Source organism: Apium graveolens, chromosome 10, assembly GCF_009905375.1.
Source record: "Apium graveolens cultivar Ventura chromosome 10, ASM990537v1, whole genome shotgun sequence".
NCBI classification, from domain to species: Eukaryota; Viridiplantae; Streptophyta; class Magnoliopsida; order Apiales; family Apiaceae; genus Apium; species Apium graveolens.
This window is the reverse complement of record NC_133656.1, coordinates 234764976-234828844: the sequence shown is the minus strand read 5'-3', so window position 1 is coordinate 234828844 and position 63869 is coordinate 234764976. Positions and strand designations below refer to the sequence as shown.

The window sequence follows — 63869 nt, the reverse complement described above, 5'->3', positions numbered from 1 at the left end:
TGTTTTCTTAATTTGAGTTCAGTTATATCATTAACCAAACAAATGAAGGAACCTTATTTCAGTCGAAAACTCAATGGCAAGCTAAAACTCTTTTTTTGTTTTTCCGATTTTGAATTTATATTCTATTCAGAGCTGTAAATTAACCGAATTCGGACGAACTTTTAACGAACTCGGAAAAAATCTTAACGAACCGAACACTGTTCGATAAACTTTTCGGACAAAATTTCCTGTCTCAACTCGAGCTCGGTAATATTCGAACCAAACACGAACGGTTCGCGAACATATCGAACTGAACCGAACACGAACGAACACGAACTGTTCGCGAACGTCATTTGTATTTTTTTTAAATATATACTTTTAAATATTATTTTAAGTGAAAAATTGTATCAAACTATTAATTATATATTTTTTCACAAATAAAATATTTATTTGAAATAATTATAAAATATAATTAATATATATTATTAACCATACATATATTATTTATACATATAATATTATAAATATACTATTTTTTTAACCGAACTCGGGCTTAACGAACGAACTGAACTCGAACCGAACACGAACCGAACTCGAGTCGAACACCTTAAAAAGTGCGGTTCGGTTCGTTAAGATTATCGGACAAGAAATGTTGTTTGAACTCGAGTTCGATAAGCTTATCGGACGAGTTTGTCGAGTTCGAACTCGAACAAACCGAACGAGCTTAACAAACGGTTCGGTTCGTTTACAGCCCTAATTGTATTTGATTGTCCAAATTGGAGGATTTTCATTTTGGTTCATTTTTCTCACAATGTGTAGTCATTTATTTTGTCTAGTAAAGGTGAAGTGCTTGAGCGTACTATTATTTTTATAATAAAGCTTGACTATATCAGATCATCAAAATGGTTAATATAAATTATGCAGACATGGGGCTTCCATTATATTGTAAAGATAATGATATATGCAAGAGTAATTAAAAAAATATATACATACATACGAGAGCAAGGCACATAAATTTAGTGACACCTAATGACACGTCACTGTCGAGCACTGCGCTTACGTTAAGATTTCAAAAAAAGATAATGGAATGATATATATATATATATGTGTATATTTTTTTTTGAACAATGAAACTTCCATTACGTAGATAAAACATCATACATCATTGACTCCAACACATTACATGGAGGAGACATAACATCAATATAGCTATTTAGCTCGTAAGGGATACGTTCCATCAAATAGGCCGCCCTGTTGGCTAACCTTCTAACATGTTGAACACTAACATTGCTTCTAGCAGCTAACGTCAGTCTGCAAGCCTGAATGGTATGACCAATCTCGAATTGGTTACTTGATCCTTCGTTAACCGCTTGTACAGCAAGAGCAAGAAGAGAGTCTGATTCAATACACACTTTTCCCTCTGTCTTGACCAAAATCCATGATAACGCATCTTCAATACCTACCATCTCCGCTTCGAACACATAAACTTCCCTCTCGAATTTCATCACCTTTCCTCTTAAGTATTGGCCACTGTGATCTCTCAAAATCATCCCTATAGCAAAAGAAGAAGAGCCTGGCACAATATTTGCATCTACATTGAGTTTCAGACAACCAGCATCTGGGGTTACCCACTTTGCTTTTATTTTCTGAGCATGCTTTACGTTTGTTTCCTTCAGCCGATTTACACTACCAGTCGCTGCCCTCCAGTCTGACAACTGCTTGAAACTCCATTCCATAGCAAATTGAGATGTGACTACCTTGTTCTCCCATACCTTTTTTGTTCCGAAAGAACCATATTCCCCATAATGTCACATCAATTTGGCTCAGATTTTCAAAACTCTCAGAGTTGAGTTTATGAAGTAACCACTCTGTAACATCATCCACCTCCCACATATTAAAAATTATACCCACATTTTTCCAACATTGAGACACAAAAACACAATAAAAAAAACATGCCCCAAGTGTTCCACATTCGTGCTAACATAGGGCACAAAATAGGGATTGCATAGTTTCTCCTATGAAGATTATTACGAGCAGAAACAATATTTCTGCAAAAACGCAAAAGAATTTTTTTTACCTTTGGTGGTATCTTCAAATTCTACAACCTCCTCCATCCGCTTGAGCCAATATTGTGAACTTGTGGCAAATTATTGTCCTGCCACAAATGATAACCAAATTTAACAGAATATTGGCCCTCCTTAGTATACCTCCATGCCACTCTGTCTCCCACTTCATGCCGGGGAATTCTTTTTTCCAAAATAGCTTTGACATCTGCATCCTCAAACACTTTTGTTACCTTTTCCTTGTCCCACTGTCTCGAATTGGACTTGAAAAGGCTGCAAACTTTGATATTTCCGTTTGCACCATAATCTTTATTCTCCACCCTGAAGTTGTTCTTCCCTTTCAACCACATATCAGTATAAGCAATTATTCATACCATCACCTAACACCCATCTGAAGCCACTTTTTATCTACTCTTTTGCTGTATAAAGACCGGACCAAATGAAACTAGAACCTCAACCTCTGACAGCTGACAAAATATTATTATTAGTGTAGTATTTCGCCTTGAACACTCTAGCTACCAGCGTATTAGGCTTATTGATAAAATTCCATACTTGCTTTCCTCGCATGGCCAGGTTAAAACCATACAGATTTCGAAAATCTAAGCCCCCTCTTGTCTTATTCGTGCACATTTTGTTCCATGAAAGCCAGTAAATGCCTTTCGATCCTGATGTACTTGCTTTCCACCAGAACCTGTTCATGACTCGCTCTAACTCCCCGCATAAAGATTTCGGCAAGAGAAAACACGACATCGTGTAGGATGGAATTGTCTGCAAAACACTCTTTATCAAAACAGCTTTATCAACTCGAGATAATAAATTAGTGCTCCAACTCTGAATCTTCTTCCACATCTTGTCCTTCAAATAGCTAAACACCAACTTCTTCAATCTGCCTATCAAGGATGGCAACCCCAAATATTTACTCTTTGTAAGGTCATTCCACACACCTAAAATTCCTGATAACTCCTGTTGTTTATCACGACTTACATTAGAGCTGAAAAACACGCCCGACTTTTGAAAATTCACAGTCTGTCCAGAGAGAAGCTCGTACAAATTCAGAATATCCTTAATCCGTTGTGCTTCAGAATTTTCTGCCCGGAAGAATAAGAAGCTATCATCCGCAAATAACAAATATGTAATAGCTGGAGCATTATGACTTATTTTGCAGCCATGAATGTTGTTATCAAGCTCAGCTTTTCTAATCAAGTGTGAGAGTCCCTCAACACATAACAGAAACAAATAGGGTGAGAGGGGATCATCCTGGCGTAATCCTCGAATTGGAACAATAGGTCCGAGCTAAGAGCCATTAAAACAGATATTATACTGAACTGAATTCACACACATCATAATCCAACTAACCCATTTCGCAGAAAACCCCATACTTTGCATTCTTCTCTTCAAATAAAGCCAATCAACACGATCATACGCCTTGCTAATGTCTAGCTTTAATGCAACTTCCCCGTCATTCCCTTTTTGATTTTCTTTTCATGTGATGGATAATTTCAAATGCCAAAAGAACATTATCCGAAATATTTCTACCCGAAATAAATACTGACTGATTCTCAGCAATAGGCACATGAAGAATCAATTTCAGTCTATTGGACAACACTTTGGCCATAATTTTATAAAGAACATTACATAGCGCAATAGGTCTCAAATCCTTCATACACTCTGCATTCTCCTTTTTAGGTATAAGCACAATATTAGTATCATTCAACTCTGCTGGAAAAACACATTGATCGAGCCATTCATTGCAACTTGCAAACACTTCCCTTCCTAAACTTGACCAAAAATGTGGGAAAAATGCTGGATCTAGGCCGTCCGGACCTGAAGCCTTGTCCGGATGCATCTGTTTTACAGCCACTGTGAAATCTTCAAAAGAGAGGTTTGCTATTAACTCTCTATTCTAATCCTGAGTAACACACCATTCATCCTCATATGTTTCTACCTCACTACCATGCCTTCGCTCGGTGAACACTATAATACATATAATTATTATAGTGTTTTAAATGAGTCGTCGTGGAGACGGGGTAGTCACTTGATACATTTTAACGAGACCGGTGAACAATTTGATATAAAACCCTTTAAATTATGTATTTATATTACGGTATACTAGTTGATAACCCGTGTGAAGCACGACCGAGATCAAAATAATAATTATTATAGAAATTAATTCTAAATTATAATTAAAATATATAATAAATAAAATTGTATTATTATTATATTTTTTCTTTTGAAATTATATGTAGTTTTCATTAATTCAAATTTTATTAAAACAACAAACTTAACCTTATTATGTCTCTGTTATCCGTAATGATATAACTTACATTTTACATCAAAACTTTGGCCCAACAATAAGCAACACGATTGACGGATAATTTAACAAAACACTAAATCAACATTACTAATTAATTGCATATTATATTTCTTCTTGTTAGCTGTATTTGTGTTTTTATATAGTTTGTGATTACATATTTTTTCTAATAAAATATTCTTTATGTATGTATAAACTTTCATTTGGTGCTAAAATAGAATTTTATAGGTATGAATATAGAAATTAAAATGCATATATTGTTACATTTATATAAAAATAATATAAATATGAGGTATATAAGAATAAAAAACGGGTAATATTATATATAGAACTATAAGTTATATAATAATAAAAAAAGAATAATAATGATATATTTAGAAATATAGTAAGATTTTAAAAAAGGGTGAAACCAAAAGTAACCAAAGTACTCCTTAAAAGATGGATTCCGTTATTAATAATAATGTATAAATGATTCCATTTTATTATTTTAATAAAAAATAAGAAAGAGTTCTACGAAAAATAAAAATATCGTAATTATAATATGATTTCAACAATCTATATTTTGCTAGAATTAACATAAAACTCTACATGAAATAGTAATCTAGGGGTGAAGCCAAACTACGACTACTAAGATGAAAGCAAGTACCCTATCAAGAAATAATTTAGAGTTCTGCGGAAATAGAATTATAATCATAATATGGTTTAAACAATTTTATTATTTTTTAGGGGTGAAACCAAAATTCAGTATTTATAATATCCATATTATTTTAATAAAAAAGAATTCCACCAACAAATTAAAATATTCTAAATTAAAATATTTCAATTTAAACACATGACCTATTTCTTTGATCGTGGTTTATATTTTTCGGAACTTATTTAGTAGGGTCAATATATGAACCAATTTATTTTAAAATAGAATTAAAAATAGGATTCAAACCTATAAATTTAATAAAAAAACATGGCTTATAAAATTCAAAATACGGGTAAAAATAATACATATAGAATTTAAGTCATATAGGAATAAAAAAAGGATAAAAATAATACATTTAGAGTTATAACATAAATCAACCAAAAGGTGGTGGAATTAAAAAATAAGTGAAATCGATGTTTCGCTTATTAATAAAGGTTATTAATGTATAAATGATTCCATTTTATTATTTTAGTAAAATGTAAGAAAGAATTTTACAAAAAAATAAAAATATCTTAATTATAATATGATTCCAACAATCTATATTTTGTTAAAAATAACATAAAACTCTATATGAAATAGTAATATAGGGTGAAACTAATATATAACAAAAGATGATGGACCAAAAAAAGTGAAACCAATGAGTTTTGATTATTAATAAAGGTTATTAATTAATATCAACCTCCGGACTGCTCTGTTTTGTATTTGTGTCTGTTTTTCTTACCTACTGGCTAAGGTAGGCAGATTGCTATTGAAACTTGGTGGGTCTATTTAGTTTATCTTGTTCTGCAATAAGATTGAAATATCTCAAAACTCATCTGATATGTGGGAAGGACTATGGATCTTGAAAATGCCAAATCTTGGAGGTCATCAAGGGTTTGTTTTCCTGTTCATTATTGTTCTAACTCCTTATATATTTCACTTTATATGCTTCACACCTGATAGTTTAGCATGCATATATCTGTAGACTTAGTACATATGTTGGGGCTGTTCTCACACGCATTAATGTTATGTAGTTTAGTTTTGAGGATGGAATTTGCTATCTATCAACTCAACATATATAAACTTTTATTAATGTGATATATTCAGAAGGATTCTTGGAAGACCACCCTGCTATTTTCTATCATTTGCTGACATGCGACCAATTTCGCCTTCAGTTTTCTTACTGCACTTTCTGGGCTTGAGTTGTCAATGGAACACCACCAATGTAAGGTTTTCTGAAATAAGTTACATACTAATCTCGATTGTGTTTCATTTGTTCCTCACGCTGCCCATTCTGATCTTATGGCCTAGCTGTCTCAAATTATGTTATAACCAAATTACCTTTAAACTGTACATTTGCATCGAATCAATGTGTTCCAAACCCATTACCACACTCTAATAAGTAATGTGTTATAATATGCTGTACTCTTTTCTTACCATCCTAAGTAGATTGGTTGGTGATATGCATTTGGCCACACTGCCTCTCAAATATATTTCATCAACATTAATCTTTTTGGCCTGGGATGACGTGTATAGTAACTTAATCCTAATCATAAAACACTTTATAAAAAAAGTTCAAATATATTTTTTAATTCTAATTCTGTAATATTGAATATAAGATTCAAATTCAATTATAATTAAGTTATACAGTTGCTTTATCAATTATTTCAAAAAATTAAAATCCTAATACAAATTTGTTTCCTGAAACTCTTTTCTTATAAATACATAAACTCCTCAGACATTGCTTCTTCAATTTCATCCAACTTCTCACACAAATTTCAAGCAATGGCCACAAGATTAAGGTCTCTAGATGCTCCTTCACCAAAAGCTCGTTATACATTTAAATCAAGGTCTATGCATGCTTATTCATCAAAAGCTTGTTATACCTCAAAACCTGGAACTAAATCAAAGCCTAACTCTCCCCCTCAATGTCTTCCGTTCACCGATTTTAACAAAATCATAAAGCCTGCCTCTGTTACTGCTCTTGTTAAGATAATGTACAACGATGTACGAGTGCATCTTTCTCGATTTATTCGGAGGGTGGAAAATCGAGATTTTGACAAGTCTGATCATCGTAAAAAGGCTCGTGATCTATCATCCAAGCCTAGCTACAGGTGCGACATGCATGTTCATGGACAAAAAGCTCGTGATAAATCATTGAGGCCTAACTTCAACTACGACGTGTATGATCACCAAAACAAGGATGCTGACAAATCAAAACCTCGTTTCAGCAATGCGGGTGATAAATCAAAGCCTTTAAACTATCGATGTTATCCATTCTCGCATATAAACAAGTGTGATTGTGAAGATGGTAATAAAATTATTATGCCTAAAGCTGCTCTTGACGCAGTCATATCCATGAGAAATTTTGAATACCCCAATGCTTTTAAGATCATAAACCCTTTGGTGCGTAAATATTCGTATTGTGGAGTTATAGATTATAATGGAGAGGATGGTAATGTGTATCTTCCTAAGTGGATGCTGAATAGTTTGTTGTTACAAAAAGGCCAGTTTGTTAACTTTGAGTGCGCTACTCTTCCGAAAGGCACATTGTTGAAATTACAACCACATAATACTAAATTTATCATGAATCTTTCAAATCCGAGAGAAGCCATGGAGAAAATCTTGAAAGACTTTGCATGTGTTACTACAGGAGATACTATTAGAGTATATCATGAAAATAAGAACTATTATCTCAATATTGTTGAAGCGAGGCCAAAGAAGGTTGTGTCTTTAATCGAGACTGACTGTGAAATAGAGTTTACGAATGCATTAGATCATGAAGAGCCTGAGAACCTCAAGCAAGAGAGTGAACAATTTGAAGATACTACAAACTTGGAAAAGAACGAGGACAACAAGAAGTTGGTTGTTTCTTTTAGAAAATATTCCAAGATGCCTGTTTGTGGCTTCGATAGTAACCACAACAACAGAAGAAATCGAAGACATCAAGTAGAAGGCATGAGACAACATCGAAGGGACAAAAGGAAGTGCACATTATTATCATGCTGATATCCATACTTTTGCTATTTACTGAATCAGATACAATTCTTTTTTGCAATTTTAATTTATTTCTGATTTTCAATGTATTGTGTTTTCTTATTATGTTTGGAAAGAAACTTTTCCCTTTCTTTCCCTATCTAAGCTTCCTAAAATATCTATATTCGGTTAGAAATTTAACATCTGTCAATTTTGTGCTTGCGTGTTGCTTGGAGTCTCTTCTTTCTCGTTTAAAAATTGTGTTAGGCACCTTAATCCTGAAATTTTAATGGATACATTTCGCAATGGTAAGATCTTGCGGGTTTGAGCTTGCAGATGTTCGTAATTATCGTGATAATTTACATAAAGATACAAATCTTACATTAGCTAATGGTGCTTCCTTACAATCACTAATCAATTCCAGCAGAAGTTGAATACAACACAAAATAAGTTGCAACTGATAAGAACCACCTCATGCTTCTAAAAGTGACTATATGCAGAATAAGTGATCTAAACTGGATAAGAAACAGAAGATATGCAGATTCTATATACATAATTTTGTGCAATATTTAGGCACAAGTTTATGTAGGACGTTGTTATACGAGAAGATCGGCTTTGAGTCATTTACCAAGGTTCATACAAAAGTCAGCAAGTAATAAAATAGATTCAGTACTTAAAATAGCTGCACTTAACAATCTTCTGGTCTTTTGGATGAGTTTTTTTTATTAAAGCTCCCAACTGGTGTTTTCATGGAAATAGATTCAATTCGGAGGAAAAGTATTCTAGGAGATTTAGACGAGGATACCTCGACTGGCAGGTAAATTTATACTTTTAAATGCGGCACAATTTGTAACTTGAAAGCTAGAGGTCGTCTCAGTTTGCTTCATTTGAAAACCAAGAACATATATAATATATATCACTGCTTTCTAAGTGCTGGTGGAAGCTTTTTCACTGAAAAGATAGTTTATGACATAGAGTAGTGAACCTTAAATCTATTGCAGACCCTATTCAAGATCCCAGTTTCTTGTTCAGTGGGTGTGACATTGATATGTCTCCTATAATAAATGGGATTTCCAAACTAAAAAAGAACTTCTCCAATTTTTTCGATTTCTATAAGTTCAGTTGGAGATTGGAAAATGGAACTTCTGCTGACATCTGGAACCATAAGTGGCATCACTCTGGTATCTTTAAAGCATAAGCTTGTAGTAGGTTAAGCCGGTAATCCTCTATCTAGTTTAATTTCCGTTCTGGATCATGATATCTTAACTGGTGTCTGATGAGCTTGCCGGGTCTGCAGTGGCCAACTATCCTATTTTATCATTTATGTGACAAAAGATTTGTACCAAACTATCCAAACTATCAAATTTTGATACATACCTTGAGTTAGAGAAGACTAGTTGATAAGGTGTGCCCAAGATCTAAGTATCAATGCTAAGTAATGTTTTTAAAAAAATATTCTAAATTATGATTAAAAAATATATAATAAATAAATTATATTATTATTATTATCAATTTTGTTTTGAAATAGTTAGTTTTCATTAACTCGGATATTACAAAACATCAAACTCATTATTATTATATGCCTAATAAATAAAACTAACATTTTACATTGAAAGTATAACCAAACAGTTAACAAAACATTTGACGGATAGTTTAATCATACATAAATAACATTATTAAGAACTAAAATTATCTACCCACATTCAGGAATGAAGTAAGCAAATAGAGTTTATCTTCACAAAACTTCTAATTAGCTGAATTATATCTATGATATTAATTATTTAGTTACAACAAATCGAAAACAAATGTCATTGTAGAGTACTAAATTTAAAAATAGGATGAAATATATATTAAATTATAATATTATAATTATGGAGAGAAGATGAAATCAAAAAATCGAAATAAAATAAAGAAATCTTGTGTTATTATATATATACTTTAGAAAATAAACCCAAATTTGATACTTTTAGTAGTATCATGACATCATTATGTTTCACGAATGTTTTTCCTATTAATAAAGATATAGATTTTTGAGGATTTGGATATACAAAATTTTTTAAATCGGATTACATATTATTCGGCGGGTTTTAGTTTTTTATATAGTTTATAATTGTATATTTTTTTTTTCTAATCAAATTTTCTTTATATGTGTATAATTTTGATTTTTGTGCAAAAAAAATTGTATAGGTATGAATCTAGGAATTAAAATGTAAATATGATCCATTTATTTTATTAAAATAATTTATATAATTAACATGTTAAATGAGAATATTATATGTTATGTATTATTTGTGGTCCCCTAATGACCAGATTAATTTTCATATAATTATGAGTACATGTTTAAATTGTATTCATATGAAAGTATACGATATTTAAACGTGTGTCTAATAATGTATGTTACGTGTTAGGTGTTTCATCTCGTTCTGAGGGACTCACTGCATTCTATAATTATTTTCGAGGTTTATCATAATTTTAGAAAATATTTTGGTTTATTAAGAAATATCGGAGCGGACCCCGATTGGGACGTCAAAATCCTCGAAATCGGTGTTTTATTTTTATAAAATCAAGGGACTTTAAAATTATTTTAAATTTTCGCTTTTCTGGAAAGTTCGTATTTTTTGAGGAATTTTAGCATAAATTTTATATTTATTTAAAATATTTTTTTAATTACTTCCTATTAATTGTTAATTTTGGGCTAATCATTTTTGTTAAATGATATAAGTAGGTCCTAAATAATTTTAGGGTTATTTTTGAGTAATTATAAATAGGAATTTATTAACAAAATATTTATTAAAAATCATATTTTTATTTTTTATTTTTCAGAAAATAGAAAAATTCTCTGAAAATTGTTCTTGGTGTTCTTCAGGGTCAATCGATCATTTGAAGGTGGTGTGGATCTCTGTTTTTGATGTGCGTGTAGTCAAATTGAATATCTTAACAAGCTCTATCGGATTCTTGCATCAAATAGTTTCAAAGATTGGTATATCGTTAAATTCAATTTTAGATTTTATGTTCGAAATTTGGGAGTTTCTTATGGAGCGATCTTTTGTGTGTTTTGATGTTGCAAAAAGCTTACCATGATTATTTAGAGTTGATTCGTGTATAGAATTGTTATGTTTAAGTTCTTTTTTGTTATAGTCCGAAGTTAAGGTTTTCAAGTGTGCTATAATTCCATTTTCCGAATTGTTTATTAGTTATTTGATGATTATAATTGTATGTATAGATTCGTATGAACTTGATCTTCGATTTGTAATATAGAACATCAAGTTTGGTTAGGTTTTGGGGTGAAATCGAAGTCATCGAAGACTCGCCCATTTTTGCTCGAATTTTGGCCAAGATTCACGATTCTTGGTCCGTTTGTTGTTGTTGTTGTCGTGTTAGTTAAATTATTGGGTTAATTTATGGTATGAACGACTAAAACCCATTCAAATCATGATTTTGGCCTTGTTAGAGCTTGTCGGATGATCGTCGGATTATGATTAAGTCGCCGGAGAATATGACCGGAATCCATCTGGGCACCATTGTTGTGTTCTTGAAGCATTCATGCTCAAGAACACGTTAAATTCAACTCGAAAAATGTTTTTGACCCTAAAATTCCAAAATTTCTGAAAAATCCTTTTATTTTTTTATAGATATTATTTAGATCAGGGTTAATATTTAATTAATTTGAATATACAATTAATTCTTTATAATAATTGAAATATGACTTAATTGCACATTATATACCTGAATAATGTTAATTTTGCATAGAATTGACTAAAAATTTATTCATACCAATGTAATGGCTAAATTTTAATTTTTTTTATAACGTAAGGGCTCCATACTTCAACCGTTAAAATTTTCTGTTAAATATTAACGAATGCAGGGGTAAAATTGTCAAAACATGTTCAAATTATTATAATGTGCACATATATTTATTTTTTTATTTTTTTATGCTAAACATATTATTTGGACTCAATTTTTTTATGGTAGCTTAATCGGAGTCCTGCTAAGCACTAGTAAAAAGTTGGAATTTATTTAAGAAATTTTTAATTTATTAAGAATGTTTCAGAATAGACTATGTAATATAAAAATGTATATATAAAATTATTCTTTAATTTCTTTTTTTTTATTTCATTTAAATCGGATAAACGATCTATTTCATATTGAATTAATAAGAATATTTCAAGACTTAATTACACTTTGTATACCTAAATAATAATAATTTTGCACGAATATGGCTAAAAAATTGCATTCCAATATGATGGCTAAATTTTTATTTTTTTATAACGTAGGGGCTCCACACTTTAGCCGTTAAATTTTTAGTTAAATATTAATAAATCCAGGGGTATATTTGTCAAAAATTACTTATATATTTATAATATGTATATATATTAGTCTTTTAATGATTTTATTAAATGGAAAATATCTTAAATAAATTCTAAATTTTTACTAGTACTTTCCGGCACACAGATTTACCTGACATAAAAAAATTTAAGTCAAAAAATTAGTTTAAGCATAATAAAAAGAATTTTTTTATTATGTAAGTTTTTTTGTTTAATTTTTAATAAATTGAATATTTCTTATATAAATCCAAAATAATTATTAGTGCTTACTAGGATGTTGAATAAGTTACCATAAAAATTCCAAGTAAAAAAAAATTGTGCTTCCACTGAAAATACTTTCGAGACCTAATTTCTTTTGTATTCAAATGTCCCTTGCTCAACATATATTTCCAAGTTGGATATTTCCCGAAAAGTCGTATTTGGACTTGATTTGAGTTTTAAATACACCGAGCCGAGTTTTTTGATGAACCGAATTATGTGATATGTGAATTATGTGCTTACGTTCTACGTGAATTATGTGAGTCAAGATTCTCTTGTTTACTTATTTTTTTTACGTGTGGGCTATGGACGATATAGTTTTAGACGAGCAGTTGTCGAGTAATTATCAATTAGACGATTAAAGTGGAATCTTTTGTTTATAGATGCGAGTTGTTCGAGACGATTCAGAAATAGACATATGGGTGAAGAGTAAAGTTGAATAAGTTTTGTTTATTAGATCCAAAATTCAACGGAATAGAATATGGTGATGTCCTGAGACAAAAGAATGGTATATTTGTATTGTTGCGAGTGTGACTAACTGCTCAAAACCAAAGGCAAGTATTCCTCCCCTATTGTGCTTTTAAAATAGTTAAATATTTTAAATATAAAAATGTTTACTTTTGACTATGCAACTATTTCCACCTTGACTCGGTATCTTGACAATTAAATTACATTATTATTTTCAATACAATTTATCATTGTGATATTGGTTGAGAAATACTTCTAGTAATTATTCTTCCAGAATTCATTATTGTTGTTAGACAATAATTTCTTGGTTGTTTCTTGGACAGTGAGATACACTGTTTGATATTAAAGTTGATTTTGTGGTTATTCATGATAATAGGAATAGTAGTTTATTATTGGATAATAATTCCATTTTTTACTGAATTTTTATATGCAAGATTGGATGGTTTGCGTAAGAGGTCGTGGTGTCGGTTCAACGTGTGAAAATATTACGACTACTATAATATATATGATTATAGGCCACTGTGTTGCCTTTTTAGGTACCCCTGTTTTTTGGATGTTCTTCGACATGCTGGTGTTGCTTCGTGACTGATCATCGGAGGCAATACATGCGTCTTGAGATATTCCAATTATTTATTGATAATCATAAAAGACTAAATGAAAGTTTAGTTCTTAAAACCTGAACAGAATTTGGCTACATATTTGTGGTAAAACTTATTTCACTTATTAGAGACTTTAATGTTCAGTTTCTTTCTGTTATACGAGTTTTGATTCTCGTCGAGATTTCAAGCGTGGTGACGGAGTAGTTTCTACTCAGCCGTGGGGGTGCCCAGAAGCGGTCCCACGAGAGCTCCACCATGTGTTTGGTAGAGAAAATCAGTGTCCAGCCATTGCAAATGGCCTACATATCCTATATTTATAGCAATCAAGTCCATTTGCCTCATGACTCCTCCAAATATGACTGGCCACGTTTTACTCAATCCCATAGCAGTCTCTTACCCTTATCCAACTAGGTTTAGACTAAATCTAAAGAGTCTTTTTTCTAGTATGCCACTAGAATTCTTATTTATCCATGTAATTATTGTATTATTCATGAGATATATGTATATTCCATACATATATCATGTATATCAACGTACTTACCGTGTAAATCCGTTTACAAGTAATTGTAGACCACTAGGAGTCTTGCTCTCCTTCCTGTTCTGGCCTAGAGTTGATTTCCCACCAAGACTCTTACTCTGTAGGCCTCTCGCCATATCAGGATAACCCGACCAAATGTAATTCATCACTATCCTCGTGTCATGGCATATCTTCCACTAGGCTAGGGTAATGGCTAATCTATAAGAAGTCTCCTTATTGCCCTTTATGATACCCGTCATAACAAGCCCAAACCAATATCTCAAATTCCCATTACCTCTATTATACTAGCCTACTTAGGTCCATGATCCATATTTTGACACATAGATAGCCCAATACATTATACCAATCTAGCCTATTACCTTGTGGGCCATAAATCCGGCCCCTGCCTGATTTTAGGCACAACAAACGTAAAATTGTTTTTTTTAATCAAAATATTCAAAAAGTGATTTCTTCCTTTAATCAACAATACACAGGTCGTTGATTCATTGTTAGATTAAACATGACATCTTCTGAAAGATCCTGGCTTTCGTGCTTTGGTAGTTCTCCGATATCCTTTCGATAACCTATGTTTTGTTGAATGGATATCTATATAACTCGATTAATTGCGTAAAGCCCACGGTAGGAACGGGACAGAAGAAAGGATACATAAAACACAGTTCTTTTCTAATATATTAGTATTTTATAATGTTATATTGAATTGTCCCTACATACATATTTTTTATTTATTTTTATTATCTTTCTATATTATTCGTTTTAATTGGGAAACCTATCCAAGTTAAGAATCTATAAGTTGTGCTAAATATTCAGAAGATTGATCATTGGGGAAGAACATGCTTTATTCTCGTTCGTTTAATTATATTAAGACTTTCGAGATAATTTCAGTAAAATACATTAAACGAAACCTGATAAGAGTGACCCGACCCACCAATATGGACAGTTAGGGGTGAGCACAATGCAGTTCGGTTTGGTTTTATAGTAAAATCGAAACTGAAACCGCATGCCTTCGATTTTTAAAATTGAAAACCAAAAACGCAACCAAATCGACGTTTCGATTTCAAAATCACTGATTTCAGTTTTAAATCGGTTCAGTTTTAAAACCGGACAAAACAAATATAACTACTAAAGTATGTATCAAACATTTGAGCACAATTTTTTTTTATCAAACATGAGTTACATGACTATTAAATTTTGTATCAAAACTATAGAGATACGTACTGCCACTGAAAAAATATAAAAGTGGTGATTGGTGGCAAATGTAGATTATATCGGTGATTAGAATGACCACATGACAACAATTTTGGACACGAAGCAAGTTACATTGTCATGTCTACTAGACTATCGGATTGGCTGTAAAACTAGTGAATTTAAGGTAGCTCAGTAGCCCATATACATCAGATTATATTGTGTTTAAGCCCAAAATTATTTATAAGTTACTAACTTGAATCATGTATAAATATTTATTCAAAAAATTGATACAAAATATAATAAACATTATAAATAACTTATTATCAGATCGATTTTATTCATTTCGGTTTGAACATAAAACCGGAACCGAATAATCAGTTTCGGTTTTTATTTTCTCGGTTTCGAATCGGTTCAATTATATATGGTTCGATTTTCATCAATTTTTACCAATTTCTATTTTGATTATGTTTCAATTTTTTACTCAACTCTATGTCCGGTGCCTGTTTCTTCTGAAGTATCCACTTATAAATGATAATGGGTTTCCCTAATTTTTACGAGATTGAATCTTAAAAATCACTTGTAAAAAATACCTAATTGACATGGCCGTGTGAACATAAAATCAATTACGACCATGTTGGGTATTGCTGTTACAGACTACAGAAGTTTTGCTGAAAAGCTATCAGAAAGTTGTTTGATAAATTCTAAAAACTGCTGTCTGGAAAAGTGCTTTTGGTCTAAAAGCTACTGTTAGCAAAAGAATGTCTCGCATGCAGCCATGCTTTTGGAAAAAGTTGTTTTCAGCTTTTACAAGAAGCAGCTATCAGTTTTACCATTAAACCTTCTTAAAAACATTATTTTTATATATTATATCTCAAAATATGCATAAATTTAAAAAAATTACCAAACAATCATCTAATTTTCCTGACATCACTTGTTCCACCAACACTTTTTCTCACAGCACAACAACAGTTTTCAACAGCACTCCCAGACGGAGCCTACATTAGTTTAACTTCACCATTAACAAAATAAACTTTTCTTGAAACTAATCAAAACAATTAATCTCATTATCGTAATCTGATTACGTGTAAACAGTAAATTATCACAAAAAGTAAAGTACAAGAATTAGATAATTTTAACTTGTTTACTTGTATAGTTGTATATGGTTATTTTTCCTATCTGTGGTTCATGAGAATCGAACTCAAGTTATTTCATTCAACTATACAACCTTTTACCACTACACCATATTGTCACATGTGTTTTTTATCATATACATAATATTTAAGTGTGCTAAATGAATATTTTATTTAACTTTAAAGAAACTTACTTGAATTTCGCAAAAAATGATAGTTAGTTGAATATTTGTACAGTTAATTTTAAAGAATTGAATCTCAGATATAAAATTAAGCATAGTACATAAATGAATTATTATCTTATTTATTAATCATTATTTAGTTTGAAAATATATCTCATATATTTTTAACATATTTTTTATTATAAAAAGTAATTAAAATGTACATATATATATATATATATTTTAAAAATATTGAAAATAGAATCGTTTATATATAAATAATCTATATTGGTACTACATATTTAGATAAATTCAAATTATAATGAGTCAATGCATTTTAAAACTTGGCCCATTGTTAAAAAAATACTCGAAATTTGACTACATGACCCGGCCAAAAAATATCGTCACATTCTACGTTTAGTAAATTTAAATTACAAGCTCGACGAGAATATCTTACCAATAATGTGAAATTGTTTAATATCTTATGTTAATATAAATTAATGTGTTTGAGGTCTTTATAAGATCAAGTCAATTGATTATTTGTATTAAAATTACTAACTTCAGCGGTAACGTATCATTATTTTTGGGATTTGTCCCGATTTTTAAAATATTTGAAATTTGAAATGAGATCTCACGAGATTTGTTAAAACTACGATGATATATTAAATCGATTTATTTTTTATTTTTCACTTAAAAAAAACTAGCTTTTGAAAAAGAATTCTTTTAGATCAGCAATATTAATTGATCAAGATAATATTGTACAAATATTTTGAATTATTTTAATATTTTGAATTATTTAAATAAAATTTATATCTATACTATATTGTAGCATTTGATTCAATGTATTTTATATTATTTAAGAAAAAAAACATATAGTGTTCAATAATTTGAAGGAATTAACAAGGGCTGAGCATTCGGTCGGTTCGGTCCAAAATCGGACCGAACCGAATAGACTGAAAAACCGAATAGTCATTTTTTCTTGGACCGAACCGGATCGAAGTTATATTATGGACCGGACCGAACCGAACCGAAATAATTCGGTTCGGTTTGGGACCGAATAGACCGATTTTTTTTTTCAAAAAAAATTGCATTAAAAATTAAATCACAAATTATAAATTTTAAAATATAATTAAAGTAATGTGATATGTAGAGTTCTAATACTCCATAAATATAATTACAAATTAAAAATTTTGATTATAATTTTTAAGATATATGTAAAATATATATAATACAAAATTTTAGTATTTATGATTTGGTCTATTCGGTCTATTCGGTCCGGACCGAAATATTTGTGAAAATAACCGAACCGAACCGAATTTTATTTCGGTCTATTCGGTCCGGACCGAATAGACCGAATTTTTGAAAAATTTAGGACCGAACCGAACCGAATTAGCATGGTTCGGTTCGGTTTTGCTCAGCCCTAGAATTAACCAGTTCAACTAATATTTATAAAACTTTATCGAACTGAATTTTTTTAATTTTAGGAGAATAGTATAAAATGTAGTCAAATTATTATATGAAGAAATATTAGAGTCGTAATGAAAGAAACTTAAAAACGGTTTAAATAACGATATAATTACAATTTTTTTTTTCAAATTCTTGAAAAAAAATCATGAATATCAATAATAAATCTTAAAAATATATAATTCATTTTTATGTTACAACCATGATTGATACCCGATTGCGTAAAAAATAGATATGGATTGTTTGTTAGTGATAATATGAATACCATATATAAATTATAGTAATTTATTTATTACGTAATTTTAATTTTTGAATAATTATAAATGGATATTATTTAAGTAATCAATTGTCTCACTAGATGTTAATAACGATTATACATGTACATAAATCAGATATTTTGCATATAAATAATTGAAACAATCATAATTACCAAGAGATATAACATACAATAATTTACATGCTAACACACATATGCATATGACTTAATCTTACTTTCTTAATAGTAGTATAAATAAAAAACTAACATTTTCCCATACATACGTTAAATTTCAAAAACTAATATTTTTCATTAAAATCAACTTTAATATTAACAATAATGTAAATTTTACATTATTATATATTATGATTGCAAGTCATTCTGACTTCAATTATGCATTTTTTATTTTTTTAAATTGAGTAAGTTAATTATAAGTTAGTAGTTTACTTAGTAATAATATGGAACAATACATATAGTTTATTTAAATAAAATTCAAAATTTTGGTCAACTCTGTATTCAACATGTATGTTAATTTTTAGTTTTTTATTTGTAAATATATTAACGACATTCTACAGATTAAGTTTAATCGTTTTGTTTTAAACGTACACTTACTACTCTGTTTATATTAATTCATTAAATATAAAATAACGGGTAAGAAAAATATAATATAATAATAATTGAGGGGATATTCACTCTTAAAAGTGAGAAAACATTCGAAATTCCTAATGTTATAGAGGGGCACATGAAACTTGTTGGAAAGAAATTTTATCTCCATTTTTTTAAAATTTGACTCAAGAGCCTATACAAGTATATTGTTGGAATTGCTCTAAAAATAGTATAATTACATGATATATAAAAAAAATTTAGAAAATGACCCGTGCGAGGATTATGCTAGTTTCTTGTAACATAGCAAACAAATTTTCATTAAAATTGACCGAAAAGCAAAAAGCAAAGTACAGTAGTACATATATATCATTTCAACAAGCCAATGACATGGAATATAAATTAAATAAATGAAAATTGTTTTCTATTATCGTACCAAAAAGTTAATTTCTTATCAAATATTTTTTGGTGTGCGTGTATTAACAAACTAAAAAAAAGTAAAATTTCACATGATTATATAATCTCTGAGCAGATTTTAATTATTTTTTCCTCGAAATTATTGTGTTCCTTGAAAAATGTACTAAATGTGCTTAAAATATGTATTTTATTTGTAAGTATATTTAAACTTCAAATCCTCACTCTTAAACTTTTACTCCCGTATCAATTGTCATTTTTGAATATTACTTAGAATTAAATAATTAAATATTTTAGCACAAAAAAAAGTAACTAAAAATTTAATACAACATAAATAACACACAATAAACATGCTTCAATTATCTCTCCTTTTCTGGAAGCCACACTTTCTACCCCCTTCAAAACAAAGAAAAGCCTGATTCACCATATCATTGCAAATTCCACTTATTACCGCGGTAAATTCAAACCCCACAAACAGTAAACAAAAATGAAAAACAAACAATTATCCAAAATCGACACAAAAAGCACCACCAGTAAAACTCCAACAACAGCGAGCAATACGACGCCGTTTCTCCCCTTACACGACCGAGACGGTTACGTTCATCAAATCCTCTCTCCAGTCCCCTCTCCTAATCGACCAATCATTCACTCTTTCTCGATGTCTTCCTCTACCCCGCAACGCTCTATTTATCTCGGGATTGATGTTGGTACCGGTAGCGCACGTGCAGGTCCTTTACACCTCTATTTATTTTTTCGTATCGGGTCACGCTCTACGGAGAACACTTTTAGCTCGAGAACACGTGTTTCGTACTCTCTACTTAAAAGCAGTTTTAGTAGGAGTACACGTTTTGCGTAATTTTACGTATAAGTTGTTATTTAATATTTTAAAAGTGCGGAATAATTATTTTCTCAAAAATCGTATTAAATGTTACATAGCGATGTGATCGGTTTGTGTTGGTTATGATATTGTTATTGTTATATGTGTACTTGTTTAATTGAGAGAAGTGTGTATGATATGTAATAGACTGTAAATTTGCTTTTATGCTAGTGTATCGGAATGTTTAGTTGAATTTAGTAGGAACGATGCTAATTAAGCTTGTTATACAGTTGAATTTGTACTTGAACTTGAGTAAACTGCACGAGAGTAATCTGATGTGAGATTTACGAGCTCCTTTGGTTTAGACTTTTTCGTGCTAAAGCTGGACTAAAGTAAGTTAATGTCATTTCCTTCGGAGTCAAAACTGCCTCATAGCTGAGTTAGATGCATCACTTTATACAGTAAAAGGTTTGGAATGATCGGGCAATTAATGGATTTGAGTCTCTTGATGCCGAGTAGGACTAATTTAATTAATTGTAAATTATTTTACATTTTTTTGATATGAGTACTTTTGGAATCAAACATTTGTATTATCTGATAATATTTTTGAATTAGTTATATAGAAATGGTTATCTTTTAGGAATCTAAATGATATCAGGATTAGTTTCATATTATCCAGCATAAGGTTTTGCTCCCGTACCGGGAGATGTTCATCTAGATTAATCGAAGTAGAATATATGATATACTCCAGGAATTTTTTGTGTTTCTATTCCATGTTTTTTTTACCGTTTTTTTAACCCTGTCCTACATCATGTCTCTATAATAAATTCAATGCTGCGGTGGTCTCTTGTGTCTAGAAGAACTTGTCTTCCAGCAACAAGCTGGTTAGAGTTTTTTTTTTCTTGATAAACTTCGTGGAATATCCACATAATAGTTTAGGCTGGTTCCATGCTAAATATGTCCAAGTGGCATTTTGTGATGTTTTATCACACTTGTTTAATTGGTATTTGGTAGGTTTTTCTTGATGCTTCATGAAGGACCTTTTTTATAGATTTGTAACTCCATCATTTTATTGTTCCGGTTTAGGTATTTTTTTCTTTTTGACTATTTCTGGGACAACCCACATTTAGATTATCAGTTATGTTCAGTTCTCTATGCTATATTCAGTACGTGCATGAAACATACAGGCACTGCATGCTAGAAAACAGGCGCATGGTGACACTTTTGGTTTGGCGTAGGTCTCTTTGATGAGAGCGGAAAACTCCTAGGTTCTGCTAGTAGCCCGATTCAAATCTGGAAGCAAGGCGATTGTATTGAGGTAGTAAAAGCTTGAACATTATTAGAGTGTCTGTCTGTACATCAATTACATGCAACTTTCAGTATCCAGGACTTGGTTTAGAGTTTGGTGTATAACCATTCTATCTGCACACTCAATTATATTCAACCAAAAAGAGCCTAATAGTACTTTCTGAAATAATTTGCTAAGAATTGTCGACTAAAAGAGAAAATAATTATCTGGTGCCGTGCTCAGAGACTAGAGAGTATTGAATTAGACAAACAAGCAATTTTTTACATATATGAACTACCTTTTATAATTGAATTTGATTCTGTTAAGTGTTTCCAATTTCAGCAATCTTCAACTGATATATGGCTTGCGGTATGTTCTGCTGTTAAATCTGCACGCTCCCTTGCAAATGTTGGTGCAAATGAAGTAAAAGGCTTAGGTTTTGCAGCCACTTGTTCGCTTGGTATGTAATTCCTTAAACTCATATTTTTTGATTGGCAGTGCACTGTCGTACTTGTATCAGAAAAAGTCAGTTAAATAAATTTTTATGTTGCAGTTGCAATTGATGCGGATGGTGAACCTGTCTCAGTTTCTTGGAGTGGCGATTCAAGAAGAAATGTTATTGTATGGATGGATCATCGAGCCGTGAACCAAGCCGAGAGGATCAATTCCTTTAATTCACCAGTACTACAGTACTCTGGTGGAGCTGTTTCCCCTGAAATGCAGCCTCCAAAGGTATGTTGTCAGCTAGTCATGAACCTGGATTATTCTATGCTTGCCAATATGATGCCCCAATGTTGTTATCGTGCTTGTAATCTGCACCTTAAACAGTGATATGTTTTTTTTTAATTTTAATTTTCAAAGTTCATTTGGAATAATAATTTATGCAAACTGCTCTCACAGCTTTTATGGGTGAAAGAAAATCTTCAAGAATCTTGGTCAATGGCATTTAGGTGGATGGACTTAAGTGATTGGCTGTCATACAGGTATACTCTGGACTTCCATTCTTTAACAGTTGATATTATTTAACAATAAGAATTACGTTGAACTTACGCCATTCTTTGTTTTAGAGCAACAGGAGATGATACTAGGAGTCTCTGCACCACTGTTTGCAAATGGACATATCTTGGTCATGCACACATGGAAGTCAATGAAAAAGATCTCCGAAATATGGAAGCTTGTGGATGGGACGATGAGTTCTGGGAAGAGATTGGCTTAGGTGATCTCATGGAAGGACATCATGCCAAGATAGGTATGCCTTCTATTTCCCATTCAGATACGTCATTCTATAATAACAATGGGACTTCGGATTTGACCTGAGTTGTTTCAGATATATTTGCATTTTGAGATGCACTATGAATAGATTGAGTTACTTTTATACAATTAGTGACTGGTGTAGAGTTTACTGTGGTGATTAATACTTTTGATCCCCCCTATTGAATTTCATGAATAGCAAGGAAAGGGCGCTTTGTTCTGTTAAAGAAAAGGAAAAAGACACTTAGTACACAATGTCAAAGCCATGGCCTTATTGAAGCATAGAACTGTAGCAAAGACATGCACTGTTTACTGTGTTTGCATACATGTTTTTTTTATTATTGTACACCTCTAAAGAAAATGATACATCATATCAAGTATGATATATATATTTTGCACAGATATGTTTGTTTTGTGTTGAAAGTACAATGATGGCAATAATAGCTTTAATTTCTATTGTTACTTGTGGAAGAGCCAGATTAGAGATGTTAATGGGGCAAAAATTTTTCACATTAAAATTACCAAAATTGTATTATACTATGTAACTCGGACTCGGATATAAGTGTCCAACATGGATAAGTGTCCGACATGGATACCTGTCCAACTGTCAGACTCGGCAGCATTCTGAAAAGTGTACATGTTTTTGGTTAAAATAAGTGTCCAAGTCCGAGTGTCCATGTCCAAGTGTCAAGTGTCGTACACGGGTACTTCAAGGTAAAATGAAGAGTCCGAGTAACATAGGTATTATATATATGTATATAAATTTATAAATTAGTGAATTCAAAAAAAACCCCGTACTTTCTGTATTTATTTTCATGATATTCTATAAATGCTATCAGTTTTTATTAAATATTTATTACTAAATACATGTATAAAAATTTTGAAGGAGAAAAATTAAATATTATACCTAGTCACAAGAATTATAGAATAATTAATGCTAAATACGGGGTTTGGGGGGCGAGGCCACATCTGCACGCATCCCCATTACCTCTGTTTCTTGTTGGTTATCTCCTTGGCTCAGTCAGTGATTACAAAGTAGGAAGTCCTATCTCAGTTAATAGATGTGTCTTTGTCCATAAAAATATTATAACTGCTATTGCTACCTATGCGACTTTCAGGCTCTCTGTTCTCTTATTACATACTTTGTTTGTCTGTTCTGGTTGAATCGGTGTGTTTAACATCTATTTGAGTGCAGGAAGAAGTGTAGCTTTCCCTGGTCATGCTCTAGGCTCTGGTCTGACATCTGATGCTGCGCATGTACGAAATCTCATGCGGTGCTTCCTTGAGGCCCATGTTGAATAAACACCTCTTTGTCACAGCATATGATTACATTAGTTCTGGTTAATTCGTTACAGTTTTATTATGCCAACACTTTTATAAATTATCAGGAACTAGGTCTGTTGACTGGAATACCAGTGGGAACTTCTCTGATTGATGCTCATGCTGGCGGTGTTGGTGTTATGGAAAGTGTGCCTGCAGCAGACTCTAAGTCTGAAGGTTTACAAATTACTTACTTTCATTGTATAATAGACGCTCAACCTTCACCTCTCATGAACCATAATTGATAATTTGATTTTTATATATATTATATATGTATATCCAGAAATAGAAGGCAATGCTATATGCCAGAGGATGGTACTAGTATGTGGAACATCAACTTGCCACATGGCTGTGTCCCGAAGCAAGTTGTTTATTCCAGGGGTCTGGGGACCGTACTGGTCAGGTATACTTTTCGGAAGTTTGAAGGTTCACCTTTATATATTGTGTATCACTTTATAATAAATAAGTTAATAAGATGTATTAATATATGCTCTATACCTGTTCGAAGTCGAGAGCAGGTAGCCATTTGCTCAGTCTCATGAGTCATGAAAGCCTCAGTTCATTAAATTCATATTGAATATTATCTGTTCTGATTAATCTGTTGTTGTCTTCTTCCACTTTGCTAACAGTATTAATCCTCTGTATATTTCTAGCTTCCCGTTCCAATGTCCTCTGTATATTACTAGCTTCCCGTTCCAATTCTTTTTATCTAGGCAGGTTAGTTGACTGGGAATGGGATAGTAGGTGGTTAGCAGATCTCAGGGGAAAGCACAAATAACAAAACTGAAACTGAACTGCCTTCTCACCACAGGGGTTGTATATGAATGAGCTTACTTGAAAAATGGTGTAACATAATTGGAGGCTTGATATTCATTTGGTGCCTCCCTTTTGTGTATATTAAGGCAGAGTGATAGACCCCACTAAGTTTATTCCACATTTCCTGTCAAGATCCCAACATCCGTGCGAGACTTCAATCATGCATAATACTTGAGTTCAGTAATAGTGTAAATCTTGCCACCTATCCCTAGCCGATTAAAGTATTGTAAATTTTTGTATCTGTTGAATGTAATTCTGTAGTTGCTATTCTATGTCACTATTCAGGGACCAGCCTCTTTGTCAGAACATTGCTGAACCATGTATCTCTTAGTGGGTAGTTAGTTTTTTACATACCTGCTTGAATTATTTGATATGGCTTGCTATTAGTTAGCTTGCCTATTATACTTATTAGATGCTTTTACTATATTTTAATTTCTAAATATACTAATGATCAGTTAAGGGAATTGATTATTATTTATCTTTTCAAGTCAGGATAGAAGTCATGGTAAAACAAAGGTTCCAATATGTTAGATAATCTTTAGTTTGCATTATGAATTTTGGACTATTTGAATCTGTTTGAAGTGAGAACTTCTATTTTCAACCAACTGTTCATCGTTAATCCTTTTCCCTTCATCTTTTATTTATTTTTTCGCTTTTCCAATGTCTTCAGCAATGGTGCCTGAGTATTGGCTATCGGAAGGTGGTCAGAGTGCTACCGGAGCATTATTGGATCATATAATTGAAAATCATGTTGCTTCTCCACACCTTGCAAATTGTGCAGCTTCTCAAAGTAAGATATTCCTTTTTAAAAGCAATACATACTACTTCCTACATTCGATGGTACATATGTATTACAAACATCGTCTTCTATTGCAATAGGCTGTCCACTTTAAGATGACAACAAAACTTTTGATTGATTTGAGAACCATTGTGCAAATTAGATAGTATTTAGTGTATATGGAATCTTTTGGTTTTATATTATATTTTGGCCAAAATTTACTGTTTACTCGGCAAATTAGATCATCTGTCCAGAAGTGGCACTTGTATAAAATATTTCAAGTGCTTTTTATTAACAGTCTGACAAATTAATGCTAATTTTTAAATTGTCAGGTATTTCACCGTTTCAGCTTCTAAATAAGATTCTCGAATCATTAATGCTAATTATTGTTTACTCTGCAAATTAGAACATCTGTCCAGAAGTGACACTTGTATAAAATATTTCAAGTGTTTTCTATTAACAGACATTCTGAGACAAATTAATGCTATTTTTTAAATTGTCAGGTATTTCACCGTTCCAGCTTCTAAATAAGATACTCGAATCATTAATGCATGATTTGGCCTCTCCTTTTCTTGCTGCTTTGACCAGTGATTTACATGTTCTTCCAGATTTTCATGGTAACAGGTAGACCAATATAATTAAAATTTATATCTTCATTCCAAATCCATATATGCTTATTTTAAACTAGTTTGGCTTTAGGTCTCCCATTGCTGATCCAAAAGCTAAAGGGATGGTCTGTGGATTAACTCTTGATTCAAGTGAAAAACATTTGGCACTTCTTTATCTTGCAACAGTACAGGGCATTGCATATGGTACACGCCATATTGTTGAGCACTGCAATGCTCAAGGACACAAAGTAAGAATGCATTCTGTTTATAAACAAGGAACTATTATTCTCTTTAACAAGGTACTCTAGCCGGGTAGCTACATAGGGTGATATGGTATGACAGCTTGGGTTACAGAGTAATACGATGATATTGAATTTATTCTAGATACAACAGGTTGTAACTGGTAAACATTATTTATAATAGAATATTATGCAAACCGGATGAGGTTTCAATTTAATAATGCGGAGGATTGCTAAAGCAGAAGACCCTAGCATGTAGTAAATAAATCCAGGATTTAAGAGGTTGAGTTCAACTTTCTGAGCACACAAGATGAAGTACACTATTTTATTCATGCTTGTTTTTGTAAAAATTTAGGTAATAACATTTCTAGGGCATGTTATAATGTTTATACACCATATCTTTTTGCATGCATTTATGGCATCTGAGTATGTTAATTGTTATATATCTCTGTATTCACAAAATTATGACATTATTTTCATCCACATTATTAAAAGCCTAGAAGTGATACGAGGCACATGCATTCCCCAGAATGACTATATAACCCTTTTCCATCGAACTCCAAACATACCCACATCCGTCAGAGATACATAATACTAGCCATACGGTAGATTCATGGATAGATCTACTCGTACAGGAAAAAAGGTATATTGTTCTAGTACTGAAAACTGAATATTCTTTTCCTGTTCGTATAATAACTAGTCCCATGTCAACGTGAAATATATATCTGGTCTAAAGTTAGTTCGTTCATCTTAGCAACATTATGTTTTATGCATCTGAAATGTTAACACAGCCTGTTCATTGTAAAAACTTATTCAAATCCTGTGATGAAGTTTGTATGACTGTTTAACAAGGCCTTAAGCATCATAAGCCGAACATCTTGGAAGTTGGACCATTATAGTTATCAATGATACTTATGTGCACGTAGATACAAGGATCATTGTTAAACAACTCTTTGCCTTTGGTGCATTATGATCCTACTGAATCCTCGAATCCCTTTCTTGCTGTTTTCGTTAATGATAACACTTTTCATCTTATTACCTTGTATGCATCTCCTTTTTTATTTGTGCAGATCAATATGTTGCTTGCTTGTGGTGGACTTTCGAAGAATACCTTGTACATTCAAGAACATGCGGATATCATCGGTCTCTCTCTCTCAAATTTTCTTAGGAGATATTTTTTTATGGTTTTTAAGACTAATTAAAAAGAGAAAAAAAAGAGTAGATATTTTGGATAGTAACATCCCTGGGATTATACATTTAACAGCAGTAGAATAATAGTTCATCTACTTGTTTATTCAATAGTTATATGTAAGTAGTTTTAGTCTTCATACAACCACCTTTTGCCATGTCCTGCTTGCAGACTATTACCACTCAGAAAAACGAGAGAAAAATGGAGGAAACAAAATCCATATGACAGTGGTGCCTCCTACTTTCCCACATATACATGTTGGGGGATAAAGAAACAAATATATTAGATTTATGTAATATTGGCTACTCTTCCCAGTTTTGCTGGAGCAGCTTTAGACGTTTTGTAGGCGCAGGAGTTGGACATAAACTTATGAGTACCATTAGGAAGTCATCAAGAACCAACATGACTTCAACTGTGTTATTATTACACTGCATAAGCCACGATTTGCATACAGGTGGGAGGATGTCTAGAATTTAACATTCTTGTATGTCGAGAATTTAGTTTCTCGACATCACCTTATTTTCCCTTGTTACTAAATTAGATATGAAGTTCGTGTATGACTTTGTGGCTACCTCGCCTAGACACCTACACATAATTAGAAAGAGAAATTAACACCAAAAGCGCATGGACTCCTGTGAGAAAAATGAGAGGCAATTATGTCTTCACACGCACACACACATATATAATATAACTTCAAAATAGATTACAATTAAATCTAATCCTAACTAGCAACAAAAATAATATACAAACTACTATGTTAATTCTTTGTTCCGCACCATGTTGCAAGTAACCGAAAGATATATGATACCTCCGAAGAACCTTAACAAATACCCTTGCAATGGCTTATTCCGCTTTCTGATTTTTTTTCATACAGATCCATTGGCAGGTGCAGCATTTTAATTTATGATATATATTCAATCTTTTATAGGTTACCCAATTGTTCTTCCACGAGAAAGTGAGTCTGTTCTGTTGGGTGCTGCCATTCTTGGTTCTGTAGCGGCAAAGAAATACTCTAGTCTAAGTGAGGCCATGAAGGCCTTGAATGCAGCTGGTCAGGTATATGTCTCTTCACATTTGCTTTGATGTAGTGGCACATGATCAGTTCATAGTCATTAGGGATTTTTTAACTTTGTACAGATGAAGTATTAAGGTCAAGCATAAAATGTGACAAATAGATACTAGCATTGACCAGCTTTTATATATTGATGTTTCTACTGTAACGATACAATATCCTGGATGTTAAAGTTCCATGGGAAACTTGCTATCATGCTGCTAAATTATAAAATTACACAATCAAGGTTACAGGAAAAAGAAGAAGAATACTTGCTAGGCTAACGCTCCGAAGCAATAATTTTACATCCTCATTCCAGCTATTATTTCAAATCTAAATTCGAGAACTTATGTGCTTTGTTGTGATTTCAGATCAACGACCTCCTCATGGGGGGCTATGCATTAGTCACTTTACTATCCAAATCCACAATTCCTTGAGTTCATCTAATTTACTTCCATGGACATATACTTTGACAGGTCATTCATCCGTCTACAGACCCAAGAGTGAAGAAGTACCATGATGGTAAATACAGAATTTTCCGTGAACTTTATCAGCAGCAATTATCTCACCGAGCAATTATGGCTGAAGCTCTGTCATAGCCTCATAGAGGGGTGTAAAGGACACATTGGGTTGACAGTTGTAAGACAAAGATGCTTCCTTAAATGATGAGTGAGATATTGGTGGTGTTTGCTCCTGTATATGAACTTTTACATTCTTTTCTCTACTCACAAACACAAAGTGTATATTGTTCGTACAATCCTAGTGTTTAATATGGTCACTTCTTTTTCCCGCTTCTAAATATGATCCGTATAATGTGTTATTTGAACATAGCGTGAAGTGTCAGGCCCGGTTATTGGAGGTGTGCCAACAGCCCAATAGCACAGGGCCCCAAAATCGGAAGGCCCCCCATATTTTGACAGCCCATTACATTTTCTGTTCACAGTGCAGGGTAGACCTGCCATTGCTCCCGAATTATGTCTCTCTATCTCTTCACACAAAATCATTTATTCATATTAAATCCGAATTTTCCAATGCATTAAGTGAGTCATCTCTGGGTAAATTTTGATGACATTAAGAAGATTTGGTATCAAGTACCAAAATGTATATTTTGAGCCTGGGGGAAACTTAAAATTATAAATTCTTTTTTGAATAAACTTAAAATTATAACTCATGACTTAAAATTGTTTCATTGTTCAAACTCTGGGACAACATAAAAAAGTCATTATTCAAACTTTTTGACACGATGAAAACCCACTTGATAGGTAGTGAAAATTGTAAGTTTATATTTGTTTTTGTATTATGGATGACTGATATACAATATTAAAAATCTAAAATTCAAAATCATTTGGTTTGTTCACCGGAATGATAGTATTAACTTTTATCAATTAAATTCATCATAATAGAATAAGTTGAAAACAATCTTCAACAAAAATCTAATGTAAAATCAAGGAAAAAACACAATTGTTTTTAAATTAATATCTTCCTCAATAATTTTTAAAATTTATTATAAAGCTAAAAAACAAACAAATAATAATAGAGCATAAAAACCTAATTATTATAGAAAATATGAAAAGAAATAATTGACTAAACGATCATCAGTTTTAAATAGTTGGGGCTCAATTCACCATATATAAATTTGAAATGTCCAAATTACAAAGCAATCAGCATAATATTACAAAAGGTCACTTTTAAAAATTAATAGACCGCCGGTTGTCTCTATTCTTTTCACACAATCTTTTCTAAACAACAAAAGTATAAATGAATTTTCAAATATTCCCCAATATAATAAAAAATAAGTCAATTAATATAAATATAAATAAAGTAAATAATAATAACAAACAATTATACTAATATCCTACAGCACGCGATTCGAGGAAGAGCGCGTGAGAGGAATATGCGTAACGGAGATAAAAGAGATGCCTCGAAGTTGGGAGAAAGGAGATGTAGCCACGTGTTACAAAACCTGGCAAGCCGAGCTCTAGCGCAACTGCATCTCTCTCTCTCAAATCTCTCTCTCAAATCTCTCTCTCTATCTCTCTCTTTCAAATCTCTCCCAAATTTCATTTATTTTTTATAACCTAAATTCACCTTTCTATATTTACAACCATTTACAACCCCTTACATATATAGTGATTATATAATAGATCTTTAGATACGTCGATTTCATTTACATATATATACAAGTAACTGCTCGATTCAGATTAGTGAGCTTTGCGATTCGAGCTCGCGCCTTTTTTATAATCTCAATCTGCTTTTTCAGGTAATTATTTTTTAATTTATGCTTGGTTTTTTGCTTTAATTTTATGTTTTAATTTTATGAAATGATGTGTGATTGTGTGATTGATTTTGAAAGTTGTGTTTTGCAGTAGTTTTGGAACGCTTGAGCTGAATTTTTATTAGTATGATTTGGTTTGAGTTGATTGTGTTGAGCTAGGGTTTGTTATTGTAGTGGAGTTGATTGAATTAGGGATTTATATGGTGGTATTTTACGAGTTTTTGAGAGGCGGAATATTGTGTTTACGGTGTGATTAGGGTAATGGAAATGGGAGGGATTGCGGTATGATGTGTAATAAGGGAATTGAGTGTTTAAAGCAGTCAGAGGCTGAAGTTGTGTATTCAATGGACAACCCTACGATGACTACGACTACTCCGGGGTCTTTTAGGAGTTCGAATGAGGATAATCAGCGAGTGAAGTTTTTGTGTAGTTTTGGTGGGAGTATATTGCCTAGGCCGCAGGATGGGAAGCTTAGGTATGTGGGAGGGGAGACGAGGATTGTGAGTGCGTCGAGGGATATTAGTTATGAGGATTTGATGGGGAAGATGAGGGAGCTTTTTGAAGGGGCAATGGTGTTGAAGTATCAGCAGCCGGATGAGGATCTTGATGCGCTTGTGTCGGTGGTTAATGATGATGATGTGACGAATATGATGGAGGAGTATGATAAGTTGGTTTTTGGAAGTGGGTTTACGAGATTGAGGATTTTTTTGTTTTCTGGTTTGGATCAGGATGGGTCGGTTCATTTTGTTAATGGGGATGAGATAGATAATGAGAGGAGGTATGTAGATGCTTTGAATAGTCTCAATGACTCTCCTGACATGAGAAGGCTACAGCATAGTGAGTCCCAAGTATTTGGTTCTTTGGATGATTACCACTTAAATGAACAATACCTAAACCAAATAAGTCTTGAGGGTAGCCTCCATAACCACAGAAACAATGAGATGCCCATCCCCCAGCTCAATTTGCGTCGTCTCAATATTCCTCAGATGGGTTCAGGACAACAACCTGTTACCCAGAGGTACAACGATATGGAGGCACCATGGAGTCCTGCATATTACTCCCCTGGGAATCAAGATCCAAGGCCAATGATGGAATATCCAGCTTCTCCTTCATCCTCCCGCTATTTTATGCCATATGGGGAAATCCCAGACAGAACTTTTGACAGAATGCCAGAGGAATACAATCGACAGCCACAAAATCGTCAATCCTCAAATCACCAACCTCAGTTGCATGAAAATGTAGTCTGGCTCCCCCCTGGAACTGGCGCTGGTGACAGTCCTGGTTTTCCAGGAAACATACTTCAGGGGACAGGGAATATACTTCAGGGTCCAGGAAACGCACTTAAGGGGCCGGGAAATGTGCTTCAAGGGTTTGGTATGTACGATGGAAATAAATGTGAGCAGTGCCGTGCAACTTTCCTTAGAAATCAAGCTCATTATGATTCCCATTTAAAACATGGTGAACATATGGAAATGCCAAACATGGTAAATGGTTTTCAGCAGGTCCCTTGTGCTGAATGTCCTCCTGTAAGGGAAACTCTCATATTGAATACAGAAGCAAAGCTGCAAGGTCAATTTTACCCGAGAGAACAGAATGATCGACCCCTCTCCACTGATGTTCCAAGTAATGAAAGAGCCCGGATTCCTCAGCATCAGCCAAATGTAAGAGTTGATGAACCAAGATTACATACATCTGGAGCTGCAAGATTAAGCGATCACTACATTATCGATGGCAATGGGATGAAAATTTCTCTTGGGCACGGTAATTATCCTGATAGTCATCATGTATCCTCACATTATGCTCATCCTGAAGATCACCCTTGGTATATCCGCCCTGGAAATGAGTTGGGGAATGAGGTGTTCCCTGATCAAACTGGGGTCACGGGATCTTCTCACATTCAGGTACCTCATGATGATCACGGAGTTAGGTACGGGAATCCACCTTTTGTTTATGGAATGGAGAATTGTTACCAACTGCCACATGGTCATGTCCCTGAACACTCTATTTGGAGAAATCATAATGGCCCCTTGCATTGCCCTCCGAATTATGAAGCAGCTACTCTATCTCAACAACCAGATGGTACTCCGGGATTCCATAGGGGAGCATATGACAATAGCCCGAGTTTTCAGGTTGGGTTGGGTAATCAGAATCCTTTGGTAGACTCCTCACTGGCAGTGGGGGGTTTAGATGGGTCTGCAGTCCTGGAATATCCTCAAGGCCATCCATTAAAGTCGATTCCTATTACTAATAGTCTGAATAACTATGTGACAGGTGATATGTTAAACTACACCAAACTTCCAAATCCTGTCCATTCAGCCTCTACGTTAATAGATGATATAGTGATTCCCCAAATTGTACCCACTTTAGATTCAAAAGTGAAGGAAGGAAGAAGTACTAATGGTGTTTTGAAGGAAACAAATGGGATAGAAAATTTTGAAAATACGAACATGCCGTGTGTTTCTGGACTACAACTGAAGGATAAACCAAATGTCATAGCTTCCCGTGAGTCTGTTAACTTGAATTGCCCAGGACCTGCTTTAAAAGGAAATGGAACTGAGAAATCAGGAGGGTATGAAGCTCATAGTAATATTAAAATTGAAGAGCCTCCAGTTGATCAGTTAAATTTTGTTCCCGAGTTGATTGCTTCGGTGAAGAGAGTAGCAATACAGAGTGTTGAGGAGGTAAAACTTAAAGTTCAAGAAGATACTCCATCAGCTGGTTTGAATAATGTTATTCCAAAGGCAGAATTTCATAATGAAATAGAAGCAGCACCAAAGGAACAAATAAATAGTAAAGCAGAAGCAGTGACAAAGGAAGAAATTCAGAATGAATCCGAAGCGGTGGTGAGAGCTAATGATGTTTTCCTATATTTGTTATAAGAGTTTAAAATGGTATTTACTTGTTCCTAAATTCCCATCTGATTTTGCAGGACCCCAACAGGAATTTGGACTTGGATTCTAGTAGTGACAATGTGGATGATACCAAGATTGAGCCAACTAAGGCTGAGGCAGAAGCTTTTGCTAGGGGATTGCAGGTTCGTTTAGTCTCACATAGACACAAACATATGTTTGACTTACATAGAGGAGAATTCATTTTATATTTCGGATCATATTTCATCTTTGTCCACTTATTTTTACTTTGTTTAGACAATAAGGAATGATGATCTGGAGGAGATCCGGGAGTTAGGCTCTGGCACATATGGATCTGTTTATCACGGGAAGTGGAAAGGCTCAGATGTGGCAATAAAGAGAATTAAAGCTAGCTGCTTTGCTGGGAGGCCATCTGAAAGGGAGCGTCTGGTACATTACTCCTATCACCAAATCTTTTTCTACATATTGAATTGCTTGGTTTTACCTTGCTATATAAACTTCCTTTAGTTCATACATTATTTGCTCTAAATGTGAGAGCCACTTCCTTTTATTATATCTACTTAATTGTACAACTCTAAACATAAATTTCCTTAATCACTATTAATGCAAAGGTTTTGTCACCGTTAGGTGTATTACTCCCATCAGTGCACCTTTCTATATTCAATGAATTGCTTGGTTTTACTGACCTTTTTATCCTGCATTCTTTTCCCTAAAGCTGCTACCTTTTCTTAATCTACTTAGTTTACAACTCTAAACATAATTTTATAATCACTATTAATGAAAAGATTTCATTACACCTCCATGCCTTGAGATCTTTGGAAAACCTGCAAAACCAGATAGGGTGTGAATCCTGGGACCAGTGAAATATTGTAGAAATAAGTTAGGGCTTTCTGTATGACGTGTACATGTGTAGGAAAATTTAGGTTTTAGGGACTGGTCCCAGTTTCATAGGCTCAATTTATGAAACATCGGACCTGAAGAATTAGGGTTGTTTTTTGGTAATTCGAGATAACTACCCCTGTGTACGACCTTGTGTTAACAATTACCAAGTTACTAGCCATTAATGAACCAAACATGCAATAATTTACCCCTTGTTTAGATTTAAGATTCCGTGTCATAGTTATCCTCACTTTTACGCACATTATTTTAAGTGATTTTCGAAGAGGACCAGGTTAAATATTATATTGTTTACATGACTGCTGCTTATGGGATGTAAAATGAACAACACGCAGTGTTGCGGGAATCAGATAAAAATGGTTGCTTTTAATGTTATTGAACAAGGATTGTATATACTTCAGACGTATATCACATTGCTACATACAGTATATGATTGTAGTTTGTTGAGACAAAAGTCCTAGAACTAGTAGACCAGCCAAAAAATATAGAATATTTTTCCTTAGTTATACAGCTTTGGTATCACTGTTTCATGTTTTTGGTAAACAAAGCATCTAAATGTCTCATGTTAATAATGTTTCATATCTATTTAAAACTTGTTTAAATGCCTTAAGAGGCATATTTACTTCATATGGGGAAATTGAAGTTAAAAAGGAGTTTGCCTATAGTAAATGTTAGTGAGGAAGAACAATGAATGCAAGCTGAGAAAAAGGCTCAAGTCCATATCACAGAAAAGGAAATCTTTTCTTTTTTGGTTAACAGAATATTGCTTTCTGACTTGAAAGCCTTAAAAAGCAGTTAGTAATCAAGTCGACTTAGAATAAATAGGATGAACTTAGGTCGATAGTATGTAATTTAATCCACCGTCTCTCGTCCATACATCCAATTATTTCCTTTTTTTTTTTTAATTTTGTAACCTAGTTTCATAAGGTTAAGAAATGGAATTAAGAATTCGGAATATTGCTTGGTCACTTATCTTGTTGAAAATGCTTGTATTATTGTAGAAAAGTAAGTTATTGTTCAGAGCTTCAATTTATATCCTTTGTCCCCAAAATAACTAACCAAATGCTGGTGTGATAGTCTTTGTATTCGTAGTATGTGGATTTATAGTCTTTGCATTCATAGTATGTGGATTTATCTTTGTAATCTTCTTCTGTTTTTCCTTCTCCATCTTCTTCAATTATCATATGGCTGAAAGATACCTATATAAAGAACATAAGATAAAGAGTCATTAATTTGCAAAGAGTGCCGAGTGTATATGTGTTTTTCCGTCTAATACATTGATTGTATGCTTCTGCATATAATTTTTTTATTGTGATTCTTCCTAGTAGGAGATTTGACTTAAACGTGGAAACAGAATAACATTTTTTTTGCTAAGTGAAGAACATGTTTTATTAACAAATATTAATGTTTATTCTTGTACTCCTTTTTCATTTGCTGGAATTTTTCTATGTTTAAGTGATGTTTTTTTTTCCGTTGCGTAATATCCACCTTTGTGCATGCTTCAATCATTCAGGTGCTGCAACAATATATCTCTCTCTTTTTTATGACTTAAAGATGCTTTTGTATAGATTGCTGATTTCTGGAAGGAAGCTTTAATATTAGGTTCACTACACCATCCAAATGTAGTTTCTTTCTATGGTATTGTTCGTGATGGTCCTGATGGTTCATTAGCAACTGTGACTGAGTTCATGGTTAATGGGTCCTTGAAACAATTTTTGCAGAAGAAGGACAGGTCATTATTTATCCCTGTGTTTATGTGACATTTGTTTCCTATATATTAACATAACATGGTATGTCTTGACAACGCTTCTATTATTTTGCTCAGAACAATTGATCGTCGCAAAAGACTCATCATAGCTATGGATGCTGCGTTTGGCATGGAGTATTTGCACGAGAAGAACATTGTGCATTTTGATCTGAAATGCGAGAACCTGTTAGTAAATATGAGGGATCCACATCGACCAGTGTGCAAGGTATAATAAAAACTAACTATTTATAATGTTGTTGATATATAAATGATTCTCCTTATATTGCTACTATGGAATTTCCAGTATCACTTTAGTATTTGCATGCCATCTCTAGTTGTTAATACATGCACTTAAAATCCGGGTGAAAACTTCTGGTTCATAATCTGGCTAACCTATGCGCTTTGTTATTTTTTTCTACCTTGTAGTCGGTTTTTCTGGCTCATCATCTGTCTTGTCTTTTTGCGTCTTCTTTAGATTGGGGATCTTGGCTTGTCAAAGGTAAAACAACGAACTTTGGTATCAGGTGGAGTTCGTGGAACTCTACCGTGGATGGCCCCTGAGTTGCTTAGTGGAAAGAGCAACATGGTAACAGAAAAGGTAGATTTTTCCATTATGATTGCTGTTGTTCATAGGCTCTGCATATTTATCCCTCCCTTTCTAGTAGATTTCCTGTTTTCTGCCTTATCATGTAATAATCATTGGCTTATTTTAAGTCCCTCTTTGCAATCTAGATCGATGTTTACTCCTTTGGGATTGTCATGTGGGAATTGCTCACGGGTGAAGAGCCTTATGCAGATATTCATTGTGCCTCTATAATTGGTATGTCTTATTTGATACTTGAAGCATGTTTTTTTACTTCTTATTTAATGTTTGAACTCAATCCTGTTGTAGAAATAATATGAATGTTTCTTCTGCAATGTTATTTTTTCTTTTTTTTTCCGTGTGTCCAAACTACTAACATGCTATATTCACTTATGATGTTTTCTTTTGTATTCAATGTGATCTTAAGAGTATGATTGTATATTCATGCTATTGTCACATTTCTGTTTGCTGTTACCATATTAGTTGGTAATTAATTGACACGAGCACTATAACAATTGGAAGGAGGCTTGCATTTTGAAAGAGCTTTATTTACATGATTGTCAAGGAAGATAGGTTCATCCTATCTTATCTTACAGAGTTTGGACTAAATTCTAAATTTAGGATTGTGAATATTATATAGTGATTTGACGATTCCACTTTGTAACATATTCGGACTTTAAGCAAGTAAATACTACTTCCTTTTCAGGCTTTTTTTCCATTTCAGTTATCTTAGTGAGTTTGGGTTTCCTTTGTTCCCTTCCTATCCTAGTTTCATTTTTAACTTTACAAAATTATCAAAAGTGGTTGTTTATGAATGGTCAATGATTTGTTATATGGCACATCAAGCTGTTCTTAATCTCTTACACCATCTTTTGGATATCTAAACCCAGTGTTTGAAACTTGAAAGTAAATTTTTTAAGACTAAAGGTTGTTATGGGATTAAAATCTTTGATTTAGATTTCTTCTAGTTACTTTTATATAATTGTGGTTGCTGATGAAGTACATGTGATCCAGTTTACGTAATCTACACAGAATTGTTTGATATGGTACAGAGTGCTATTTAAATTCTGCTGAGGTCTTATTCTCATATGTGGTTAAGTTAATAATACGACCATTGATGCTTTTAACAAAGTTCTATATAAGCAGGTTTTCATAAACTAAACAGTATATTCTGAAATTCCATGTGACATGTGTAACCTATGTAGTTTTATAGGTATAGGTCTATATATATTTATGACAGCTATGTGAATATTCCATCCTGTTATTAAGTGGTGGACCTAGAAATACTTTCCAGTGGGTTCCTTATATAGGCGGAGTTTGGATCTCGGCTCGACTCTTGACCCGGTCACTCAGCATTAGCACATTTAGGGAGAGAATTGATTAAATTTACATTTTTTGCTGCTGTTACAATAGGAATTATAAGCAGTGTTCGGGTTTTTTTGGTTTTGGGTTCTATCTATTGGACTTCTAGCAATATTAGTGGGATCCTAATGCAATTTTAAGTGGGTTCTTTATTTAAAATGAATAAATGACCATGTAATTTCTGTTCAATGATAAAGTGAGTGGGTTCCTGGCCACCCATAGCTTTGATGGGTCCACCCCTGCTGTTATTGTGGTCATTTGGCATTTGATGCATGATATTTACAACACCCAAGCAGTAAAAAAAAATCGAAGTAAAAACATACACAGTAAATCAAAATTATGCTTTCAGTCAACACTGTCATGGTTTTCATGTTTATATAATCATGATAAAAATATGCAGGAGGAATTGTGAATGACTCCTTACGTCCACAAATCCCAACATGGTGTGATCCAGAGTGGAAATCTTTGATGGAAAGTTGTTGGTCGTCTGATCCAGCTCAGAGACCATCATTTGCAGAAGTTGCTCAGAAGTTAAGAAATATGGCTGCAGCAATTAATGTCAAATGATATCCTCCATCCTTGCTTATTTTGTTGAATGATGTTTTTGGGATGTTGACGAAAGAGGCTATTAAAAGAAGCATATATTTTGCATATTAAATCGATTACTGGCTCATAACATGTACAGAGGCTAGTAAAGCATAAGTATGCCCTTTTCCTTGCATTACCTTTTATAGTTCGCCCATGAATCATGTTTTACATTAAGAATTGCAACATATGTTATCTGGTGTGATTACAAGGAATAAAGGAGACTGCTGTGCAGATGCACAGAAATGGTTTTATATACTGCCATTTGAAACAAATTCTCCATCTCAGTTGCCTATTTGAAGCATGTTTTGTTGTCGGAGTTGAAGCGCCCTTAACTTTTGTCTTGCAGGTTAAGTTTTATTAGAATAGCGATGGTGCTTTTCCTCCTTGCTATATGTTGTTCGCAGCTTCAATTTTTCAGCTCTCGAGAAGGAACCCATCATCTACTACAAGGATATATATAAATTTCATGAAAATGGTATATTTTGTCCGAAAGTGGCCAAAACATATAATTTTCTTGGTCATTTATCACCATTTTATTATCAGCTGGGTGATCAAGGAACTCGTGGTTATATTCTTGAGATATGTCATGTAAAATGATAATGCCTATATGTTGTAGAAGCATCTTAGTGTCAATTGAACACAACTTGAGCTTTGTATCTCCCTGTAGAACTATCTCTTTCGTTGAACAATGTTTTCTTTGTAAAAGGAAACTAAGCGCCGTCTTTTTAGCAGTAATTTGAAGAGCATATAGAGACAGTCCTGTACTATACAGGAGCAGAAAATTTGTTCTACAGTTGCATACCGTAAACTGTACGGTGGCAGAAATATATGTTCTACAGTTAGAAATGGTTCTATTAATCTAAGACAATTTCTTGACTTTTGTCTCTGCGGCCTGACCCGGGTAGAACAGTAGGAGGAAGAACATAGTTAAAATATAATGCTACTTATAACTTTAAGCATTTTTATTTCCTCCTATAATGGAATAAAACGATGGGTTCATTATAACCTGGGGCCGAAAGTTTCATCGTATTTCAAAGTTGAAATATAAGTAGCTTTATATTTTCACTACATCAAATACAATTTATTAGTATTCATTTAGCAAAATAAAACAAGATTAAATATCACTTGACCCCAGGTTATAAGTAGCAGGAAGACATGGTGAAAATATAATGCAACTTATAATTTTAAAATCAAGTTTGAAAAATTAAAACGGAAATTGTATAATAGGTTGCATAGATTTCAAATTGTATTTTTGAAAATTATACTTAAAAAATTATATTTTTGAAAATAAGTTTAAAATTGACAGTATTTTTTAAAAAATTGGTAGTTTTGAAAAAACAAACTATCCAAAATACCTATATTTTTAATCTTATTTTCAAAAGTACTATCATTTTTAAACATATAATTTTTTAAATTTCATTTTCAAAAATACGGGTTGCAACATGGGCAGCCTATTATGAAAGTTAATTTCAAATTTTGAAAATGTTAATTTTTAGGTTATATACTGCGTTTCAATAAACGTCTTTTAGTTTAGAAAGAATAGCGATTGGTAGCTATTTAAATATTATTATTTTATTTTAGTTAATAAAATTTCAGCTCTAAATTATATAGTTTAAATAAATAGGATATACATTTTCAAAAGGGATTACATGTACTTTTATTAAATTTTAGAATTAGGGATGACGGACGTTCTAACCCGAACCAATTTTTTATCCATGGTACCCCTGTAAATCCCTATAAATCAACTTCGAACTTTGAACTAGGACCGTCAAAAAAATACGAAAAATCCGATATTTGTCCGGAAAATTTGTATTGGTATTCGAGAAAACAGATATTATACGTATCCGAAATAAAACGGATATTATCCACATCCTAATCTTGGATATTCGAATCCGAAACTAAATACATATATGATATTAGAATTATATAAACATATAATTATATATAATACAAAATTTATTTTTTTAGTTTATAGTGGGTGTAAATACATTAAATTAATACATTTATATAAATTTTATATAATTGTACACATACTTTATACATATATATAAATATGTACATGATCAAATAGAAACCAAATTAAAATAGAAACTATAAACTAATCTAAGCCATTAGATCAATCTAATCTAATGGTCCCTTAAAAGTACAACACTCAACTAATTTACGCTTTCCCACACCCAATCTCAGCTTTTCCCCTACGTTTTTAATTTGATTTTTTCCGTTAAACGGTAAGTTTTTTAAAAATCCGACTTCACTGTCTCAACGATCGATTTGCATACCATATGTGTTATGTTTCGAAGTAATTTTTTTTAAAAAAATATTTGGTTTCTAGTTTTCATTCTAAAATGGTTTCTATTAGAGTAGTCCCATATATAAATATATCATAAGTGTTTAATCTAAAAAATGTTCTAAAATCATTATCTATACGGTAGGGCCATCAAAAAAATTAAAAAAAATTGATATCCGTATTCGTATCGGAGAAAAATCGGAATTATCCGTATTCGAATCCGATAATTACAGATGCAGATACAGATACAGATATAGACGAATCCGTATCTGAATTATCCGTTTGACAGCCATATCATATCCATTACGATTTTGCACTTCTCGATTCCATTATCAAGAAGTGTATATACAAACTCTATACATCCGTACTCGTCCCCAACTCAAATCAGTCCATTTCTCTGCCCCTAGCTAATTTAAATGATATAAGAAAATTAGCTAACGAACCCTATGGGCTCCTTAGAAGCCACGGAATCTGTTAGAAAATTAGGATTTTAGAGCTTAATTTAATTATGTTCTTGATGTTAATCCTAAAATCTAATGATTGAAAATTGTTCAATAATATTTGAACTTAAATTTTCATGTATGGTTTTAAGAATTTTCTTAATGAAATCCATATGAAATGAGAGTTGAAAGTAGCTTGGAAAAGCTTGGAAAATTTGAGAATGTTTGTCCCACATTGAAATAAATAAAGGGGGTTGTGTGCTTTATATGGTATTACCCACATGAGTAGTATACAACTACTAAGGTGTGTGATGGTTCATTGTGTTGTTGTGTGCTTCACGCGCGCGCACACACACACGCGCGCCCCGCCACGCCACGCACCGCACCGGACCGGACCGGACCGGGTCGAAGGGCGATTTGGGCGAATGTCTCGGCGTCTCGCGTACGCGAGGCGACCTGGGCGAGGATTTTATTTATTTGAGAATTATTTTAATTCGAATTTATTTATCGGTGACTGGATTATTGGGCTGGGTACTGAAATAGGCTAAGTCACTTTGTTAGTGGACTTAGTCTAAATATATTGAACCTGCAAATAATCTGATCTGTAACAAGTTCTGATATCAGAATCAGAACTTAAGAACTGATGAATAAAATCAGAACTTAACAAGTTCTGATATCAGAATCAGAACTTAAGTACTGATGAATCAAATCAGAACTTAACTTAAGTTCTGATAATAATGTGGGTGTTAATGTGAAAAGCTGTTACAAATAATTTAAATTCAAAATCTGATCAGTTTTGATTTTTTCATTAATGAAGAAGTTTAATTCAGACATTAAGTGTGTGGACAGTTTCATTTTTTCCTCTCCTATAAATAGAGGTTAAAGTGAATGTATTATACACACTACATTCTCTTCTCTTCTCTTCAACCTCTCTGCATTTCTCTCCCACAAGTCCTGAAGTGCTGATATTTTCCGGCGACTGAGGTGCTGGTCGAAGTGGAGCTTTTGTTGCTGCTGTTAACATAAACTCCGAGCTGTTTTATCCTGGTGGAGATATTGTGCGCATCCCAAACGCAGCAGGTAGGGGCAATATTCTCTTCAAGAGCAGCTAGGACTTCGAGCAAGGCCTGGTGACTCAGCTGTAATCATTTTCTTGGCATTTTGTATCTGTGAACCTTTATTTCAGTCACTGTTAAAAGCTATGGTTTCGGGTACATCTTTCTTTCTCTCTTCGTTATTTCAGTTACTGATTTTGTTTACCTGCATATTTTGTTTTGTTAACTGTGGTCTTGGCCTAAACTTGCTAAATTCTTTATACACTTGCTTCTATGTTGCTATATTTGTTAGTGAGATTTACAACATTCTTGAAGGGAATATTAGTTATATAGAATTTAGCATAATGGTTAACGAAAGTGAGGTTATCGTTGGTGGTGGTAGCAGTTCGGGTGCAACTGCTGGGGCCATTGATTGGACCACCTATAGTTTCCCACAGGCTGTTGAACTAACCGGTTTACCGGAGAAATTCAACGGTGGCATTGGCTTTTCTCGCTGGCAGAAAAGGATGAAGTTGTGGCTGACTATAAAGGGTCTGTGGCCGGTTGTGGAATATGAGAAACCAGTAGTGGATCAAGAGAAGGCTGACACAGTTAAGGCTTTTGCGAAGTGGGCTGAGAAGGATGGAGTGGCTAGGGCGGCCATTCTGGCGGAACTAACAAACACTTTGTTTGATGTCTATTCTTCTGATGCCTACTCTGCAAAACTCTTATGGGAGAAGCTGGACCAGACACATAATACTGACTCACAAGGTCTAGAAAAGTATTCTGTGGCAAGGTTCCTCGAGTTCAAGCTGGTGGACAATAAGTCTATGACTGAGCAGGTGCATGAATTCGAGATGATAGTGCATGCTTTGAAGGAGTCTGGAATGAATCTCCCGGAGAAGTTCAAGGTGATGAGTGTGATTGAAAAACTTCTGAAGTCTTGGGAAGAGTTCTCTCTCTCCCTGAAAAGACAGAAAGGAGAGATCACCTGGACCAACCTTATGCTGGACATCTCAGTGCAAGAACAATACAAGTCCAAACAGGGACATGTGATGCCAACTGAACACGGTACCTCGAAGGTAAACATAGCAACTGTAGGACAAAAGAGGAAAGCTTTTGCTAAGAAAGCTAATAGTAATAAACCTAAGAGTGACAAGGACAAGGCCAAGAAACCCAAGGCAAACAAACCATGCTGGTCTTGTGGGCAGGTTGGGCACTGGAGTAAGGACTGCCCTACGAAGAAAGCGAAGAAAACCGAGGTAGCGCAAGCAAATGTTGTGCTTGGAACCGCAAGTGGGCTTGTAGTGAACATGGTTGTTGGTGAGGCTACGGCTTCTGAAACCGACGTTGACCGGTATGTATCCTACAACCCTGTGATATTTTCTACCTATCTGTCAAATGAATGGTTGATAGATACTGGAGCTAATGTACATATTTGTGCTGATATTAGTTTATTTGTATCTTATCAACAGAGTCATAGCCTGACTGTGAAGATGGGGAATGCTAGTGTTGCTCAAGTACATGGAGTTGGAAACGTGGATCTGAAGTTCCCTTCAGGACGTATTCTATCTCTGACGAGAGTGCATCATGTTCCCAACATGCGTAGAAATATAATAAGTGGAAGCTGTTTAGTTTCTAGTGGTTTTGAAATTTCGTTCAAGTGTAATAAAGTAGTTCTTATTCACACTGGTACATTCTTTGGCAATGGTTACTTGTCAAATGGTTTATTTATTATTAATGCGGATCCCATTTTGGGAAATTTGAATAATAATGTTATTCCTACTGTTAACTGTATTGAATCCTCAAATATATGGCATGCTAGACTAGGTCATTTAAACTTTGGTGCTCTTAAGAACATGATGAACTTAGAGTTGATTCCAAAATATACCATAGAAAAGAATTCTAAATGTCAAGTATGTGTGTCTGCTAAACAGATAAGGAAACCTTTTCATAACGTTGTTAGGGATTCAGACTTGTTAGACTTAGTACACACTGATATTTGTGAATTTGGTGGTGTGTTGACCAAGGACCAGTTTAGATACTTCATTACTTTTATAGATGATAGTAGTAGATACTGTTATGTTTATTTACTTAGACATAAGGATGAAGCACTTAGTAAATTCATTATATATAAAACTGAAGTAGAAAAACAAACTAGTAAGCTACTTAAAAGATTGAGATATGATAGAGGTGGTGAGTATACGAGTAATGCTTTTAATGAATTTTGTGCTAACAATGGTATAGTTCATGAAGTTACTCCACCATACACACCAGAGTCTAATGGGGTTGCTGAGCGAAAAAACAGAACATTTAAAGATATGATTAATAGTATGCTTATTAACTCTGGGTTGCCTAAATACATGTGAGGAGAAGCTCTAAATACGACTTGCCATATTTTGAATAGAGTCCCTCTAAAACACATGGATAAAACACCCTTGGAGTTATGGAAAGGCAGGATGACTAGTCTTAAGTATCTTCGTGTGTGGGGGTGCCTTGCTAAGGTGCTTGTTCTTGAACACAAGAGAAAGAAACTAGGTCCAAAGACTGTTGACTGTATCTTTCTGGGCTATCTTGAAACCACTACAGCTATGAGATTTTTAGTGTTAAAATCTGACATAGATGGTATAGTGGCAAACATGATAGTTGAATTTCGAGATGCGATATTCTTTGAGGATGTCTACCCTATGAAGACTGGAATACCTGAAACGACTTCTGAGGAAGATCCTACTCACACATCAAGTTCTATTCCTGATCATGTGGAAAAGATGACAAATGTGGGGGCGGAACCTAGTAGTAGCTCTATTCCTAAGGAACTAGAGGAACCAAGGAGAAGTAAGCGTGCAAAGGTAGTCAAGGATTTTGGAGGTGATTTCATCACTTACAATATCGAGGATGAACCTTTAACTTTCCGACAAGCTATGGATTCTTCTGAGTCAAGGCACTGGAAGGGCGCTGTCAAGAGTGAAATTGACTCTATTGTTTCTAATGGAACATGGGAGTTGGTTGATCTCCCTCCTGGGTGTTCTACTATTGGGTGCAAATGGGTCTTTAAAAGGAAGTTGAACCTTGACGGCTCAATAGATAAGTACAAAGCTAGACTGGTAGCTAAGGGTTTTAAGCAAAAGGAAGGAATTGATTATTTTGATACATACTCTCTGGTTGCAAGAATGGTAACAATCTGAATGCTTATAGCATTGGCTTCAGTCCATGGTCTTATCATCCATCAGATGGATGTAAAGACGGCTTTTCTTCATGGTGAACTTGAAGAAGAGATTTATATGGATCAACCTGATGGATTTGTTGCATCAGGCAATGAAAGGAAAGTATGTAAGTTAATCAAGTCCATCTATGGCTTGAAACAAGCTCCCAGAGATTGGCATAAAAAGTTTGATGAAACTATATTGCCTTTCAGTTATAAGATTAATGAAAGTGATAAGTGTGTCTACACTAAAGTTAAAGGTAATGAGTGTGTTATTTTGTGCCTATATGTGGATGACATTTTATTGTTTGGAACTAATATTGAGATTATTAACGAGACTAAAGAATTCTTGAAAAGACATTTTGAAATGAAGGATATGGGTGAGGCAAGTGAGATTCTTGAAATCAAACTGGTTCAGTCCACTGAAGGAATAACCTTGACTCAATCTCATTATATAGAGAAATCTATACTTGAGAAATATGGTTATTCACAGTGTAGAATCGCTAGTACACCTTATGATTCGAAAGTTTCCCTTGTCAAGAATACTTCAGGAGTGCCTGTGTCTCAGTTACGGTATTCTCAGATTATTGGGAGCTTGCAGTATCCTGCTAACTGTACTAGACCAGATATTTCATATTCTGTGTCTAAATTGGCTAGATATACAAGTTGTCCAAACAGAACTCATTGGAATGCTCTTGATAGAGTACTTAGATATCTAAAAGGCACAATGTACCTTAGTTTACACTACAGGAGATTTCCCGGTGTGCTTGAAGGGTACAGTGATGCAAGTTGGATAGCTAAGAAGTCTGGTTCCAATGGAGTGACTGGATACGTGTTCACCTTGGCTGGTGGAGCAATATCCTGGAAGTCAAGCAGACAGACTATTGTTACTCGGTCTACTTTTGAGGCTGAGTTGTGTGCACTTGATGCCACAGGGACGGAGGCTGAATGGTTACACGGACTCATATCTGCAATACCTGTAGTAAGCAGACCGCTTCTTGCTATTGCTATTCACTGTGATAGTCGAACAACTATCGACAAGATTAGCAGTAAAAAGCATAATGCTAAAACTAAGAGACACATCCAAGTTAGACTCAAGTCTATAAGGGGTTTAGTGACTGATAGGATCATAGCTATATAGTTCATAGGAACTCAGAATAATATAGCTGATCCTCTTACTAAAGGACTGGAACCTGCAGTGGTCCTTAAGTCAAGGTTGGGGATGGGATTATCAACCCATCATAATTCATCAACAGTGGGAACCCAATACACATGAGAGGAGATCCCTCGAAGTGTATTCAATGGGTAATAACAAGCTGTAAGGATGAGTTGGTAGTACCTTTGCTATATAGATGATATTATAGTATCTGAGTCTATCCCCTGTAAACCTAGAAGGTATTGACACTGCCAGAAAAGCAAGAGTGTTAAAACTCTGAATGGGATCAAGTCATTTGACGAGATAGAGGCAGTATATCTCTGGAGATGCCCAGCTAAGCGAATGTAATTGTGTGGTCGCAATTAGAGGATAGGGTTAATCCTTGAAGCATTCGACGAACAGGATCGAGACACGACCATTAATGTCTCAAAGCCGTAGATTGGCACCATAACATTTGACTTGTCGTCGTCTATGGAATATGGTTATACTAAACGGATTAAGATTCAAGGTGAAACATTCCATCTGAGTCCGATAGCCATTGAAGTAGATGAATTAGGAGGGTTCAAACCCAGAAGGGTACCGACTCTGAAAAACAAGTCATGATGGGAAATTGATCACATTTCTGTATGGATTTGTGGGGGATTGTTAGAAAATTAGGATTTTAGAGCTTAATTTAATTATGTTCTTGATGTTAATCCTAAAATCTAATGATTGAAAATTGTTTAATGATATTTGAACTTAAATTTTCATGTATGGTTTTAAGAATTTTCTTAATGAAATCCATATGAAATGAGAGTTGAAAGTAGCTTGGAAAAGTTTGGAAAATTTGAGAATGTTTGTCCCACATTGAAATAAATAAAGGGGGTTGTGTGCTTTATATGGTATTACCCACATGAGTAGTATACAACTACTAAGGTGTGTGATGGTCCATTGTGTTGTTGTGTGCTTCACGCGCGCGCACACACACGCACGCCCCGCCCCGCCACGCCACGCACCGCACCGGACCGGACCGAAGGGCGATTTGGGCGAATGTCTCGGCGTCTCGCGTACGCGAGGCGACCTGGGCGAGGATTTTATTTATTTGAGAATTATTTTAATTCGAATTTATTTATCGGTGACTGGATTATTGGGCTGGGTACTGAAATAGACTAAGTCACTTTGTTAGTGGACTTAGTCTAAATATATTGAACCTGCAAATAATCTGATCTGTAACAAGTTCTGATATCAGAATCAGAACTTAAGAACTGATGAATAAAATCAGATTTAACAAGTTCTGATATCAGAATCAGAACTTAAGTACTGATGAATCAAATCAGAACTTAACTTAAGTTCTGATAATAATGTGAGTGTTAATGTGAAAAGCTGTTACAAATAATTTAAATTCAAAATCTGATCAGTTTTGATTTTTTCATTAATGAATTCAAAATCTGATCAGTTTTGATTTTTTCATTAATGAAGCAGTTTAATTCAGACATTAAGTGTGTGGACAGTTTCATTTTTTCCTCTCCTATAAATAGAGGTTAAAGTGAATGTATTATACACACTACATTCTCTTCTCTTCTCTTCAACCTCTCTGCATTTCTCTCCCACAAGTCCTGAAGTGCTGATATTTTCCGGCGACTGAGGTGCTGGTCGAAGTGGAGCTTTTGTTGCTGCTGTTAACATAAACTCCGAGTTGTTTTATCCTGATGGAGATATTGTGCGCATCCCAAAGCAGCAGGTAGGGGCAATATTCTCTTCAAGAGCAGCCAGGACTTCGAGCAAGGCCTGGTGACTCAGCTGTGATCATTTTCTTGGCATTTTGTATCTGTGAACCTTTATTTCAGTCACTGTTAAAAGCTATGGTTTCAGGTACATCTTTCTTTCTCTCTTCGTTATTTCAGTTACTAATTTTGTTTACCTGCATGTTTTGTTTTGTTAACTGTGGTCTTGGCCTAAACTTGCTAAATTCTTTATACACTTGCTTCTATGTTGCTATATTTGTTAGTGAGATTTACAACAGAATCATGTCCAGAAGATGCAGCAGGATAGCTTTCATGAAAAAATGAAGTGATGGTGTATACAAGTGAATGCAATAGCACTGTGGTGAGCAACACATGTTAAGGGTTGGTCGGCTACACCAATCGTTGTTATATAGCATATCATATCGTGGTAGTATTATTCTGCAGTATGATATATATATGTTACACAAATCGTTTACTTTGGACCATCCTCCGTACTGTAGTCTACATATATAACAATGACGTAACTTTTATTGATGATTAGTAAGACAATACAAGCATGCTCAATGGCATTCTTTTACAATACCAACACTCGCAAAACCTTCGCTACTAGTTCGAAAGGATAAAAACATCAAAAGATCAAATATAGTACTAACACACTTAAGTAAAGGTTCTTGCAGCACTCAGAATATAGGTTTACGAACGAGGACGACTGAATTAACCACATCATCAGTAGGATGATAAATAGAGAGAACCTCAAACCCCGAAAAATCGTCTTCTTCAACCACAGGGTACAGAAAAGCTCTAGCTCCATTTGCACTCCTCACAAGCAGAAACCCTCCTTCCTTCATATAATGCCTAATATGCGCGATAATCTTCACCTTCAGATCTTTGTCCATTCCAACGAGAGCTGCCAGGAAGATACAATCGTAATCCTTTAACTCCTCTTTTACGTCTAATATATCACACGTTTTGAATTTCATTCTCTTCTCTAGATCAACATCAGTACCAACAAGCTGCCGTGCCACATTATTAGCCGATTCATCAATGTCATAATTATCGAAACTTGTGTACTTCATGTGTTCGGTTGCCAGTACGAACGAGGTAAGTGGCATTGGTCCAGACCCAACAAACGCGATTTTCTTAGGCTGCAACACACCATTCTCCATAAGAATCGTGTTTTCCAAGTTGGCTAACTTGACATAATTTCCGTAGTACGGGAACAAATCAAGATTGTCCATCGGATGTGGTACTTTAGTCAAGAACGTCGCGAATTCAAGCTCAAGAAGGCCTTCGGCTCGACCACAGAGCACGATGAGGCTCTGACGCATGATCTGTGTTTCGTGTGGTATGGTTGATATGTCAATGGTTGATGGCAGAATGCAAAGATTAACAAGTTGAGTGAACAATGCATTCACTTGCTTCGAAGGCCTCAAGGATTCGAGTTTGCTAATGCTCGAATGAATTTGCGTTACGCGAGCTATAAGGTAGTCAGCTGGAACACAAGTTTCGAGAGTTGAGTTCTGCATGGAAGCCATTACAGTAGTTACTCTTCTTGCTTGTGTTACTTGGAAAATGTGTTTGTGTTTGTGTTTTTGTTCGAATACATATGCCTTTTATTTATAGTAGCGAGATTAGGTATTATTTTATAGGTATCATTGTCAATCAATTTAGGTTTATACGGTATTGTGTAGAATGAATGTTGTTTACAAGATAAATTAATTAAAATATAAGTCAAATACAGGCATGGAGCTTGATGCTATGATTGGAATCAACTACGTAAGTGTGGCCTTTCTCAATTCCCACACGCACAACTTTGAAATTGAATACCCGAGATTAAGAGGAATGACATTAAAAAAATACACTGTAAAATTTAATCTAAAATGAGATTATTCGGTTAAAAATTAGGTCAAAACCGACTATAAACCGATCGATACAAGTGGTTGATTAAAAACGTGATCATAAATGATAATCGGTCAATTATAAATATTAATTTTGACTAATACTAATTGTCGATTATTACATTTCACTTGTCTGCTTATTAATCTCGCATATAATATGACAATCACAATGTTTGTTTTTCTTGTAGTAGTATGAGAAACGACGATTTCGTTCTTCCAATCACGTCCAACAAAGGCGAAAACGAAATGTGATCACTTCTCACACGTAGAACTTTGAAATTGAATACCCGAGATTAAGAGGAATTACATTAAAAAATACGCACTGTCAAATTTAATCTGAAAGGAGGTTATTCGGTTAAAAATTAGGTGAAAATCGACTTTAAACTGAAGGATACGAGTGATCGCTTAAAAACCTGATCAGAAATGACAACTTGAACAACTTGAACAATTATAAATATTAATTTTGACTAACACTAACGCGGATTATTACATTTCATTTGTCCGTTGATTAATCCCACATATAACATATAACAGCCACGTGTTCGTTTTTCTTGTAGCAATAATATGAGGAACGAGAATTTAATTCTACCAATCATGTCCAAAATAATAAAGGTAAAAATGAAATGTGATAACTTCTAAGTACCTCCTGAAAAATTTGTTCATAATTTTTTCGTACATTCTGATTTCGTCACTGTATAAACATAAATTTTTAGTGAGAATTCTAGAACCTTTTTTTACGAGTTATAACTATATGTTGAAATTTTATAAACGTGATTTCTTTCTTTGCTAAATATTGAACATGATTTTTTTAATAATATGCAAATAATGATGTTTGTAATAATAAATTGATATAATCATGTGAGACATTATAATTTAACATGATCGTATCTACAACGAACATAATTTAATATTTAGTCGAATAAATAAAAAAAAAGATTTAGTTCACTATATAAAATGCAGGCAGCGTCCGTAGGAAAGTTTATAAGGTATATAGTACGTGTTAAGAGCATATATATTTTGATATTCATTTCATACGAGGTAGGATTAATCCAAGGACCAAGCCCATGATCCTTTTCCAGGTCCAGTTCACACCTTAATTTGCAGAAAATGAATCTCCCGCATGAACAAGGCTGCTTAATTGGTCCACGAGGTCAACTAGTCGTATTTTTTAAACGGGTTTGTCTAATATGTGATCGTGAACGTGCTTAATAATTTTTTTACGGATTAAATACTTTTTATTGATAGCGATTTTGTACATACAGGAACCCTTCATAATTATTGAAAAAATAGCCCGTCAAAATTTCTTCATATACTAGTAATTAGGCATTAACTCGTTAATTTAATTAATGTAAATTCTGAGTTTCGTTTAGATTCGGAAAAAGCATTGTAATACAAGGTTTTTATATGTAGTTGATTGGATTGATATGGCCAATAAAATCTGACAATATCCGAAAAGCCTAAGCCTCAGAAACCCATTTACTATGAGGCCCATTATTGGCCCGCATAAGGCCCATGGAGGCCCTTTTTATTAGTATCCCCATATTAGAAGTTAAACAGCCCTTCAAATATCCACTGCTTCAGAATTTAATCCCTTATGATGCAGAAGACCTAAACCAGGCAAATTTACGCGAGTTGATATCGTGACTTCTGAATTTCATTTTTCTTTTGTTTCTATGGCCTGCGAATGAAATATTACAATAAAATTCACTTTTGCACGAGCTATTGAGGTTAACCTAGCGGCAAAGACGTAAATATATATATTCTTCCAATCTTTGTGTCTCTACACATTTTTACCACTAGCTAGGTTGTCACTAATATTAGTTAGCTGACTAATATTAGTAACTATCATAACAAAATCTCAGGACATTAAGAAGACAGTTTGGAAGGTGGTTAGAATCAGAATCGGAAATGAAAATAAAAGGTATTGGAATGGAGGTAAATGACGATGAGAATAATATGAAATCAGTGGGGATGATATAATTTAACCACTGAATTAGGTTACCATTCCATTTACCAAAATTACAAATATCCAACATGATATTGAAGTTTTCATTCCTGTTAAACAGATCATTAATCATATTTAATCAAATGCCCGTAAAATTGAAATATCAACAAAATTTAAGGCATCGGTAACAGTCCAGAGATCAGGACAATAACAAATAATTATACACTTTTTCCTGTGCACAGGTTTTTGGAGCCAAGATTTTCATTTCACCATGTATCCCGACCTTTGCGTGAATAATTAAACAACTTGTTCAAGTGAAAAGAGGATCAAAACAAGATAGATTAAACTCATTGATTAAACTCATTAGTATTTATGTCGAAACAAGATAATAAGATAGATTAAACACTACGTAGTTGAACATGACATGTTTGATTAGTCGTTTCTGGAGTGCATTGTTACCCACTTAATGTCTCACTAATTTAGTTTTAGTTCAGTTAACCGAGCTAGTTTCAGATCCATCTAATCACCATATCAACTTTTAATTTGATCCGGATCTGTTACCACTATTATATATGGTTTGACTATTGAAATCACAAGAAGATAACTAACTTTTTATCATTGTTGCTTGGACTTGCCATTTTAATAAAGCACAATTGAGTATCAATTTTACATGTAAAAAATTACTAAACCGTATATAGTATTATTGTAAGAATAATTAAGTATCAAATATTGAAAAGAACAACATAAATATTAATTCACATATTTTTTTTCAAGTTTAAAAAAAGAAAAAACTAGAGCTTAAAGGCGACTTTGAACAATTCATATAAATAAATCTTATAAAATGCAAAATATCTGACACTCACCGCCAAAACGTGTACTTTTACAACCGACTCAAACTTGACCGACCGACTCAAAATTAACCGACATATACCGACGTATACTGACCTACTGACATATGCGATCATAAATTAGTATAAATACCGACCGACGAGTACATTTTGGTCGATAACTCATGATGTATCAGTAATGTCAGGGTATATCGAGAGTTGAAATGTTATCCTACAATATGGGGGCATGCTAAGTATGTTTTATTAAAGAAAAATGTAGAACAATTAAAAAACAAATTTAAACGTACATGAACATACACTAGCTCGTACCTTCACACTATTAAGAACAGAAAGTAAACAATTAACAATGAAGTGAGTTTTGTTAAAATAATTACTTAATTAATATTAAAGAAGGGACGATCATATAGTCAATTATCACTCGATGTGCCCTATTACCATCCAGCAGTAAACTAGTAATACGAATACCTAGGCTTTCGGCATACTCGAACATAAACTTTAAAATCATTACATGCATTGATCGAACTAAAAGTTTAGGTCATGACCTAATAAATTAATCAAAGTCTAAGAGATAAATCAAGCTGTCCAGATTCCTCATGAACAATCTCAGCCTCGTAACCCTTACTCCAAGACTGACCAGGTACTTTTCTTGACTCATCATTTCTCGTCTCACCGGAGCTAATTCTTTCGATAAGCTCCATTTCCATCCCCACTGGGTGCACAGTTGTCGAATCACCGGACCCTGACTGATGGTTCCACTCTGCATGAGGCCGATTAACAGCTGAGCTGAGCTCCTTACTTTTCTTGGCTAAGGTCCTTTCAAGCTTGTGTGCATTTTGGTGACCGCCTAGTGCTTGAGAGCTTCTGAATTTTCTCGTGCAGTAATTGCAAGGAAAAACTCGCGGTGGATCAACTGAATTCCATTGATAAGAAGACGAAGACGATGATGAAGTGTCGAGTAAGAGCTGCAGATTGAACTCATTTTGACTAGGTTGATTCAGATCAATGGACATAATTACCTAAATTTATAGGAATAAACAGCAAGTAAATTTTTAAAAGGCAAGGAAGCCTTGAAAGGAGTAAGTGAAATGAGAAGCAAGAGTATGGTTTTATATTACGATTGTATGAGGTACGGATATTGAGGTGGTGAGATTAAATGTTTCTGCAACGAAAAATAGAAAAATGAAGTGAATATTTAATGTGTAGTAGTGTCTGTGTGTTTTAGGGGTTAATTATGAGTAAGAAGAAGGGGGAAGAGACAAACACCTGCACAAATCAAAGGGGAATCAAAGGGTTTTGTCGCCTCCAATACTGCCATTATTGCAATCTCGATCTTGTCGGTCTTTGTCAAAAATAAAGAATTCTATAGAATTAATAACCTAATTTTTTTACTAATGGATTATACACGTATATTAGAAATCGAACTTCTGAATTTTTACAATATATAATAAAATTATACAGATCAATCACTGTACCAATATTTCGTTAATAATAATTCATTTATTTTATAAATTTGAATATTATAAATAAACCCTATATTTTTCATTTTTCTTTTGAATTGTGAACATGTGTATTGAGGCAAGAAGTATTAAATACAATATCAAAAATTGTTATAAAATAACGTATCATTGATGAAATGACTTATAAAAAAATTACTAATGTTATGGAGGAGTCCATTCACCTATAATTAATCAATACATGACATATGATATATTGTAAATTTTTCTAACCAATTAATCGTATGAACGAGCCCCACCTAGTGGGTTTTCTATCTTTTTCTCGTCTAATCAAGTAGACAAATAGTTGGAGTATTGTTTTAAATTTTCTAATTAGGGTACATGATCACGATAAAGATAAACCTTCACATTAGACTAAACATATACATATAATTAATCTCAGTCTCTTTCCGGTCGATTAATTAATCGCACTCACTAGATTCATGAATGTTGCAGTATTTGTTTTTATACTTTAATCATATATGCGACGCTAGTCTAATTATTAATTAATCTCCTAGGATCATGTACCTTGTAAGTACTTAACTGCATCTTCCGAATTAGTATCCTTTTCGGGATCTTGACTAATTGAGTTAAAGTTCTTAATTACTTGTGTGATTCTATGCATGTTACTCCGGGACAAGCAAAATCGATCTTTCCATAGTACAAGAAATATTCCTAAAAAATTTTAAGAAAAAAGAATACCATTGTTTTTCGGTCGGTAGACATTTACTTGCTCGATCTATTTTATACATTAAGAAACTACTTATATAGAACTTGTTATAGAACATGCAATTAGAAATAAATTAATTACTGATTATTTATATTGAATTTTGTTAGCGGGCAATTTCAATTGAAGGACATGTAAGAATAAATGAATTAACTAAATAATCAAATATATCTCATATATTCGGAAAAGTAATCAAATAACTAATTAATCGATCAATTAACGAATTAATTAATATAATAATGAGTAGTTATGATATACGGAGTTTTACCCTCGTTTAAAGTAACAAAAATGATTTGAAAAAGAACTACACGTACATACATGTGTATAAAACATATGTAACAATTAAAGTATTATAATAAATAAGTTAGTGTAAACCATACCAAATACCACTTAATTCTGTTCTCCGATGTACGGGCAGAAATTTTTGTATTTGTTATAATGAAGAACCTAATAATTTTACATGAGTTTGACTTTTAATGGCCATTGCTAGTAAGATTCAATATAATCGGGTTCGGGCATATTGGAAAATACAGTTTTGTCAAGAATACTTAAAGTTAATAAAGTACTAATGAATGGGCTACCTGCTTCACATAACACATGGTGAGTTGTATTTAGAGTTGTTAATAATGAGATAATAATCTTTCTTGGTCGGCTATAATTGCGGAGAGTCGTGTCTGTATCTAGGAACACAACACAATCTGCGATATCACTAATCAGATTCAGTAGTGAATAACAGAATATATATCTTTGTTCCAATTTGTCATGTCATTTATACTCCCTCAGTTTAAAATATACAACATTTAATTTTTTCCACTCAAAATATTTCGATCGTGTAAATAAAATTGTATATCGTTATTAACTTATTTTGTAAACTATTATCTTTATTGTACATTTTAATTTATAGAAAATGATAAATTTAACTACATAGTTAATCAATACGAAATTATAATAACCAGAATGAGTATAATTGGATTAAACCTCCATTTTGACTATCCCATCTCACGACCGTCGGTTCTTCTTAATCAAATTGTTGAGATCCTAGCGATTATCACTATGCCAAAAGTAGAGCTACTTGTTGAGAAGGTGCAACTATAACATTTATAGTGTAGCAGTCAGCGTCACGTTTCGATATAATCCCCTAGCATCTGCCAGCACTATCAAATCCCCGTCTGGGAAAAGCATCTGCCAGCACTATCAAATCCCTGTCTGAGAAATGGCTGTCCCTGTCTAAGACCATGGCGGCACACCATGCCTTTGGGATAAATCTATAAACATGCGTGACTGTGGGAATCGAACCCGTGACCTGTTCTGATACCATTTGTTAGGATCCTAGCGATTACCACTACGCCAAAAACAGCTACTTGTGGAGAAGGTGTAACTATAACTTTTATATAGTATAGCAACTGTTATGCCCGCTTTCGGCCATGGGCCCTAAACAGGTCCCTGTGGGTGCACTAAATAGCTGGACTCTTGTGTGTGGGCTAGAACCATGGATTTATATGACTTGGGCCAGCACATGCGGGCTGGGCTCGTAACATGCGAGCTGGGTTCACATGCGGGCTGGGCTCGTAACATGCGAGCTGAGTTTACATGCGAGCTGGGCTCATGACATGAGAGCTGGGCTCAAACATGCGAGCTGGGCTCAAGTGAGGACATGCGAGCTGGGCTCATGACATGAGAGCTGGGCTCAAACATGCGAGCTGGGCTCAAGTGAGGACATGCGAGCTGGGCTCACACATGTAAGGTGAGCTCACATTTGTCATTTGGGCTCTCATATGCGAGCTGAGCTCGGTTGTGCCCACGCGAGGTGGGCTCAGGTGCCTTCATGCGAGGTGGGCTTAGCTGCCCACACGCGGGCTGAGCTCATGAGCCCACATCTTATAGAAACAGAGGTAACATTATATTTATTATTTGAAGGCGGTGCGGGCCGAGGTGACCAGGCCGGGCCGCATCGAAAGACTTTGTGTGCAACATGGAAAGTGACTCATAGATGACTGAGTTGCTCGTAGATTTCGGGGTCGACACGGGTTGTTCCTACAATCACGGGAAGGATTGCGGAGATGCCGCGAGATTGTAGGAAGCGTGTGGAGCCGATCGAGATTTACGTGACTAATTGGCTGAAGGCCTGACTTTATCGTGGGTTTGGGCTGCACGGGCTGAAGAGTCCTAACCCTAGCCTACGTGACTTGTTCCCCAAGAACTACGTGAGGCTTGATCCCTATAAATAGGGTACGTAGGCACTTGTATGGGACATGAGTCGACACTTGATAGAGAATAACAAACCCTATTCTTTCTTAAGGAGTCCACATACAAGCTCAGCCACCACCAAACAACCTTCCTCCGCCCTCAAACACTGTCCTTGATCTTTGTTCCGCCCATTAACCTCCACAACATTGTTATACGAAATTCTCCCTATAACATTTGGCGCTAGAAGGAGGGGCTCGTTCATCTTAGGGAGAAAGATGACCAAAGAAAGCAAGCAAGCGACGACACCAGGGAGCGGAGGCAAGAAGGACCCTACTTTCGAACACACGCCCCCAGAGAATCAGGCGCCACCTCCACCAATTGCAACCGTGGACGGGCAGGCTGTGATGACGTATCTCGAAGGGCTGGCCGATTAGATGAATCAGATCAACGCCCGAATGTCAAAGGTAGAAAGAAGCTCGGTCCGGAACGCCAAGCGTAAGGCGCGCCGCCTCAAGGTCTCACAGCGTAGCTGGAAGGGCAAAGGCCCTCAGAAGAAGCTGATCCACGATTTTGATGACGTGGCAACCGAGACCAAACAGAAGAAAGAAATATCACGCGAAAAGGAAGATATACCCCGAGGCCATGATGAGCGGGGCAGCCAGATCTCTACGAGATCGGGGCCGAAGCCAGCTTCATCTGAGGCAAGGTCAACTAGCGTGCTAGACCGAGTGGGTAGAAAACTAAGCGAACATGACCTCAGGCTCAAGTTGGAGAATTGTAAGAAGGAGAGAGAAGAGAAAGAGCCCGTGGATAAAAGAGGCTCGAAAAGGGAACGGGCAACGACCCCTCCGGAAAGACGTCAACACACCTCACCCAGGAGGGAGGAGCGACATAGACGCAGATACAATCGTGAAGAGGAGTCGCAGGACCGAGCTGGAGGAGGGGGACGCCGCGAACGACCTCAGGGCTCACATCATTCGAGTAATGCGGGAAGTGACAGAGAAGGAGAAGTTGTTAGAGTAAGGGACCTGAGAAGGATCTTAGATGAGATGGAGCAAGAGAAGAGAGGGCCCCCTGCTTTGGCTGCCCCCTCTCCGTTTACGGCTGCTATCCGATCATCCCCCCTACCTCGGGTGTTTAGGCACAACCCCGACCTTCTATTCAACGGCGAAGCCGACCCGGCGGAGTATCTTATTCAATTTAACACTGAGATGGAAGTCTATCAGGTGCCGGAGATGACCCGTTGCAGACTCTTCGCGGCATCACTCAGAGGTAGTGCCCAACAATGGTTCTCCAAGTTGGGACTGGCTAGCATAAGAACGTGGAGGCAATTGGAGGACTTGTTCGTCAGACAATTTCAGTCGACCCTCCACTATTCGCCTCCTGTGGCCACGTTAGCCAACATCAAGCAAAGGGAGGGGGAGCCCTTGGCAGAATACTTTCGTCGGTTCAACGCCGAGGTCCCCAAGGTGAGAGGAGCCAGTGAGGAGACCATCAAAAATTTCTTGATAGCAGGGCTGAAAGAAGGATCGAAATTTTGGAAGAGCCTCCAAGCGAGTGAGCCGAGGACCTTGGCCGAGTTTTATGAGCAAGCCGAACCCTTCAAGAGGGTAGAGAAATCGATGAGAGAGCTGAAAATCAGCGAAAGCTATCGAGACAAGAGGGATCGATCCTCAAGCCCTGACGAAAGGAGGAAGACATATCGGCGTAGTTCGAGCCCGAAAAAGTCTGCCCGTGGCAAAGAGACCACTAAAGATTCGGGAAGGCCTTATACAAGCAAATGGCAGACACACACCCCTCTGGTAGCCTCTATCGACCACATATATGCTACATATGTGGGGAAGGGGGTATTCAGGAAGGCAACTCCTCTCACAGACTACAATAAAAGAGACACTTCGAAGTATTGTGCATACCATGAGGCCACCGGACACGATACAGCTGATTGTAGACAACTAAAGGATGAGATCGAGACTTTGATTAGACAAGGGAAGCTTACGGAGTGGGTTGTCAAGGAGGTTCGAAGACACAGGACGGATTATCATACCGTCCCTCCTCCACCCCCAGAAGACAAAGAAAGGGTCCCTCGGGCTGGTAGTATTCATATTATTCTAGGCGGGTCTCACATTGGTGGAGACAGCCGGAAGGCGATGGACAGATATGCCCGGGAAGCAAAGGACAAGCCGCTCACCAACGTCAATCATCTAAGCCAAAGGCCCCCGGAGCTCTTTGAAAGGGAGGTCGATGATATCGTGTTTAAAGAGAATGATGCAAAATGGGTGCATTACCCTCATACCGATGCCCTAGTCATAAAAATGAAGATTGGGACGGTGAATGTTCACCGAGCAATGGTGGACACCGGGAGCTCGGCTGATGTTTTGACTTATGATGCCTACAAAAAACTGGGATTATTGGATAGAGAATTAACCTCAACAGGTGGGCACCTGTACGGGTTCACGGGAGACTCGATCGGAGTGAAAGGGACAATTCGGCTCCCGGTGACCATAGGAGAGGAGCCTCATGTGGCCACCCAAATCGCTATGTTTACAGTCGTAGACCAGCCTTGTGCCTACAATGTTATAGTGGGCAGACCCCTTATGAGGGCAATGAGGATGGTGACCTCGATCCATCATATGACGATAAAATTCCCAACCCCCACGGGGGTAGGCATCTTGAAGAGCTGTCAATACGAATCCAGGGTCTGCTACAACCAGGCACTCAAAGCGGCCGAGTCAAGAAATGCCTCAAGGGAGATAGCTGAAGCAGGTGAGTGCGACATCCCCATGGAAGAGGCAGAGGGCAGGAAAAGAATACGTCCTGAGGGCCACGAGACTTGTAATTTGATTTCAATTGAGGAGTTGCCCGAGAACTACTTCGAGCACATGGGAATTCATGTGGAACCACGCCCAGGGGCCTTACTAATGGAAGCATCTCAGCCCATCATGTTGATACAAGAGGGGATTGTAGAGGAAGCAAGTGATGAAGAAGAGAGCCCAGAACAAATCACTGCAACACTTAGGAGAGGGAAGTGGGCACACAAAGAAATAACAATCACTATGGACCCACCCGACGGAATCACTCGAACTGTAACTGCGACCTCTGAACGCTTGATAAACCCGACCCAAGCTCACCAAACCGAGCTCAAGGATGCGGAAGGTTTGGCAATCACGGAAATGGAAAAAACTAGCGAGGCTCGAGCAGATCTAGACCCGAGAATGCCCTCAATGGTCGAGAGGGCCGGGGCCGCAGAGGACACAATCCCGATCTTGGTAGACTCAAATGATCCCTCCAAGGTACTCAGAATAGGCTCTAAGCTAAGTCCTGACTTGAGAGGGGATCTAGCCCGCTTCCTAAGGGAGAATTTGGATGTCTTTGCATGGTCACACTCCGATATGATAGGGATTGACCCAAATGTCATGTGCCACCGTCTCAACTTGGACCCGAAAAAGAAGGGGGTTAGGCAAAAGAGACGGCCGATTAGTGGAGAGAGGGCAGAGGCCCTCAGAGAAGAAGTGGATAGATTATTGGAGGCAAGACTTGTGAGAGAAGCCTTCTACCCCGTATGGCTGGCCAACCCTGTGCTTGTCAAGAAGCCCAATGGTAAGTGGAGGACATGTGTAGACTTCACCGACCTGAACAAAGCTTGCCCGAAGGACAGCTTTCCTCTACCCCGAATCGACTAGCTGGTTGATTCCACGGCTGGGCACGCGCTGCTTAGTTTTATGGATGCTTATTCGGGATATAACCAAATCCCCATGTATGGGCCAGATCAGGAGCACACCTCCTTTATTACTGATCGGGGCCTTTACTGTTACATCGGGATGCCCTTCGGGCTCCTTAATGCGGGGGCAACCTATCAGAGGCTGGTGAATAAGATGTTCAAACATCAATTGGGGAAGACTATGGAGGCCTATGTAGACGACATGCTGGTGAAATCGAAAGAAGCGAGGGATCATGTCCGCCACCTGGCAGAAATGTTCCAGATCCTAAGGGAGTACAGAATGAAACTCAACCCCCAGAAATGCATGTTTGGGGTTGAATCGGGGAAGTTTTTGGGATTTATTGTCAACCATAGAGGCATTGAGGCCAACCCAGCCAAGATACAAGCCCTACTCGAGATGAGATCCCCTCGACGGGTGAAGGATGTTCAAAGCTTAACGGGACGAGTGGCTGCCTTAAACCGCTTCGTCTCAAAATCCTCCGATAAATGCCAAGAGTTCTTCAAAGCAATCAAAGGAGTGGGGAGGAACTTTAAGTGGACCGAAGAATGTGAGGAAGCCTTTCAGAACATAAAGAAGCATCTCAGTAGCCCTCCCATGTTGTCCAACCCAAAAGCAGGAGAAACTTTGATCCTATACTTGGCCGTCTCCGACTTTGCAATAAGTGCAGTATTAGTCCGAGAGGAGGATGGTGTCCAGCTCCCGGTATATTATGTGAGTAAAAGGCTAGCCGATGCCGAGACTCGATACACAAGCCTCGAAAAGCTAGCGTATGCTCTGATTCTGGCCTCCCGAAAACTCAGGCCCTATTTTTAGGCACATAAGATAGAAGTGCGAACCTCCTACCCCCTCAGACAAGTGATGCATAGACCAGAATCTTCTGGTCGAATGTTGAAGTGGACGATCGAGCTCGGCCAATTCGAGGTGGATTATAAGCCAAGGACTGCGATCAAAGGCCAAGCCCTGGCCGATTTTGTGCTAGAATTTCCCCCACATCAAGAAGTGGAGCCGGGAGCCCTTATTATTATACCTAGCACAGAAGAAGTTGGACTGGAGAGACAAAATAGTGCCCCATGGTGGAGCCTATATGTGGATGGTGCCTCTAACGGTGATGGAGCAGGAGCTGGAATTGAGCTAATCAGCCCAGAGGCTCACAAAATCAGACATGCGACCCATCTGGCCTTTCATGCAACCAACAATGATGCTGAGTATGAGGCCCTGATCAACGGTCTCAAGCTAGCTTTGGAAATGAAGGTCGAGAATTTGAATGTGTTTAGTGACTCCATGATTGTGGTCTATCAGATAAATGGGGGGTATCAAGCTAAGGGGCCGAGAACAGAGCTTTACCTGAAGTGCGCACAGAGGATAATCGCAAGATTCAACGAGGTGAGGCTGGAACTAATCCCGCGTGGGCAGAATGAAGGCGCGGACGAGCTAGCTAAGCTCGGCTCACGCCGCGAGAGCACTTTGCTAGGGACCGTGCCCCTTGATATACAGAGGCAACCTAGTGTGCCCGAGCACGAGGTGGGCAGCCTCAATAATGAGCTCGGCCCCACGTGGATGACATCTATTCTAGCATACATAAGAGAAGGTTCACTTCCGGACGAAAAGAACGAGGCAAGGAGAATAAAATACAAAGCAGCCCGCTATGTGATATACGACGAGATTCTATACAGAAGAGGGTTCAGTATTCCTCTTCTCAAATGCATACATGGGGAGGAATGCAACTACATCCTAAGGGAAGTACACGAGGGTATTTGTGGCAATCACTCGGGGGGTAGCTCTCTAGCTCAGAAAATCCCCCGTCAAGGCTACTACTGGCCAACGCTGAAAAAAGACGCCTTTGAATTCTCCCGAGCTTGTGATAAGTGTCAGCGATATGCCAATTATTACAACAACCCCGTGGCCTCTCTCACATCCCTCATGAGCCCCTGGCCCTTCTCCATGTGGGGAATTGATCTGATTGGGGAACTCCCGAAGGCCAGGGGAGGCGTCAAGTACGCGGTAGTTGCGGTAGACTATTTCACTAAGTGGGCAGAGGCCGAGCCCCTAGCCACTATCACAGCGAGAAAGCTCAGGGAGTTTGTATACAGGGCTATTGTATGTCGCTATGGCATCCCTTACAAGCTGATA

The 63869-nt window shown here is 35.4% G+C and overlaps 6 protein-coding genes across 9 annotated transcripts; 3 read left to right on the top strand and 3 right to left on the bottom strand.

The window, feature by feature from the left end:
- Window positions 1–1118: 1118 nt before the first annotated feature.
- On the bottom strand, window positions 1119–1715 carry LOC141692062 (uncharacterized). The gene has a single exon (XM_074496804.1). It carries the CDS (start codon window positions 1713–1715, stop codon window positions 1119–1121), a length of 597 nt encoding a protein of 198 aa, XP_074352905.1.
- A 4035-nt stretch (window positions 1716–5750) lies between these two features.
- Window positions 5751–8255, top strand: LOC141689195 (uncharacterized). Its single transcript, XM_074493382.1, has 3 exons — window positions 5751–5917; window positions 6131–6248; window positions 6762–8255. The coding sequence occupies exons 2-3, from the start codon at window positions 6233–6235 to the stop codon at window positions 8030–8032; spliced, it is 1287 nt and encodes a 428-aa protein (XP_074349483.1). The 5' UTR covers window positions 5751–5917; window positions 6131–6232; the 3' UTR covers window positions 8033–8255.
- Window positions 8256–19910: 11655 nt separating this feature from the next.
- LOC141688816 (uncharacterized) lies at window positions 19911–29544 on the top strand. Of its 2 annotated transcripts, none has more exons than XM_074492926.1 (15): window positions 19911–20128; window positions 21456–21535; window positions 21848–21965; window positions 22059–22237; window positions 22406–22488; window positions 22573–22754; window positions 23952–24013; window positions 24145–24253; window positions 24360–24479; window positions 25563–25682; window positions 26174–26294; window positions 26370–26526; window positions 27588–27660; window positions 28635–28762; window positions 29234–29544. In XM_074492926.1, the coding sequence occupies exons 1-15, from the start codon at window positions 20059–20061 to the stop codon at window positions 29354–29356; spliced, it is 1725 nt and encodes a 574-aa protein (XP_074349027.1). In that variant the 5' UTR covers window positions 19911–20058; the 3' UTR covers window positions 29357–29544. The 2 variants fall into 2 exon arrangements, with proteins under 2 accessions (XP_074349027.1, XP_074349026.1); XM_074492925.1 differs by having other exon boundaries at window positions 19990–20128; window positions 21405–21535.
- A 1116-nt stretch (window positions 29545–30660) lies between these two features.
- Window positions 30661–39814, top strand: LOC141690239 (RAF-like serine/threonine-protein kinase 20). 3 transcript variants are annotated; one of them, XR_012562697.1, is made up of 10 exons: window positions 30661–31017; window positions 31124–33875; window positions 33962–34066; window positions 34179–34331; window positions 36368–36531; window positions 36625–36772; window positions 37022–37144; window positions 37279–37366; window positions 38892–39193; window positions 39426–39814. XR_012562697.1 is itself a non-coding variant. In XM_074494935.1 (9 exons), exons 2-9 carry the CDS (start codon window positions 31317–31319, stop codon window positions 39056–39058), a joined length of 3507 nt encoding a protein of 1168 aa, XP_074351036.1. In that variant the 5' UTR covers window positions 30661–31017; window positions 31127–31316; the 3' UTR covers window positions 39059–39332. The 3 variants fall into 3 exon arrangements, 2 of the variants coding, with proteins under 2 accessions (XP_074351036.1, XP_074351035.1); XM_074494935.1 differs by lacking the exon at window positions 39426–39814 and having other exon boundaries at window positions 31127–33875; window positions 38892–39332; XM_074494934.1 differs by lacking the exon at window positions 39426–39814 and having other exon boundaries at window positions 38892–39332.
- Window positions 39815–49497: 9683 nt separating this feature from the next.
- LOC141688980 (nicotianamine synthase-like) lies at window positions 49498–50491 on the bottom strand. Its single transcript, XM_074493133.1, has one exon. The coding sequence runs from the start codon at window positions 50455–50457 to the stop codon at window positions 49603–49605; it is 855 nt and encodes a 284-aa protein (XP_074349234.1). The 5' UTR covers window positions 50458–50491; the 3' UTR covers window positions 49498–49602.
- Window positions 50492–54167: 3676 nt separating this feature from the next.
- LOC141692061 (zinc finger protein 2-like) lies at window positions 54168–54928 on the bottom strand. Its single transcript, XM_074496803.1, has 3 exons — window positions 54877–54928; window positions 54729–54772; window positions 54168–54629 (listed from the first exon to the last, which is right to left on the bottom strand). Exons 1-3 carry the CDS (start codon window positions 54926–54928, stop codon window positions 54168–54170), a joined length of 558 nt encoding a protein of 185 aa, XP_074352904.1.
- Between the last annotated feature and the right edge of the window lie 8941 nt (window positions 54929–63869).

Bases quoted from the DNA above. Each gene is read 5' to 3' on its own strand.
- LOC141688980 (XM_074493133.1), bottom strand. From the start codon at position 50,457: ATGGCTTCCATGCAGAACTCAACTCTCGAAACTTGTGTTCCAGCTGAC.
- LOC141692062 (XM_074496804.1), bottom strand. From the start codon at position 1,715: ATGGAATGGAGTTTCAAGCAGTTGTCAGACTGGAGGGCAGCGACTGGT.
- LOC141690239 (XM_074494935.1), top strand. From the start codon at position 31,317: ATGATGTGTAATAAGGGAATTGAGTGTTTAAAGCAGTCAGAGGCTGAA. The intron at 37,145-37,278 runs GTAGATTTTTCC...TTTGCAATCTAG, and splicing joins GCAACATGGTAACAGAAAAG to ATCGATGTTTACTCCTTTGG. The intron at 37,367-38,891 runs GTATGTCTTATT...AAAAATATGCAG, and splicing joins TCATTGTGCCTCTATAATTG to GAGGAATTGTGAATGACTCC.
- LOC141688816 (XM_074492926.1), top strand. From the start codon at position 20,059: ATGTCTTCCTCTACCCCGCAACGCTCTATTTATCTCGGGATTGATGTT. The intron at 20,129-21,455 runs GTCCTTTACACC...GGTTTGGCGTAG, and splicing joins TACCGGTAGCGCACGTGCAG to GTCTCTTTGATGAGAGCGGA. The intron at 22,489-22,572 runs GTATACTCTGGA...TCTTTGTTTTAG, and splicing joins AGTGATTGGCTGTCATACAG to AGCAACAGGAGATGATACTA.
- LOC141692061 (XM_074496803.1), bottom strand. From the start codon at position 54,928: ATGGCAGTATTGGAGGCGACAAAACCCTTTGATTCCCCTTTGATTTGT. The intron at 54,773-54,876 runs GTGTTTGTCTCT...TTTTCGTTGCAG, and splicing joins TTCCCCTTTGATTTGTGCAG to AAACATTTAATCTCACCACC. The intron at 54,630-54,728 runs GTAATATAAAAC...CTATAAATTTAG, and splicing joins TATCCGTACCTCATACAATC to GTAATTATGTCCATTGATCT.